The sequence below is a fragment of the Camelus ferus genome, chromosome 2, assembly GCF_009834535.1.
Source record: "Camelus ferus isolate YT-003-E chromosome 2, BCGSAC_Cfer_1.0, whole genome shotgun sequence".
In the NCBI taxonomy this organism is placed as follows: domain Eukaryota; kingdom Metazoa; phylum Chordata; class Mammalia; order Artiodactyla; family Camelidae; genus Camelus; species Camelus ferus.
In genome coordinates, this window is record NC_045697.1 from 118,712,394 (window position 1) to 118,784,482 (window position 72,089).

At 41.3% G+C, this 72,089-nt stretch overlaps 1 long non-coding RNA gene across 1 annotated transcript; it reads right to left on the minus strand.

The window, feature by feature from the left end:
• Positions 1 to 19,887: 19,887 nt before the first annotated feature.
• On the minus strand, positions 19,888 to 59,578 carry LOC116659100. The gene is made up of 3 exons (XR_004314409.1): positions 59,465 to 59,578; positions 53,259 to 53,334; positions 19,888 to 20,311 (listed from the first exon to the last, which is right to left on the minus strand). It is a non-coding gene; the product is annotated as an uncharacterized LOC116659100 (long non-coding RNA).
• Between the last annotated feature and the right edge of the window lie 12,511 nt (positions 59,579 to 72,089).

The window sequence follows — 72,089 nt, forward strand, 5'->3', positions numbered from 1 at the left end:
TCCAGAATTACCAGAGATAGAATAAAAACATCTTTGGGGAGTAGATTAGGGAAGATTGCTCCAGGTAGGAGGAGAAGCTGGGAGGTCTGCGTGATTCATGGAGCCAAGAATAAATAAATCCATCTCAGATGCAGGTAGGATACTAAGAAGAATTCAGGAAATAGGAATCCCCAAACAGTAGCTGACACTTACTGAGAGGTTCCTCTATACCAAATTCTGTGCATGAATTATTTGATTTAATGTCCCTCCAGTTTTGTAACGTGGACACCTTTACTGCACTTACTTCATAGCGATTAAATTACAGAATAGTCATTTGTCTAAATGACCACAGCTACCCCAGATCCAGATGCAGATCCAAAGGGCTGTAACACCGTTGAAAATGTTGCAGCATTGGCTGTGTATGGAAAATTACCAGTTCACATAGAGATAAGTAGTTTATTTCTTTTTCCTGGAGAAACACAGAGGCAATACAATGAAATAAAATTGTCATTCCTTTGATTTCTCTCTAAACATACATTGCGCCTGTGATAAGGTAAATGCTGGGTAACAAATCTGGAGGTGACACCTTTTCCTCTCTGCTCGCGCCTTCCTGCCCTGCAGCCCAGGTGGAGACAGCGGGGCCCGCTGCTTGTGCTGGTCCGTGCACGGTGCACAGGTGTCAGGTCTTTGCAAGGCCCCCCTCTTTCATTTCCCCTTCATCCCCGCCATCAGCCCCATTCTATGGCCAACATGCTAATGGACGTCCTAGGACACAGACACATCCTGAAGAGTTCTGTGGGGTGTTTTCCAGAAGGATTTGTTATTGGGTTGGTCCCATTTCTTTTTCCCTAAGTAAGGCTGATTGGGCTCCAGAATGTGCTCTCCATATGCACCCCCACGGCAGGGACACGAAGATGCTGGTGTTCTTCCGTCCTCACCAAATCCCACTATTATAACTTCCACCTGGGTCTCCTTTGGTGAGTCAGCAGGACTCCTTTCATTGCTCAGCTTCCTGAAGTTAGCGCCCCCTACTCCATACAACAGGGAGCCATTCAGTGTCCCCTCTGAAACCGTCTATGCAGCGAACTTGCTCATGTTTCTACTGGGCATCCTCTTTTTCCCAACGAAACATTTCCCAACTGTAATGTCATAAATATATTCTCCTTTATTCTCTTCTAGTATTCTTTCATTTTAGCAGCCAGATTTAGGACTTTGATTCATTTAGAGATTATTTTTGTTTCTATTGCCTGTAATTTTATTTTTCTCCATATAATCAAGCCTCATAAAATTCTCTACAAAGTACTCTTGTTGTTGTTATTGACAGTAGGGCTTGATTTCATAAAACTTTCTAAACAAAGTGGACTCTGGTGTTTATATTGCATTCCATTGGTCTGTTTGTTCCCATGCCAAAACTACACTATTTAATTTTAATTTAATTTAATTTTATTTTATCTTATTTTATTATAATGGCATTGTGAAATGTCTTCATACATCCTTGGCTGAGTCTCCCTCTTTGCTCTTCTTATTCATAGTCTGTATTATTCATGGATTCTTTTTTATCCATATGATTTCTTAATCAATCTGTTCAATTCTTTAAAGAATTATGCTGAAATATTACCAGGAAATACACTGAATTTATAACCTGGTTTGAGAAGAATGACAATGAATACTCATGTTTCAATAGAGTAACAATTTTAAAGGTTTCATTTATAATTTCTAAATTTGAATGAAAGGGACTAAATTCAAATTTGAAATGTGTTTTGGATTCCTTGAAGGATGCAGTTCTTAGAAATTTGCTCCATTCTTTTTTAATAAGTTTAAAATGAAATACTCATGAAAATCCAAATGGGTAAAATACGTTTATTTTCTTTTCTACCACATTCCAATTCATACGGATGATAGGATCACTGTGCAGGGGCTGCGGGGCTCATCGTGTGATCTGTCACCCACCAGAAGCTGCTCCCATCTCAGTGCAGGTCTGAAAGCATGTCCACATTTGTGAACTTTCTCATCCCCTGCCCTACTGCTTTTACCTGAAGCTGGTACTCCTCCTTTTCTTGGTTCATGAGATTCGCACAGTGTGTTTGCTAAAATTACATATTCTTGGTACCTGCTTTCATATATTCTGATCCTTTGCATCTTGGACAGTGTTCAGGAATTAGCATTAAAAACAAACAAAACCCAAGAAAGGTCTAAAGCGGATGGTTGGGGCACCACATTTGAGAAACATAATGTCCCCTCTCATTCTGATCTTCACCCTAATACTGCTGTGTCTACCCTTCTTGGACTCTTGGCCAGTTTGCACCAAGGGGTCAGCTGCTGGAACAGAAGTACCCTGACTCATGGGAGCACGAGTGGTTATTTGACTGCAATCCCAAATCTTAAAATTTGAATATAAATTCACTTAGGCATTTTCCTTGACTTGGGCTTAAAAATGATAACTGGCTAGATAATCTAACGATCAGAAATTCCAAAGCATATTGTTCACAATGCAATACATTATTTAAAGGAAAGGAAGATCTACCAGACCAGGAAATAAAGAATATTCTGAATCTAGGTGCCCTATCAGGTGGCTGGCTGTGCGGTACATCATATAAATGACCAAAGACAGGAGTGACATGGGGCCACCCTGCTGAGCTGTCTTCCGTGTGGTGGGGAGGATGGCAGAGCCCATGTGAAGGCATCTTCTCCCCTTTGCAAGAGAAATCAATATTCTCATACATGCCAGCTAAAAAGAGTGAAATTGTCTGTTTTTCTAGTTCTTCATAAAACTTTTAATTTTTTACCCAACTCTTTCGGTTGCCATGGAAATTTATTTCTGTAATAAACTGCACCGGCCTTTCGAAGAGCAGCCGTTTCCTCTCCAGCACAGCATTGTATTAATAGCTCTGTTTTAATTGGATAGAACTTTCATTTTTTTTCTTTTGAGAAAAACCAATCTGTGCTAGTTGTGGAAACAATTATTCAACATGCAGCTTTTAAAAAATCTATTAGAACAATCTCCTGGGAAAGTCGAAAGCCAGGCAGGATTAGCTTTCCAAGCGGGAAGACACTTGTACACACTCGATGTCGTGCAATCCAGCAAATCTGTGTGGTTTATTTTTAGCATAAATTCAGCTATTTCATTTTCCCCTACAGCTGAGTGAGAAAATTAAATGATTAAAGTGGTCTTAAATCTCTGCACACGCTCAAGTTAGAAAGACAGGAATTAGGCTACATACATAATGGAACAGCAACAGGCTGTGAAATTCTCATTTCACCTCATTTTTCTTTGAGTACTTTTCCAAACAATTCTTTTCTCTAATATTTTATGTGATCTAATAGTGAAAAATAGAGTAGACAATTTCAGAGAAGGTTAAAATCAACGCTGCCTTTGGAGAAATCAATCTGAAGGCTTTATTGTCTCTTTAAATTCTTTATTATAAAATAAACTTACAAATGTAACAATGATCATTGTTATACTAATGAACACCTGCTTAAGTTGCAAGATCATTGAAACACAAAGGGCAAAGTAATAAAAGAGACTATTTGATTGTAGATACTGACAGGTATATATAGAATAGATAAACAAGATTATACTGTATAGCACAGGGAAATGCATACAAGATCTTGTGGTAGCTCACGGTGAAAAAGGATGTGACAATGCATATGTGTATGTCCATGTATAACTGAAAAATTGTGCTGTACACTGGAAATTGACACAACATTGTAAACTGACTATAATTCAATAGAACAAAATCTTTTTAAAAAAAGAGACTATTTGAAAAATACTCTGACTATTTCTCCATAGGTAACTGACTTTTAGAAGACCCGTTAACCTCTGGGGACACAGTTTCTTTAACCATAAAGTGATTGATTTAATGTTACATATGTGTTCATTGAAAAAAGAAGCAGAAGGAATATTCAAACATATTCTTTAAAGAAGAAAACACAATCTGCTAGTGGAAGGAAATAATTGTTCTGTTAATAGATAACATGATTTCTAGGCTTTTGAACCTGGATCAGAAACACCAATAGTGCATTCAGGACGTAGGCTTAAATAACTAAAATGTTAAATAAATAAGTTAGCTTCTATGAGCTCCAGTTTGGGATTAACAGACACACACTACTATATATAAAATAGATAAACAACAATGACCTAATGTATAGCACAGGGAACTATATTCAATTTCTTTTAATGAGCTGTAATGGAGAAGAATCTGAAAAAAAAATATGTATGTATATGTATAACTGAATTGCTTTGTTGTACACATGAAACTAACATTGTAAATCAACTACACTTCAATCAAAAAAAAGAATTTTAAAAATACTCAGGAGAGACCCAATTAAAATCAATTAATTTAAAAAAAAAAAAAAGAAAAGAGTTGTATTAAACCAAGTGTTCTTTACTGGGGTTGTAATTCGTGGCCTCAGAGGACACCAGAAACCCTGCCACAGTACGAAGACTTTGGGATGCATGTGCGTTTGCTAGGAAGAGGGTCTGCAGCTTTTTCCCCAAGAACTTCAAAGGGACGGGCTCCTAGAACACCAGACAATACCAACATCCTGTTGCTCTAACATCTTTACGAGCTCTCTGACTTCCAACCCCTTCTTTGTTGACCTTCCAGTCCCAGTGATAACATATCATAAAATGTAAATTGCCCATCAGAAATATTTCCTTATAAATAACACAGATAGAATAATTATCCTTTTATAACAAGGATATTCTGTGAATCAGTTGTCATGAGGTTCCTGAAACACTTTGTCTAAAAAGATGGCCCCAATTGATCACAAATTCCACTAACGTGGAGACATAGTGTCCACAAAAAGGAAACAAGTTGTTTCTTATGCAACAGGGTTTGTCTTGAGGAACAGATGGAAGGTAACCTAGAGCAGGTGGGCTGTGTACACATGTGTTATGTAAGAAGAGGCAGAAACTTTGCCTAATGAGAAAGTCATCTTCAGTTAAAGCGTGGGAGGACATTTTTCCATTGAAACAAAGGCATAGTGATGAAATACTAAAGCTGTCAATATAAAAATTGCTTTAGCAACTCTGTTGAGTATTGTCTTGGTGTCTAAAGAAGTGAGGAGTGAAGAAATGAGGCAGATAGAAAACAAGGAGACCCCAAGCTGGGTACTGACAGAATGGGGTAGTGTGTTGGCATCTGGTGGAAGTTTCTGGCTTGATTAATTCTATTCTTTCAAATTTCTCTTCTCCTTGTGGAATGTCTCATGTGACAAGACGGAGACCATCGACATATAATACATTCAACTGCTGATTTTTAATTCCCAGAGGATAAGATGTTTGTTAGAACACCCTGGGGCTAATCTCTTTGAGTTTCATAGGACACTGCTACAGTTCTTTAGACTCCTGATGGAAAACATCACTTTAATATGTGATTTTTTCCCCTGGTCTTTCAATAGTTTTGACTTTGGGACTGTGTGCACGATAAGGTTGACAGGGTGTAGGGGAAAGAGAATGAAGGGGAGGGATTCCCTCTGGCTGGCTCTAAATGATCTGAGTTATTAATGAAGTAGAGATGTGTTGGTGTGAGCGGATCACATCAAACCAGACAAGACATAGACTACTGATGATTGGTGTGCATGCTTGGACCTTGCTATGAATGCATGTATCTTCCAGAAGAGAGAGGCTGGAAGGGTCCCTAGGGTGATGTTGGAAGAAGACGTTGATTCCAGCAGGTGCAGATGCCACTGTACATCAATTGAGAGCTTTTAGAAGTGTGTTCATTCCCTTTCTCCCCATGCTGCATGTTGGAATTCAAAGATAATAAAACAAAATCACTGCCCCAAAGAGCTAGTGTTTTGTGGCAAAGAAAGGTGGGGAAAAGGATGGAAATAAAATACCAGACAGAAGAATGTTCAGAATGTGATGAATGAGATTTGAAATACTTCACCAACTAGACTGATTAGAATGTTATGTTCTCAAGGCAGAGAGAAGATTAATAGCAAAATTGCCAGAGGCAAGATTTCAGGGGGTCTCCCCTCCCTCACTATGAAGTGACTGTGGGGAGCAGTTTTACTGTGATGTCAGGGGCTGCCCTGGGGTTCAAGACCCCTGACAGAACTCTGCTCTTCCAGGGACTTCAGGAGACCAAGAAAGAAAATCGAGTCTTGTGCTTACAGGGTGAAAAGTTCAAATGAACTAGCAAGGAAGTAAAATCAAGGAATTGACAATCAGGTGGCAGGAGAGAAAGCCTAGAAGAGATTCTTTAACATATGTAAGCCTTCCACGCAGAGTGAGTGACTGGAGGCTGGGTGCCGGTGTTCATCTCTTGTGTGAATTGTACCCTGAGACTCATGTGAGCCCCGTAAGGAGGGACACCATCAGAGAAGAGAGGGGGACTCCCAACACCTGGGCCCCAACCCTGCAAGGGACAGAGGTCACCTTGACACTCTAGCCTCAACAAATGACCCAGCAATGGAATATGGGGAGAGAGGTACAGAGGTCTGCCTTCTCAAAGGAAAGCTACTCAGAAGCTACGTTGAAGGAACTCACAGAGCACATTTCTTAGGGAACTTCTTTGGGACACCGATCAGAGACAACTGAGGCTCAAGGTGGGAGGACTCCAAACTGTAGGAAGCGGACACACTACACGGTAATTTGTTTTCTGCACAAGAGAGCTGGCGTGAAAGGTATCACAAATTTCCCTCAGAAGGAGTTGAAGTGTTGTGCTTCTCCCTTCATCCTTCAGCAATTCTTGGAAGCCCCTCTCCTTTCAGAGGTAGCAGTCCTGTTTATCCCAGAATTCTCAGTGGGAAATAACTGACATGAGTAGGCAGGTGAGGAAAGACAGCAGAGGCTCCCTGCTCACTGCTCTCTGACATTAGTGACCTTGTGGGAGTTTCTTGTTCTTGCTTATGTAGGCTTATCCCTTACCTCTCCGTCCCCTGCCTTTATCTCCTTATGATCTTATCCCCGTTATAAATTTATCCTGTTCATACTTAACCACACAGCCAGATGGTCAGCATGTGACAAGCATTTATTCCATGTGATCTAAAAGGCAGAATTAGAATCATTCTGTAGAGGTTTCCAGGAAACAGTTGGAGATGAATATACAGGAGGCGTCTCTGGGAAGTCTTAGAGTTCAGTGACGTTGTGATGGCTTGGCTGCTGAGATGGTGACCTTCGTATCACCAGGGCTGTTTTGCAAAGAAGCTGGAAGGCCACTTAGCAGGAAGTGACAGAGACATTTGTTGCACTGAGTAGGAAGTTCATTAGGGGACACCTGAGGCTTTGTCTCACCCCGTGTCCTGGCTGAGGAGCTGGAGGGCAGGGCTCAGAGTGGGGTGAAGGGCAAGATGTGAGTTGTTGGAGCTGTGGCCCCAGCCTGACTTCTCACAGCAACCAAGTCAACAGACCCACGCAGTGTTTATAAACAAAGTCATTTAGAATCCAAGAAAACTGTCCAGATGGTGAAGCTGAGGAACTTAATTTACAAAGCCAAGAAAGAGTGAAAAAAATCAAGACAAGCCCAAATACAGGAAGAAGAAGGGAAAAAAAAAAAAAAGCTAGGTTGTCATTTTCAGAATTCTAAGAAAGGAGCAAGCCACACAAAAAACTTTTCAAAGCGAGTATCAGGCCTGCCTCTGATTTATGTGACAAAGTGACAGTGGAGCTGAAGGGGGATGGGAGCCACTCTACCTGCAGAGGTCAGAGGAGGCAAGAGCTGGGGTCTGGATGTTTAGAAGAGATAGCCACGTGGAAACCTGAAAATCAAGCATCTCCAAAAGGAGACACTGAATGTAGAATCGTAAAACTGAGAACAAGCGGGTGTGTGCCGGCAGCAGGAAAGGAGGTCAGGGTGGCTGGAGCACAGGGAGGAAGGGGAAGGACGGGCACCGTGTGGGGTTCTGTAGAGTTTACTAAGTGGTTCGGAGCTTACTTTGTTTCTAAAGGAAGCCACAGACTTTTTGGCCTAAGTGACCAGCAGTGACTGAGGGGAAGACAGTGCAGATGATACGAGACACACACTCTTGACCTCAAACCATCATGGAACAGAGAGAGAGATGGGCAAAGGTGAGACAAGGGCTTCAGTCATGTTTCTAATAATAAATGCCATTAGGGTTTTGAGTCATGTGATGAGCGTTCATCCTGGGTGAAGGAACAGAGCTCTGGGATTCAGGAGGGCACTGCCATGAACAGCATGGGCAACAGAACCCTTATTCAGAGAGAGGCCAAGTATTTCAGATCCAGAGGGGGCACAGAAAGTTGTAAGTTTTAGAAATAGGGACTAACATGATGCTTAATCCCGTGAATAAGTCAACATTTGGGAGGGAAGAAATAACTGTAAATGCAGACCACATGCCTCTTGGTGGCTAACTCTGAAATCCAGGGTCCCGGGTGAGATCAACTCTGAAAGAGAAAAGGTGAGGAGAGGAGGGTAGACCGGTGGTAGCTTGAAGTCCTCACCAGTCTGATGTGAGGGCTCTTACAGAACTGCCCATGTCGGCCAGTAACCGGGACAGAGTGAAGGGCACAGGCAGGAGAGTCTTTAAAGCTTGGGGACCGATGGAGAGAGAGACATGGAAATAGGGCAGAAGAAAAAGCTGTACTATAAAGCACTGTTTTAAAGAAATGAAACTTACTCAACCACCATATTTGTAAGTTATACAACCAAATACATATTTCTGCAAAAGAATATTCCTAGGAGCCAGACACTAATTCCAAAAAATGCTTTCGTTTCTCATAGCATCTTCAGAGATCCATTACAAGACACAATCATGTCCACACTGACATGAACAGACCTGTCTGGTTTCTTAAGTAGCATTTCTCTTTCTTTGATCTATGACTGAAGACGGGTTCTCAAACCGAACTTACTCAAAAGAATAAATATTTGATGCCACTTTTAATTTTTGAAAAAAAAAAAAAAGTTCTTTTAAGTTTCAAGACATTTTCAAAATTGTTTGGGCATGACACAATCTCAAAGCATGGGGTTCCAAAGAACTACAGAAAACTTTTCTTCTGTTCATCTATGAAGCTTCTTGACAATGCATCTGAAAAATGTAATATACAAATTCAAACACTAACCAGTTCCTTACAAGCTGGTTTGAAATCAATATTCATTAGTATGTTGAAATACTGTGAACATATTTATATTTGCATATTTACACATATCTTGTTTTTTCATAATTAAGCAGTTGAGTGAAATTAATCTAACTAGTAGACAGTTAAAGCTAAGGATTTCCTTATTTCTAGAATTGTCTTGATTGTATTAAGTTTTATCATTTGTATCACATTTCCACTTACCCATGTGTTAGTCCTTCTTAAGTAAGGAAAGTAGAAAATGCGTAAGTAATGGTATGAACACGGCCGTGCAGGTTAGGATGGCAGACTGCAGCACAGTGAGCCTGCAGACAGGCTGTCCAGAGCCAGTACATCAGTGCCACCCATGGTTCCTACTGTCCTGCCACAGAGCTCCCACCCTCCCTGCCCTCTCCCAGTCCAGGATGGCCGCAGGGACTGGAGCTCCCTGTCAGAGCTGCAGATCAGGTGGAAGGGGAAAGCCAGGAGAACCAAGCAAGTACCCCTTTTAGAAGTAGATTCTCTATAAGCAGGTTTTCCAGAAATCTTCTGTTTGTCTCTTTATGTCTCCAGGCCAGAACTTAGCCATATGATTACAAGCTGAAAAGGAGTCCAGTTAGAAATTGATTTGTCAAACTAAGGAAGAAGATGGTGGTAGTGGAGCATGGATATTGGCGGGGGGGCAACCAGAAGCCTCTGCCAAAACTGGTTTTATCTCCTTAGGGTACTTTTGTGCCACGGCCTCCATCTTCAATTTTCTTAGACCATCCAGACAGAACCAGTAATTTTCTCCATGACATGGTTAGTTCTCTCATTTTTGAACAGAACCTGAGGATGATTTAGGACATTGTCATTTAATTTGCAAAATTATGATATTGGGAGCTTGATCTTCAAGTAAACAACAGCTATTTAAATATTTTGTAGGACTTTTCTTACTGAAGGAGCTCTTTGTATAATGCAACCAAACACCTGGCTCACTAGAAAGGACACTGAAGAAGGCACCCAAAAATGATGCTTTGGAGTTAAAGTTGGTTAAATCCCAGTCAAATCAGTTTGCTCTCATACATCTGTTTAACATGTTCATGCTGGAGAAATTCCAAAGCTTTTATACTAGTAAACATTGGTGGAAATAACTTGGGAAGCACAACTTCCTTTTGTTATGTCATTACTTAGCAAAGATGCTTTTGTAGAATTTGCTTGACACACTGATAACTTTGCAAACCCACCTCTTGGCTGTGTGAACAGTGCTGCAAGGAACATGAGAGGGCAGATATCTCTTCAAGATCCTGGTTTCAATTCTTTCAGATAAATACCCAGAAATGGAATTACTTGACTATATGGTAGTTTTATTTTCAATTTTTTTTTAAAGAAAACTTTGTACCGTTTCCAACAGCAGCTGCACCATTTTACATTCCCACCACCAGTGCACCTGCTCGCATTTCTCCACAGCCTCACCCATACCTGTTAGATCTGTTTTTCAGATTTTGCTTGTTCGGTTTTTCTGTGTTTGTTTCTTTTTGTCACGGCCATTCTAACAAGCACGAAGTGATATTTCATTGTACTTTTAAGTTACACTTTTTGATGATTAATGTTGTTGAGCATATTTCATATGCCTTTTGGCCATTTTTATGACTTCTTTGGAGAAATGTCTACCCAAATCCTCTGCCCATTTAAAAAAATGAGATTATTAGAGTTTTTTATTTGTGTTTTGTTTTTACTGTTGAGTTGCAGAAGTTCCTTACATACTTTGGGGATTAACATCTTATCGGATTTATTGTTTGGAAATATGTTTTCTACTTTGTAGGTTTCCTTTGCTGTGCAGAAGTTGCTCTTGTTGTTGTCAGCTTGATATAGACCCACGGGTCTATTTTGCTTTTGATGCCTGAGCTTTTGGTGTCATATTCATGAAGTCATTGTCAAGGCCATGAAACTTCCCCTCTGTTTTCCTCTAGAAGTTGCATGGTTTCAGGTTTTATGATTGAGCCTTGAATTAATTTTGAGTTGATTTTTGTGTATAGTGTAAGATGAGGGTCCCCATCATTGTCTTGCACACGGACATCAGTTTTCACAGCACCACGTGCTGAAGAGACCATCCTGTACCCAGCAAGCACTCTTGTCAGAGGTGAATTGACCGTATACGCATGGGTTTATTTCAGGACTCCATCCTGTTCCTTTGCAGAATTATGCACAGTAGCTGTGATGTGGAAACAACCTAAATGTCCATCAGAAGATGAGTGGATAAAGAAAATATGATATATACATCCCATAGAATATCATTGAGTCATAAAAAAGAAGGAAATCTTACCATACACAACATCCTGAAAGAAACTCGAGGACAATATGTTAAGTGAAATAAGCCCATTACAGAAGGACAAATACTGCATGATTCCATTTATATGAGGCATACGTTTAAAATAGTCAAACCTGTAGAAGCAGAAAGTGGAATGATGGCTGCCAGGGGCTGGGGAGAGGGTGAAGTGGGCAGGTGCTTTCCAATGGGCATAAACTTTCAATTACATCAGATACATATAAGCTTTAGAGATCCGGTGAGCAATACTGTGATATTGTCAGCAATACTGTTTTATGTACTTGTTAAGATGGTAGATTTCATGTTATTTATTCTTACCTCAATCAGGAAAAGAAAAAGAAATTGCAAAATACACACATTAATATTTGAATTTAGAACTTACTCAGATTAGTTTCCAATCATTGTGTTTTACTTCCAGAGAGCCAGTTACCTACAGATAGCAGGACTCTCTGAAATTACAATCTGAGAACAGAAAACATCAAACAAGAAAGATATTAGAGCAACCATAAAAGAATGTTTCTAAAGCTAATAAAAATTAGTCAAAACAAAATATACGATTACATGAAATCTTAGGTACAATTTTTGATCATGAAATTAAGACTGCTTGCTAAGAGATACATAAAAAAAATGACATTGTAAAGGAGTTTTTAATCTAAAATTTTAGTTGTCTGAAACCTGAATCTAAGTTCCTATTCCTATAGTTTTCCTTGTGGTTCAGGTTTTAAGACTCCTTATACCTAAAGAAAGTTAGCTTAAGTTACAGTGTTTTGAGCTGAGTGCTGAACTGTGTTTTCAGTGGAATTCAAATGCTAATGTGAACTGAAAATGTTGAAGTATAATGTCTGGCAAGTAACACAATTAGCGCAACTCCCAGAGGAAAGTCGTCAAACCAACATGACATCATGCATTTCAAGGTGTCATTAGAAAAAGATTTCATATGCTTGTTGTCTCAAGAGTTTTGCCCTCATCACACAAAACGGCCCTGAGATATCAAAAGGGCACTGAAATCTCAAGAGTACATAGTCACAAGCAGTAACATTTTAACTGCAAATCACATCTAGTAGCAATAAGTTACATGTCTAATAATAAAAGAAAGCGATAGAATAAAAAATACGATTTGAATGATTGCCTAAAAAATATTCTCTTCAAATAGAACCAGAGCAAAAAATAGTCATGCCCTGCTCAAAGTCTATAACACAGATGAGAAATTTGGGCCAAGAACGGCTTTCACCTTCCAGGACCTAGACAAAAGCGGCATGATGGTTAATTTTATGTGCCAACTCCACTGGCTGAGAGATGCCCCAGGAGCTGGTGCAACATTGTTTCCGGGTGTGAAGGTGATGGTGCTCCCAGAGGAGGTGAGCCTTTCAACAGAGGACTGAGAAAAGCTCGCTGTCACCAATGCGAGGGGATGTCATCCAACCCACTGAGGGCTTGAGGAGAAGGAGGTGGACGAAGGGCAAATTGTCTCTCTGCCTGAGCTGAGGCGTCTGTCTTCTCCTGCCCTGGGACTCAGGCCCCCTGGGTCTCTGGCTTTTGGACTGGACTGAATTGCACCAAAGGCCCTCCTGCTTCTCCAGCTCGCAGACAGCAGATCTAGCAGCATTTGGCCTCCATAATCATGCACACAAATTTCTATAATAGATCTCCTGTTGCACGTAGCTCTGTATCGCCCATCGGCTCTGTTTCTCTGCAGAGGCCTGAATAATACCCTTAATAAACCAGATTTACTATTTGTTGTTGTCTTCATGTTAACTACAACTACATACAAAGCAATAGTTTAGCGTACTTGTTACCAAGTCCAAACTCATTCCATTCGCCACACAGCAGGCCAATAAATCAGGAGACAAGGTGTTGGGGCAAGAAACACTGACTTTATTTGGAAAGCTGGCAGACCGAGAGGATGGCAGACTAATGTCCTGGAGAACCATCCTGCTGCAGTCAGAATACAGGCTCCTTTATGCAAACAAACAAACAAAGAACACCCACAAAAACAGGGGAGGGGGTGTAGTTGGTTGTTGCAAACTTCTTGCTGCAGGCATTCTGTGTCCTTGCAGCCGTCCATGTGGGCCAGGCCATGGTGTCCCTGTAAGCCTCCAACAAAACAAAGGTTATTCTCTGTTCTGCAACTTTGTTATCTTTACATCAGTGCAGCACTGGCAAGACCAAGCCTAGGAAACAGGGCCCAGGGTTAGAGCCAGAGGAGCAGGTCTCACTGTCAGATTGGTTCTCCTCTATTACATACTCATCGTTTGTGCCATTTTAATGCTTACAAATGAACTTACTTATATATTTATGAAGTCCACAACAGCTATGAACCAAGGCATCCTCCTTTTTTAAGTGTTAGCAGGGTGGGGGAGCAGCTCGGATGGGCACACATGCTTCCTGCGGATACAAGGCAACTCAAGGCCTCCACGTTCCTTCTCCCATTCTCATATTTACAAAAGAACACTTAGGACAACTAAAAGAAAATAAACGTCATTTTAAAATGAATGTAGGTGTGCTTAATGGAAGCTGAGCTCTGTGTGTTTGTGTGTGTGCTGTGTATTTACCACTTCTACCTAATGAGAGCTGAGTGATAAATCGAGCTATCCTGAAGCATTTACTTCTGCAGATGGAAGAAAAAACCCTCAAGCTAATTTAAGAGGAGTTAGCCTTATTGTTTACAATGAGACAGAACTCTCAAAGTTCTTAACAGCATTGGTTTCTCCATGACTCCTTGTATGAGGCAATCAAATCATCATCAACGGAATGTCTCCAATGAGGAAACCAGATCAAAGAGGTCAAATAGCTCCTCTCGAACCACATGGCTCCGAAGCAGAGCATCGGCTCCAAGGCCAGAGAGCCTGGCCCCGAGTCATTCCAGACTTTCCACCCAGAGTTCTGTGTTTTGGAAGAAACGACGTTTGACCTCATATGAATCACCAGCAAAGTGCTTAAAACCTGGAAGAAGGTAAGGGCCAACAAAATTTAAATAAATCATAGCCCAGAAATATAGCAACAACTTTGTCAAAGCATCAAATACTTGGTGGCTCTTTCTTTCCTCTAGGGCTTCTCCTGGAGGAGTTCGTGTTCAGGTGACGAGGAAGGCTTTGAAATAGCTTAAACTTGTCCAGCTTTGCTCCCACCCAGAACAACTGTCAACAGAATCATTCCTACCATGCCAGTTGGTACAGTTCTGCTCGGGGAGAGAGGACACACAAATGTGTGAAGTGTGACAATTGGTTTCAGTAAATGAGGACGTTGGGCCTGAAGTGGACTGGAGCCCCAGTCCCACCAGCAGATAACCCAGAACTAGCCATGCTCCCCACGGCGCCCTCACAGTCCAGGGTGAGTCCCACATAGCAGTCTGTGTGGCTGCTCTGCTGGAGCGCGCCACGCCTGCAGCTGCTTCTCAGGAGAATATTCCCAGCTTTCCATCTTACATGATTGTAACATCAAGACTTCTGGGGAAATGAGTCCGTTTTAAGATCTTCTTTGTGTGTTTAGATCCATATCCAGCTAGCCTGTGTGTACGCGCTGACAAATTCTGTCATAATGTGACCAGTAAGCCCCAGGGGCACACGCCACAGTAAACCTTCATTTGGGGTCGTGTATCCACAAGTTGTCTGGCTGGTTCTAGGGGTCTAGTAGATCCAGCAATGCTCAGTCACTTGGCCATAGTCAGCGTCAGTTAGCCGGGGAGCTTTCCAGATCTCAGGTAGACGTTCTTTCATACTGAAGGTCTGGGATGTCTGACCAGGTCTCATCCTCCAGCCGGCTGGTCGGAGGATATTTTCTCGGCAAGGATGGAAGAAAGAAAGAGAAAATGAGCATGGGAGATGGGGAGACCTCTTGAGGCTGAGTCTCAAAGCTGCCACGTTGTCACTTCCGCCACTTGTACTTGGCCAAAGCAAGTCATACATTCAGGCCAAATTCAAGGAACATAAAAACAGATTCCATTTCATGACGGGAAATCAGAAAAATCCCATTGCTGAGAACTGGGAGCTGGCCAGGAGTGGGATGGCATCGGAAATTGGGACCATTTTCACAATCTATCTAGCACACCTGGGGACCTGAAGCCCAGCACTCAATGCGTGTTCCTTCTGAAGGTGTCACAGCTCCAAGTCCCAGCTGGCCCAGAGTAGTGCCCTGCTCTCCATTCCTCTCCATCCCTCATGGTACCCACCACCATGCTCATCTTTGGCCTTTCTCCCTGACATCCTTCATCCAAAGATGTTTCCTGTGTCCAACATCAAAATTAACATATCTCAAAACAGAAGGGCACTGGCACTGTCAGAACGGATGCCTGGCAATCAAAACAGACACCGCTGGTGAGCAGCCCTCCCTGCTTTATGTCTGCACATCAGGCCACAGTTTCCCCCAGCAAAGCTCATCAGAGCTGCCTGTCCTGGACACAAGCCCACCACGTCTCTGAAATATTTGAGGCACCGTTTCTTTTGCCTCACGTGGACATGCTCCAGTTAGCCCACTGATGATGTGAAATTCAGCACTATATTGTCTATGTGCACCAGTGCATTTTTCTAAAGAAAAGGTCTATAATTTCCCCTGTATCCTTGAAAAAGAGACTGTGACTCAGAAAAGCTAAGAGCCACCACTTACTTGGGTTAAGCTGATAAATAAGTCATCATACTAAAATGCTAGAGAGCAGAGTACACTTCACTTTTCAAAAGAGCACTCTCAGGTTCTGTGACAGGTTATATAATTGATGTCACTTAGGGGCATTTTAAGGACCAAAGGGTGGCAGCTGCTAGACAGGTAAATTTGCAGGACTGAATCTGACATTTCTGGAGCTCTGTTTTTCCAGAAATGTCGCTGGTGAGAGGGAGAGCCAGTATTAGCCTTAAAAATATTTCCAACCTGGTAACTCACAAGGAGTTAAATTTCATAGGAATTTGATGATAGAAAAGTACAAACCTACTCCACGCCTCAGAGATTTATTGGTCACTGAAAATGAATTTACTAAGTTGTTCCTGAGAGATTTGCATCGGGACAGGGTAACCTGAACAGGAGGCTCACTGAGGACCAGCAGAGAAGAGAAAGGACCTCACGGGACTTGAATCCACCAGCCAGACATCATCACTTCCCTTCCATACAGAGAACATGCGCAATGATTAAGCTCAAACCCACCGTGATCATGCCAACCACAGTCCTTGCGTGCCTTTTACTAATCACATCATGACAAAGGCAAAACTTGGATTCCATGAAGAACTTCATTTACTTCTTAGTCAAGGACAGACACTTTCCAGGAACCTGGAGGGGGCAAGTCTGAACAGACTGAGATCAGAACAGACACATTGCTGCCTGGTCTTGCTTTTGGACAGAAAAATAGAGTGAGGGAAGAAGCATTTTTGGTGATGAAAAACATCAGAAGAATAGAGGTGCCTTGGAAATTAGTCTTAGAACTTATACCATTATAATTAAGTAGCTTTCACAAAATGTCACTTGTCACCAATCAGTGTCTAATTTTATCTTTATATCATAAGACTCAGAAGTAACTTTTAGCTTAGTTTTATACTTTTTTGTAGCTACCTCATGGTGAAGTCGATATCTGGGTCTGCCATTTCTGGACTTCAACCCAACAATATTACCAGCCTGGTGGGCAGCTGTTCTCTCTTCTTTCTCCCACGAAACGGTGTCAGAAGGTCATGATCATTTCTCTTTCCCAAGAAGCCATATCAATGATTGGCCCACATCCTCCCCATCAACAAACAGCCATTGCCTTTGTTATTAATCCCTTTGGTTAACCCTGTTGTTTCCCTCCTTCCAAGGAGAAGATACAGGCTTGTAGACATCCTAACCCACTATCTACATCACTTCAGTATAAGTAGATCTCTAGTCAAACAAAACGGTCTTTTAGCTCAGAGTGAAAAAGAAAATGTGACAATGAATATACGTATGTTCATATATAACTGAAAAATTGTGCGCTACACTGGAATTGGACACAACATTGTAAAATGACTATTACTCAATTGAAAATGTTAAAAAAAACTTTTAAAGGGGGCAGCTTAATTTTCTTCCTACTATGGAGAAACAAAATCATGCAAAAACATTGCAGTAATAACAAACAAAGAAAAATATCTAACAAATATGGACCAGAATGCAGTCGCTACTTTAAACTGAGTCTTCCCTGATATTATAGAAAGGCTGCTAACATTTTTCAACCACCTCTTTTAAATAAATCTCTTGTATTCATCTGTGTGTGTGTGGGGGGGGTGTTAAACAACAGAAGAGAGTATTGTGAAATTGCTTGAAACTAGAAAAGAAGGACAAAAAGTACACAAATACTTGCAATGAACAAGACATCAGGTGCGTCATATATGTTATTTTATTTTCTACGCAGAAAAACTGATTTTACATAGGACTACATTTCCAAGACTAAATTTAACAACCCACTCAAAGTCTCCATTGCTGGATTTTAAAGAAAGGATTTAAACACAGAGATGCTTGACTATAAAAACAGCATGCCAAACCTCTGCTCTCACATGGTAGCTTTTGAATTCTCAGACAAAAGCAGAGGAAAGGAAATCAAAACTATAGGCAAGATGCTTTAATGAACATGACTAAAATCAGGACCATAAAATATTTTTAAAATGCTGAAAGTGAGGTTTAAAAAAAAAACAAAAACTATAGCTTTCCCCAGGGTCTGTTTGAATCCCAGAGGATTTTTTCCTGTCCTTTTTCCCTGCGAAGGAAAAACAGTCTGTGAGCCAGTATTTACCTCTCATTTTGAATCTATCAGCAACAGCTTGTCTTTTTACACTTGTGTCCTTGAAAATGTTCTTCAAGCCTTACCATCTTTTTCAAAGTCTGTCTCTTAATTTGTGGCTCAAATGCAGAAGCAGAACTTACCCTTGAGAAAACATTCAGAGCCATCTCTTAATTTAGGGCATAAATCAGAACCCAGCAGAGCTACCCATGACTGTCCAGCGTACAACTCAGCTTTGCGTATCGGGCCAGCAAGCTGAATTCATAATAATAATGAGAAATAATAATTCTCCTAAAATCTCATAAAAGTGAAAGAGAAGACTTGAAAAGTCAAAAATTCTTCTTATGTTTAGAGGCATCAATGGATTCAATTTACAACACTGCAAGAAATTTTTAGTATGTATCCAAACATTTTAAATAATTAAATCATGGTTTTTCATGTTGCCTAACACTTGGCTGGTGCCCACAGTGCACTAATCTCCTTAGAGGGCCAAGGAAACCAAGGGCAATGGTCTCCTACCGCTAATCCACAGGGAAGGTTTCCATTTTTACCGTAATACACTGTGAGGAGTAAATTGCAGATTCGCCATCACTGAGCAAACAACGTGAAATGATGTGTTCAAACAAAGAAGATGAAATTAGGGAGAAACGCATGAGTGAGTATATAGCCCTAAATTTAGGTCACAGAACCTCCTGGATAAATCTAGAGTGAGGAACAGTAGTCTAAGAGTAGGGCTTGTGACAAAGAATTAGAGAGGTTTTATTTTAGGTTTACAGTAAGTCCCTGTAGTGAATAAGCTCTCAGAAAAGGAAATGAAATTTCAGGCCTTATTAATAAAGGTACAGGATGAGTGTAAGCCACACCCCGCCTGTGGCTGAGGACCCCGCCTGCTAGATGTGCTGTTCTCTGGAAGGACACAGTGACCACTCAGAAAATTCCCATATGGAGAATGAGCAAAGGACATGAGAATTAAGCTAATCTATACGAGTGTCCATAACATGAAAATAAGGACCACTGCCCTCAAACATTTGAAGGACCTCCACCTAGAAGAAGAAGTAAAATTACTTTCTATGGGCAAGAGAAACAAACCTCAGGGTGGAAATCGTAGCCAGGCTAATTCTGACTTAAAATATGCAAAAATCTCTTATGTTAGTCATACAAGAGACCCAATTGCCCACAGGTTATTGTCTTAGACTTCAGGGGCTGCAGGAAGAGAGACAGTGCTTACATCTGATGGGGGAGCATGTCTCCCTGGCTCTGCTGTGGCTGCAGAAAGGGCTGAGCCAGGTGTCTAGAAGAATAAAGCAAAGGGAGAAGAGGACGCCAACTTGCAAATGTGACTTAAAAACAAGAATGTGTATAGGAGTAAGTTCTTAATCATAATAACACAAATCCCCTAGGACACATGTTTTAAGGGCACAGTGAACATTCTCTTTGGTTCCGTGTTTGTGCCTGCACAGTCTTTGTGAACACAGAAATTCTGAAATCACAAAGTGAAGCTTCTGTTCATTGCCTTTTTGCTTCGAAAGTTTCTACAATACAGTGATTAGGGTTCGTTGAACAACCACGGTCTCCCTTTTGACACATATAATGACACCAAACCCTTTCTAAGCAAGAAGTCCCAAATCACCCTGGATTTTCATCTCTGATAAAAGACTGCATGACGCCCCCGAGCCAGCCTTCTCATTCCCCCCAGCCTAGGGCACTGGGCTGACTTTATAGGAATAGAGCTAAGGTGTTACTTTCTCACCTCTAAGAGGCTAACTGGTATCAACACAATACCATCAAAATGGCCTTTGGGGGAAAGCTAAATGTCCATCTAAATTAAATCGTGCAATTCTGCATTACCTAAAAGTTTGCTATGGGGATCCACCTTGTGAACTTAATAACAAATCTTTATTTTGAGCAGTGTCAGAAGAGTTGGAGTTGTACGTGCACCCATGAAAGAGCGTGATTATAAACATCACCAGCTGAAAATACATGTACAAACACTGTAAGACATTTACACATAAGGACATTTTCAGAAAGTAGTAGCTTCCTGCAGTTATTTCCCTAAGATTGAAGAAGATAAACATATGCCTACTCATTACTGAGACTCCCAGAAGGCGGTCATTCCCCCAGGCCTCTGTCTCCCTTGCTTCCCTCTTACCATCCATCTGGACATATTTATAAATCCTTCCCTTCTTTCCTCACGTCCTTGTCTCTCTTCTCCTCTTTTCCCGTCCTTCCTTCAGCCACCATTTCCCTCAGGGCCAATTAAGGACAATTTCTTGGGCTTCTCTGTAGGCAATCACTGTAGAAAAAATAAAAGAAAAAATAAAAAGATCTCTAGAAAATCAGTGACATTTTATGGGGTTCAGGGAAGACCACCCCTTTGGCATACTGATTATTTTTGAACTACTTAAGAAACAGCCAGTGAAAGAAGATCATTCTGACCTTCCTCTGTCCCCCTGAGAGAAGGAAATAAATCCAGGTGAAAGGTGCCCTCCCTGCCCCAGGAGGTGCACAGGCATCCTGACTGCCAGGGAGGGAATTCAAGGCCGGGAAGGCTGTGTAAACAAACTCAGCTTGGTGTCTTCACTCATTAGTACCCAAGCCTCAGTCTCTTGTCTTGTCAGTTCTTTACACATGTGTTGTTTGTCTGAAAAGGTACAATTGTCCCTTGCCATTTACATAGGGATGGGCTCTAGGCATTGCTGTGTATGCCAACATCCATGGGTGCTTAGTCCCTTAGTGCTGTCAGCCCTCTGTACCTACAGGTTTCCCATCTCAGCCTGCAAACATGGAGGGCCAACGGTACATTTACTGAAACAACACCGCATATAAGTTGACCCATAGAGTTAAAACTTGTGATGTTAGGGGGTCAATGGTATAAAAGCTGCCTGCTTCGATCTCTTCTTTGCATCTCATCTTTCCACAAACACCTGGAAGCACAAAATTAAAATTTGATTTTCCTCTGTTGATCTGTCTCATGTCAACCTAGTTATTAGAACAGCCAGAAGAACCTAGAAGAGTAGAGAAAAAAAATTTCCATCCCCAAGAGTTGGCATCGTCACCTTCACTGGCTGAACACTGTCACCCCTGAGGCTGACGCAGCTGGAGGATCGGGGCCTTGTGACAAGCACTGGCAGAAAGTAAGAATTCTCGCCAAATCCATCTCCTGAATCTGTGCCTGCGGGACCTGATGGAAATCAGAGTAGTGAGAACCTTTTTTCCCCCCCTCTTTTTCTAAATTTAGATTAGCAGGAGAAAAATATTCGCGGAACAAGTTTCTTTGGCACAGCAACTCCAGTGAAAATTTGGTTTTGGTTTGAGGACTCTTATTTTCAATTGATCATTTTCTTCCCAGAGATAGTCACTGTTTTGCTTTGTTGTGTCATTTGTCATAAGGAGGGAAACCATAGGATGAGGTTTTCCTTTTGCCTTATTCTTTGTCTCGAGAGCCTGGCTCTGTGACCGGTGAGAAGACTCTCTCCGTTCCCAGCGAGCCCGGAGCCGCACACGCCGGTGTTAAGTAGGCTGGAGTTCAGGGACACAGGGTTACGCACAGCTCTCTCTTTGTCTGGGCATGCCAGCTCTCCCGGGAGTTTGTCACGTAGGGTCCCAGTCCATGGGGGACCTCTGTAGACTTCACTGCTTTGTTACTGCCAGAAAGGTCCCGTTCCAGTAACCGCTGCCCAGGGTCAGGGAGGAGCGGGTGTGCGCATTTCACGTTCCCATGGGAGATGGGGACCTTTCCACTACACTATTTTTACCACCTGTCTAACAAAGGCGTTTGATTTCTTCAGCTATTTTGGGAGTGAAATCTATGGGTCTTGCGTTGCGGTCTCTTGCGACCCCCTCTTGGGTCCGCGGTAAAGCCATAAAAAGGCTTATTAGTTTCAGCCGCTATTGAGACTAGCAGATCCTACTTGTCAGTGGCCAGATGACAGACCCTTTGAGCTGACTATATTTCAAAGAAGGAAAACAAAAATTTTAGAGAGTTTTCATCCTCAAAAATTATCTTATTGGAAGGAAAGACCAAATTAAAAAGAGGACAGAAAGAAATGTAACAGCTTAGCCTCAGGAAACCTCTTAACAAGATGAAACAACAGAAATAAAACTCAGAATAAAATTAAAGTCCGCATCCAACATAAATTCCTCTTCTTCAAATCTGAGCCCATCTTGTAAGCAAATTCCTTGAAGTCCTTCATGTTCCCTGAAAAATACAGCAAACTCCCAGCTGCTTATTTTAACTTGCCTTTCCCTACAAGATTTACAGAGAGCACTGCAGCCTAGCCTTCAGACCTAGGATATATGGGTCACTCATGTAAACACTAGAAGCCGGAAAATAAATTGAACAGAAGCACTCAGAACAGACGATCAGTCTCAAACATAAGGCTTGCTTTTCTGGCCTCTGTAATCAGGTGCTGCCAGCATCAGGCCTTCGTACGCACTGTCCTTCGTGGATGTGTCTTAGACCCCACCACGAAGGATCTGTGTCCCCTGGACAGCAACAGATCCTTTCAATTATAAAGCCCCTTTACTTCCACTTTCAGGAGAGTCTGCCAAATATAGAGAGGTCAAGAAAAAATAACCCACAAAATTTCATCCTTTCTCTGTCCCTTGAAGTTGTGAGATTTACCATATTTTTGAAATATAATTATATATATAAACACTGTGGCTCACATTTGCCTGAGACTGATCCTGGCTAGCTCAATCAGTGAAGCTGGAGGCAAAAAAAAAAAAAAAAAAAAAAAGGAAAAGTGGCTTTGTAAGAATACAAACTGCTGGAAAAGCTCTTTTCCCCAAAACCTAGTTAACAGCCTCCTTTAGGTTACATTTCAAAGACGAATGCAAATCTTGAAAGTATTCTCCACCAACAGTAAAACCCTTTAGCCATCTGAATGGGTAAACTTAACTTATTCCAACTGTTACTTATAAATGAGTGAGTTTTATATTGTTATACTTTGTGTCTGTCTGTCTGTCTGTATGTCTGTGTGTGGACATCATAGTTATGGTACTTTTCTACCTCTGGACTTTATTGCCAATATTAATTTATCAAAGAGCTCTATTTAATTCACTTAAAAATAAGCACTTAGGAATTAAGTATTTCTAACTTTCAGAAATATAATAGAAACAAACTCAAATGTTTTTGAAATTCACATTGTGTGATCATTTTCAGTAAATAAAAAGTAATTTAAGTTTGTTGGTTTAATTAATACAGGCATGCCTTTACAGTAACTGACACGAAGTATAATTCTTTCTACCTCGATTTACTAAAAGTCAAATAAAATTTGTTACTTCTGTTACAAAATTTGTCTGTAAGAAAATAATATGATGGGCTAACTGCTTTAGTACTTCATAAAATGCTCATGAGTATGAGTGTTAAAAATAAATGAATTACCTAGATGCAAGTAAGATATGAGTTTTAAGGTAAATTTTTTAGCAATGATTGTTTTATGATATATCTGCTTAGTTTCCCAAACCTCTTTGGTAACTTCCACTTTTAGAATTTTGCTGATTAAGTTAAATGATAGGAATGAACTGAAAGTCTAGATTATTTCCAAATAAGATAAGAGACTGAAATCTTAATTGTTAAAAAGTCTAAGTTTACCAACTTTTGACCTCTTGTTACAGAGACTACAATGGTTGGGTCTCTTAGTAAACACAGCTTATGCCACGTTGAAAAATTGCTCTATGAGGAAGTATATGTATCTAAAAGTTATAAAATATAACCATAAATTTGCTAATATAAAGAATGCTGGTATAGAAAGAATTGTGAGTTTAAACTGCTTACTTCTTAGATTTCACTAGAAATTAAACTTTTAAGGGTTAAAGAATTCTGATTAATATATGGAATTATAATTATTAGAACTAATCAGAGAAACTTAACTGTGTACACAAAAAGAAAAGTAGAATACATATTTTTGACAAGAAAAGGTAGAATGGAGATGCATGTTTGTTGAGGAAAGAGAAAGTAATTTTGTCCTAAAGTAGAGTTTACTATTTCTGAATAAGCGAAAAACAAGGGACACACCAAAATGGACAGAAACATGTATAGAAGGCTTGTGAAAAAGAAGTCTTGGGAAAATCATTTCACATGTGATCAAGCTGGGCAAGATTGAATAAATGTATTATAAAGGTTTTAAAAATAAGCTTTAATATTGATAGTGTACTTACATGAGTACTTAATTTTCTTTCATCTGCTAAAAGAACAAAATTTTCTTGGACTACTGGTCTGCTGCTGTCACTCATTTGCCTCAACTTGCCATCGAAGCTGTTGATAAAGTTATGCCCAAGCACAAACTGGAAGTTGAAGACATATTATCTGGTCCCTTCAGATGAGTTTTGCTGCAGTATTGGCTCTTGGGGCCTCAAACATAGCAATCAGATTGAGTTATTGGTATAATGATACCTTAAAATGTGCCATGTTATCAGGTAATTAATTAGGTTGGTTGGCTCAGGAGTTAACCTGCCATGAATAAATGTTATGAATCACGACCATTTAACTAAACTGACCTATTCTCAGGACCAAGAGGCTGGCTCAGTGAGATACAGGACAATCTATTAACCCATCTGCTAATCTAATTCTTGCTTCACAGCCACCAGTCCAACATGTAATCATGAAACTCAGGGAAGTTCCAAAAGAGGAAACTGATGAGGTTCAGCAAATGCCAACGCAAAGTACTCCACTTTGGCAAATTGATTATTTTGGATTCAAGTTACTCAAGAATCACTCAGTGTAAGGAGAAGAATCTGCCCCTCACTTGTGCCCCCCTGAAAGCAGGAAATACATCTCCCATGTGGAAGACAGACTCCCTGCACCAGGAGGAGGCAGAGCAACATCCTTATTGCTGGAGGTGGGAAGTCAGGGCCAGGAGGCTATGCAGACAAATTCTGTTTAGTTTCCTCACTCATTGGTGCCCAAGCCTGATTCTTTTTGTTTCGTCAGTTCTTCACAAATTTATTGTTTCTTTAACTAAAAGTTATAAAAAGCTGCCTGCTTTGGTCATTTCTTTGAGTCTCATATTTCTGTAAACTCCTTTAGTGAAGAAAATAAATTTGATTTTCTCCTCTTAACCTATGCCATGTCAATTTAATTATCAGCCAGAAAAATCTAGAAGAGTAGAGGAAAGTTTTTTTCTTCCCAAAGCATTTAAAGGTCCTGGAGAAGATGGTGAAGTATACATACACATAGATACAGGTATCTTTAGTATAATTCAAAATGATTGTATTTTTTAATAGTAGGCTAATGGTTTCAATAATTTACATACATTTTATAGCAAAAGGTGAAATGAGTTAGGGAATACTGTTTGTGCAAAACAGGTTTTGCTTTCTCCAGGTTAGAAAGCACTGTTTATTTTTCATCAGTGAGAAGTCTGGTGGCAGTTTCCAGTCCTAGCGTCCTCTGGCTGTAGAGGTCCACTGCACGGCTGGTCATGGTACCAGCTGGAAATGTGTGGTTACCAGTTCAGGGAGCCTCCCATGGATCGCATCCTTCTCACTGTCAATTTGAGCATTAAAATGTCTCTGAGGACAGCAACCTTCTAAAATGAAGTCTGTGATAAAGGAGAGGAACTGCTCTCAGAAACGCTGCCATCTGAAATACTAAATTCTCCTGGGGGCAAGCTAGAGAAACCTTCCCTTAGTTAAAAAAAATAAAATAAAAATAAAGAGGTAGCTAACAAATTAGATGTTCAAGGCAACTAACACTCATACTTATAGGTGCATGAATGCTAGGCTGTGAATGAAAGCTTATAATTTTGGTACCAGCTCTCCAGAGGAGAGACTAAACACAGACAATTACAAATGAAAAAAATATATACAGAGAATCCATTTCTGGATTTAAAGATATGTGCATTCAAAGCAGTGGGAAAGCTAGCAAGAGAAATAGTCTGTCCAGAAAGGCTCCTAGAAGAATGCAAACACTTGTTGAGAAAGGGCTTCAAATTTAGAACCTAAACGTATCTTAAAAATATTTAGTCCACACTTCCATGTTTTAGATATGGAACTAAAGAAGTGATGTGAATTTAACAAAGACACAAAATTCGAACAGGGGAGAACTGCACTGAAACTTGGATCTCCAAGGATGTATTCAGAGGTCTTTCCACACAACAAACATTCTTTTCTGCAGGCACTTAATGAGGGCGTAAAATATGGATGGCAATCGATGACTGGGGCATGTAAAGATGGATCTTCACCCAAACAGCTTCTGTTACAGGAAGAAGATGCCATCTGAAGAGATTTCCTAGCACAGTATCAATGGTGTGTGTCATAAAGGGAGAAAAATGGAAGTTCCAGTACATTAAACACAGCCTTCGAGAACTGGCAAGTGGTCAGCGAGTTTATGACCTGAGAGTTTTGTTGCTGATGATGAGGATGAAGTTTAAAAATATAAAAAGTCAACGTTCTTTGGTTCTGACCACATCTGACTACAAATTATTCAGCCATATGTTTCCTTTATCTTTCGTGAATTATTTGTTTCTCCTTTACCTTATTAACTTATAATACGTTAATGTTCTAATTATGAATTTAATTTATACAATGACTTTTGTATTTCTTGATACTGCCCTGATATATTCCCACTGAAAAGTGAATCTAGTAAAACAATTATGAGAGGTTTTTTACATGAAGTACTCTGATACTGGGATTTATAATGAGAAATGTATATTTGGTCTTCTTGATTCTGACACAGAGCTTCTAAAACCCTTGGAGTTTACTAAGTGATGAAATTGAAAAAAGGTGTCTTTTGTTATGTTAGTGGGGTGGTGACTTGAATCTCACCTAAACATGGGGTCTGGGGCCAGGAGACCCAACCAAGCGATTAGAGGATTGAAATTTTCAGTCCATCCCTCCAAGCTCCAGGGTGGAAGAAGGGCTGGAGGTTGAATTAATCACCAATGTCCAAAGATCAAATCATTTCCCCTATGTAACAGAGCCTCCATAAAACCCCGAAAGGACAGCACTTGGAGAGCTTTGGCTGGTGAACGGGTGTGGGATTGGGAAGGCTGGTGAGCTCAGAAACGGCATTAAAAACTCTATACCATTTCCAATGTTGTGTCACATTCCAGCGTAGAGCACAATTTTTCAGTTATACGTGAACATAAATATATTCATTGACACAACATTGTAAAATGATTATAAATCAATAAAAAATGTTAAAAAATTAAGTGATTAAACAGTGAAAAAACAAAAACAAACAAACAAACAAATTCTACACCATTTCCCCACACTTTGCTCTAGACATCTCTTCCATCTGGCTGTCCCTGAGGCATGTGTTTTTTTTTGTTTTGTTTGTTTGTTTGTTTGTTTGTTTTGTTTTTAATAACAAACCAGAAATCTTGGAAGTAAAACGTTTCTCTGAGTTCTGTGAGCTGCTCTGGCAAGCCAAACCAAAGGAGGGGATTGTTGGAACCTCCAATCTTTATAGCCAATTGATTAGAAGCACAGGAGAAAACCTGGGCTTGTGATTGACATATGAAGTGGGGGAGGATAAGCAGTCATGGGGACTAGGTGTCAGAGAATCGCTTGGTGGTGGCCTCCCCACTCAGTTTGGATTTGGGTGCAAAAGTTTAAATACTGTCACTGAAACCCAAGCACATGCAGTGTGTTGTTCCTAACTGAAAATTAGCTGTCAACAATATGATAAATTCTAAATTTGTTTAGTAGATTACAAAAATTAAGTGAGACTTGAAAGGAATCAGTGAAGGAAGTTAAATATGTACCAAGAAGTTTAGGGATTATTTGGAAATGTCATTTATGTTAAATGCTTTCCTTTGTTATCTTAAAGGAGTAATGGAGAGAGGAAAGCTGTATAGTTTTATTAAAATGTAAATTTCTATCACAATGAATCCCAGATGTAATTTTATTGGAAATTTCACAAAATATAAAGGAAAATCATGTCTTCATTTATTTCTCTTCTTGTAATCAACATGTCCCTTCCTTTTTTCTTCCCAGTCATCACAAATTATCCCCATCAGTATTCATAAAAGCTCAGGCCCCTAGAAAATTCTGGGAGGTGTTCATTTTAAAGCATTTTCCTAAAGCATGTTCTTTTCACATGTCAGTATGATAGATAGAAATGGTTCTTTTTGATTGTTCAAAGTCATGGAAGACAATCTGTTATGTACTCTATTTTATATTAAAATCCAGCAGGCATTCTAGGACATTTATAGTGTCTATTAATCTAAAATCTAAAACAATGCAGTACTAACAATAACAAAACAGAAAATGAACAAAAATTCTAAAGAAAACAAAAAAATGCTAAAACAACTTTAAAAATAGTACTTATGAAAAGCCTTTCTTATAAGTTGAATTTCCTCATCTGTCTTCCACAATCCGTAACTGAATTGGGGAAAAAAAAATAACCAATTTAATTTTCCAAAGTTGGGTGGAAAATCACAAGGAATATTCTGGTTGCCATCTGTAGTTTAATGGCCAAAAAGTCTATTTTAAAATGCTAAATTGCACAGTTTTTCTGTAGAGCTGTCTGGGGTTCTGCATTCCAAACTGATAAGACTAGATACCATACAAATATAAAACAGTTGCTTCTAAAATGTGTCTGAAAAATACGGTGTTTTTAATGGTATTGGTGATAGTCCTTGATCTTTTTCAATTTAGTCTATTGAATGTTAACATACAGCAGGGATTGTAAACATGGAGAAGCAATTTGACCTCCCTTATTTCTGCAGCTGTATGCAGGGTGGCCATAACAAAGTGCCATAACCTGGGTGACTTAAAAGACAAATTTATTCTCAGAGTTCTGGAGGAGAGCACCCCAAGATTAAGGCGTCAAAGGCATCAGTGGGTTGTTTCCCTGTGAGGGAAAGTTTGTTCATGCCTCTCATGCAGCCTCTGAGGGTTTGCTGGCCATCTTTGGATTTCTCTAGCTCGTAGAAGCATCACTCCATCTCTGCCTTCATCTTCACAGGATGTCACTGTGTGTGTGCATGTCTGTGACCAAATTTCCCTTTTCTATAAAGACACCAGTCACATTGAAGTAAAGGTCCACCCTGCTCCAGTATGACCTCATTTTAACTTTACTAGTTATACCTGCAAAAATCCTACCAAAATTGGGTCATATTCTGAGGTACTGAAAGTCAGGACTGCAACATATGAATTTGGGGTGGGGGAGAGGGTTAGACACAATTCAACCCACAGCACTTCCCATGGAGAAGGAAGGAAGTGTGAAAATTCATATTGAAACATAAAAATAATAGGTTTTCAGTTTAAATCCCAGTCAGGTGATCATGTTTGCAATGTAGAAGCCAAAGTATGAGGTGTACTCATTTACCTAAAGAAACTTAGATTTCAGTATTTTCAATATTTTGGAAGGTTAAATGGTTAATAAAAAAAAATATTTGTTGACACAACATTGTAAAATAACTATAACTCAATAAAAAAAAAAGGTTTAAAACAAAACAAAACAAAATTTGTTTATTTGTAGATAAAGAAATGTTGTTTTCCAAAACATTTTTTCTTAGTTCGACTTTATTGTTAACTCTTTAATTCTTTGAAAATTAGATATGATTTAGAGTTTTGATGCCAGGGATATTCAGGATGTGGTTCAGCGTACAAAATTAAGTCTTGATTTGTCATTATTTTATTAAAGTAATAAAAACAGAAAATTTATTCTTTGCAACATGTATTTTTTGCCAAAATTTACCTAAACTAAAAGGCAGTACATAGTAAAATTTTAAAATATGCACAACAACCAAATAGACTTTGGAAAAATCTCTCCTAAAGAATCAAAATTTCTTAAACATGAAGAAATTTATTGTAGTATTTTTCATAGCAAAAAATCTGGAAAAATCTAAATTATCATTAAGAAAGGGCTGTTTGAATAAATTAAGAAATACCCACCCTATATAATATTAAACAACTATTAAAATAAAGATTTATATTCACATTTGTTGATCTGGAGTGATGCCCAATATATATCTTAAAGTTAAAAGAAAAAAAGAAAGAAAATTTCCAAGAAATGTGTATTGCATGATGCAACATTTATTTAAAAATGTTTTTTCACATATGTGCCAATGTGTTTCTGCATTGGCACAAAGAAATATGTGGAATAATAAATACAAAGTGGTAAATATCAGTTATGTCAGGGGCCTGGGGTTCAAACAGTAAAGATAAAATCATTAATAGTGCTCCCTAAGAACATTCTCTCACATTACCAAAGAAAAAACCAAGTTGGAAAATACACAGATACACTACTATGAATCCACAGGCCTTATTTCAACTTTGTCAGTTGTCTAAAGATGGTCTATAGAGCTGTTTCCCAGTCAAGAATCCAATTCACAGTCACATGTTGCATTTTATTGTCATTATCTCTTTAGTCTGCTTTTAGATATTTCAACAATTGTGTTTGCTTTCTTTCTCTTAACAGTTTTGAAAAGTGTAGATCAGTTATTTTAAAGATTATTTCTCAGTTTTTTCCCCTGATGATTCCTGATAACCAGATTCAGGAATTAATGCTGTGTTGCTTTCTGGGCATCATATCAGCAAGCACTTGGATCAGTTTGGTGTTATATTGCCATCCCAGTGTGGTGATGTTAACCTTGATCACCTTGCTAAGGTGGTCTCCTCCGCTAGGATTCTCAACCATAATTTAACTGTTTTCTCCTATGCAGTTAATAAGTCATTTCTAGGGAGATATTTTAAGGCTATGTAAAAATCTTATCCTTTATTAATATTTTTGTTTATAGCAATTTACACTTAGACTCTTGTTTTATTCAATAGGTTAAAATTTATTATCTTCAATTGGTCAATATTGTTCAGCTCTGTTATACCCTTGCTGATTTCCTACTTTTTTTTGTACTATAATTTTCCATCACTTATGGAGGAAAGAGTGCAAAATATTCAAATGTGTTTGTTAAGTATCTCTGTCTCTCCCTTTATCTGGTCCATTTGCCTTTGTATCTTGAAGCTCTGTTATTACGGGCAAATGTATCTATCATGGTTATGTCTTCCTGACAAATTACCCTCCTGTGATTATAAAATTTCCTATTGACCTATTTTAATAGTCTGATTTTTCTGACATTAATCAAAGCTACTCCTGCTTTCTTATGCTTACTGTTCCATGGCAGCTATTTTTCCATTCTTTTATTTTAAACTGTTTCCTTTTACACAAAATTCATCCTTTGTTTAACATAAAGGTGGGCATTGTTTTGCATCCAGTCTGAATACCTTGCCTTTTAATTGTAATGTTTATTCTATTTACAGTCAATGTAACTATTCATTGGTTGGATTCTGGTTTACTACCTTGCTATTTGTGTTCTATTTGTCCCTTTTGGCTTTTGTTCCTGTATTCTTCCTTTTCTGCTGTTTCTGAGTTAATCAAATTTTTTGCACTCTGTTTAATTTATTCTATTGGCTTTTTAGCAATAATTCATCATATTTTTATAGTTAACACTATACTAATTTACAAAAATTAAAAAATATTGAACCAGTGTAGCTGCACTTACATTTTTCCAATTCTGCATTGAATTACTGCCATGTATTATTCATCTGCATGTGTTATAAGTCACATTATACAATATTATACATTTTTATGTTTATAGTATGTTGACTTTTTTAAAAAGTAAGAAAATATAAAAAAGATATATATATATTTATTTTTACCATTGGTAGTTCTTTTAATTTCTTCCTGTAGATTTCAGTGTTCTAGTAGTGTCATTTATTTATTTCTTTTTAGCCTGAAAACCTTCCTGTAGCATTTATTCCTTTTCTTTGAAAATGTCCACAGGTCACACTCTGGTCATATATAGTCTTTTTCCTTTCTTTTCTTCAGATTGGATAATTTCTACTGATCTATCATTAAGTTCACTGGCCTTTTCTTATGCCTTCTTCAATCTGCTGTTAATCTTATCAAATAAACGTTGCACTTGGATATTGCAATTTCAGTTCTAGAATTGCCATTAGGTCATTTTTTATAGTTTCAGTTTCACAGATGACATTTTGTATCTGTTTATTCATCACAATCCTATCATTCTTTGTGTGCCTGATCATATTTACAGCAGCTATTTTAAAGTTCTTTTCTGCTAACTACAACGTCCGTGTTGTCTCAGTTTTGGATTCTATTCAGTGCTTCTCTTGATGTTGGTTCTCATTTTCCTGTTTGTTTTTATGTCTGGCATTATTTTATTTCATGCTGGATGTTTTGGATGGCATGCTATAGAGGATATAGGTTCTATTTTTCCTCTGATGAATACTGATTTTGTTACAGAAGGCAACTAAATTTGCTGGACTCGAGGAAGTTTTTAAATGTAGTTTATGCATGGCTTTCTTCCTTCTAAAATTTCCCCTCAATTTATAGCTATTTTGCCATTTCTGAACTCAACTTTCTGAATCCTAAGGCCAGTAAGACTGTGGCTTTCTAAATGAGATATAGTCACCCAATGTATGAATTCAAGTATGATCAAATAAAAAGTCATATAAATAAAAAACACCTGCTTCTGTTCCTTTTATCAAGGCTTGAATCATCTGGTCCATTTTCCTCCTGGTTTTAGTCTCTCTCCAGTCTTACAGTTTATATCTATCTATCTATCTTTATTAAACCAATTTATTTATTCTCTATTGAATAAAGGCAAGTAATTATTATCTCTGTGTTTTTATCAATAATTTATAATTATTAACTTTGGGAGAGAAATCTTATATAATCTGCTTTATCATTAAGAGAATTTGGCTTTCATGTATTAATTTTACATTAAAATATAACTATATAATGTTCAAGAAAATTTAAAAATACATATTTTTAGAATATATAAATAGATTTAGCTGATGTGTTTTTAAAGTAGTTTCAGTTATATTTCCATTGGCCTCAGTGATGAAGAGGCTTAAATCAATCTAAGCATTCAGATTAACTTCACAAAGCTAGAATTCTTTGAGTAACAACAAATCTTCACCTTTATTTTGTATAGGGACCAAATTTACTATAAATACTATTTCCTACTTGTCAAAACAAAAATCACAAAACAACAGGCTATGCAGATATTCCCCACTGGGAAACAGAAACTCTCAGGCATTACCTGTGGTCTGTAAACTGGTGAAGACCTTCTGAAAAGCAATCTGGAAGTATTTAGCCAAATTAAGAATGCAGTTCCCAATGACCTAGCCTACCACTTTACAGATGTGTGTATCCTATCAGAATTCTCAGAGAGATCCATGACTGCTGTGGTCTTTGATTATGGTAGCAAGAAAATGGATCATTGCTCAGAATATACAAGCACTGTTCATAGTAGTGGGGTTTTGGCGGTAAACAAAGTGCTCATTACTAAATGAATTAAGGTAAAATGTGATAGACACATACATGATTTATAGACAGAATTAGGACTACTAAATCTGATGCACATACATAAACATGCATAGATATTTTAAACATGGAGTTGAGTGAATGGGAAATAAACATGAAATTTTTCTTGGGCAACAGTGTTTACATAAATGAATACTATACTAGGCATACTAAATAAATACTAAATTCTAAATAAGCAAGTTTTAACTTATTAAGTAAATTACCAGACAGAAAACAAAGGCTATTTTTAAACCAAACATATGTATTCAAAGACTTATATATGAAACTAGAAAAGTAGGTATCTATGAAGAAAGGAAATGGGGTTGGAATCTTGGGACTAGAATGGGCTGAGAGCAATGAATTGGCCTCACATGGACCAGTGAGCTGAAGAGGAGGTTCAGGCAACAATTTGTCATTGGTGTCCTCAAAAAAAAAAAAAGGAGGAGAAGAAGAAGAAAAAAAAACTCCCCTTTGAGCAAAAAAGGCATAATTTCTTTCACATTTTAACATTCTTTTCAAATGTTTAGCTGTATAATTTGAAAATAGGCATCTAAAACCATATACTTCCAGGAAATTATTCTGAGAAAAAGACATAAGTATGTGCTACTGAAAACATATTAAATGCTCAATTATAGGAAATGGTTCAATAAATTATAATCCTATTCAGTTGTGGGTTTTTTTTTCTCTTTTATTTTTTTTTAACTTTTTTATTCAGTTATAGTCATTTTACAATGTGTCAAATTCCAGTGTAAAACACAATTTTTCAGTTATACATGAACATTCATATATTCATTGTCACATTTTTTTTCACTGTGAGCTACCACAAGATCTTGGATATATTTCCCTGTACTATACAGTATAATCTTGTTTATCTATTCTGCATATGCCTGTCAGTATCTACAAATTTTGAAATCTCAGTCTGTCCCTTCCCACCCCCTGCCCCCTTGGCAACCACAAGTTTGTATTCTATGTCTATGAGTCTGTTTCTGTTTTGTATTTACGTTCTTTTTTTTTTTTTTTTTAAGATTCCACATATGAGCGATCTCATATGGTATTTTTCTTTCTCTTTCTGGCTTACTTCACTTAGAATGACATTCTGCAGGTCCATCCATGTTGCTGCAAATGGCATTATGTTGTTGTTTTTATGGCTGAATAGTATTCCACTGTATAAATATACCACATCTTTATCCAGTCATCTGTTGATGGACATTTAGGCTGTTTCTGTGTCTTGGCTATTGTAAATAGTGCTGCTATGAACATTGGGGTGCAGGTGTCTTTTTGAAGTAGGCTTCCTTCTGGATATATGCCCAGGAGCGGGATTCCTGGGTCATGTGCTAAGTCCATACCTAGTCTTTTGAGAAATCTCCATACTCTGCTCTATTCATTTGTTAAAATCAAGACATAAAAGGTTTAGTGAAACAGAAGAAAAGTAGTTATCCCATTAAATAAAGAAATACACACAAAAAAGTGTGAATAGTCCAATTTTGTTCGATATGTACATATAGATAAAAAAGAGGATGAAAAGATACCTCAAATATATTTACAACAGTGAGTTTTGCTTTCTTTTCTGTGATTTTCTATATATTTCTGAGCACAGTGAAATTTCTTTAAGCATTTTTTTAGGTTGTTTTTATTGGCCATTTTTATTATATCTTCTTTGAGATGTTCCATAAGTCTCTTCCAACTTTTCTATTGAGATTCTTGTCTTTTTCTTATAGCTTCATAGTTGTTCTCTATTAATGCTGTTCTGAGGGCTGCTACAGATGGAGTAAACACCAAATGTCAGACTTACACTTGGTTAATGATGTTTGCTTACTATGTTTTGCTTCTGGCTTTTTAAAATATAAGCCATTTTTAAAATATAATTAAGCAAAACTTATGGCAGAAAATTAAATCAAAATAAATCAAGGGTATATAAAATAAAAATATAGACTTCCCAACAGAAGTAAATAAGGTCCTCCCTTAACTCTTTTAAGCTTCCAGTATTACCTTATAATATCAGATTTTTCTAGGTGTACATATTCTGCTAACTCTACTTAAAAACATACACAAGTGGGGAAGGGGATAAAGAGGTACCAGCTACCATGTGTAAAATAAATAAACTACAGGATATGTTGTACAGCACAGGGGTTGTAGCCAATATTTTGTAACTATAAAAGGAGTATAATCTTTAACAATTGTGAACCACTATGCTGTACAGCTGAAATTATATAATATTGTAAATCAATTATACCTCATTGAAAGAAACTCAAGGAGATGCTGCCTCACATCCATTAGGATGGCTGTCATACAAAAGACAGTGTTGGTGAGGACGTAGAAAATTTGGAAGCATCTACGCATGACTGGTGAGGATGTAAAATGGTGCAACCACTTTGGAAGACAGTTGGCATTCCCTCAAAATAACAAGACATAGTTATATGACTCAGCAGTTCCACTCAGGTATACGATTAAGAGCAATGACAACGTAAGTCCAAACAAAAAATTGTACATGAAAACTTACAGCAGCATTGTCCACAATAATTCCAAAAACTTGGCACAAACTAAATGTCCATCAGCTAAACCAGTAAACAGAATACAGTATACCTGTATGATGAGTGTGATGTAACAAAAAGAATGAAGTTCTGATACAGGCTGTAACATGAATGAAGCTTGAAAACTTTGTGCTTTAAAGTAAAGCGTGCATCTTCTTTGGAAATTAAACTATTCAGAATGCGCCAAAGCACATTATCCTTATACATCAAATCTATATACTGGTTGGTATAAAACGCTAGAATAAATTGCTAAAACTGAAAATTGTCACACTGAAGAGTGTATAGATTTTAATCTGATCTTTTCAGACTGCTCCCAAAATTGCAACAGAAGAGCCTCAGATGGCAGGAAATGGTTACCATTCAGTCCACAAAGACAAGAAGTAATCTGTATTTCTGGAATGACTGATCAATCCAATAAAAAGAAAACTTAAAGAAAACGAAGAAGCAGAAAAATAATCTAAAATGATTACATTCTTTATTTTTCCCAACCCTCCCTAAGCCTGTACACAATGGCTTTTCATAGTGCCTCTATATTTGCATCCTCTTCACTCTGCCATTCAATTAAGGTCTGCCATGGAAGACGCCATCTAAAGTACTGGAGTGGCTGTGAATTCAACCCTATTTTCCCAGAACACTAAAGAAAGAAAAATGTAATTACATGTGTTTAACAATTCCTCACTGATAACTTCACAATGAACTTGCCTTTGCAGATTCATCAGAATCACTGCTTGATCTGATCCCCTGTAACAATATCCTTGGGACCTGTAGGCTTGTAATTCAGCATTAACCTGTTACATTTCATAGGAGAATTCAATCTCTATCAACCTTTATCTCCACCCTACTCACCTACCACCCACAAAACGTTTAAGATGCTCTTCCTTGTCCTCACTTTGTCGTTTTAACCACTCCAGCAACGTTGTCAACCACACGTCCCTTCAGTGCGTATTTTCTACTTCCTCTCGCATCTTCGGTGAATATCTCCGAGTTATCTCTAACAGAGTGAGATGAAATTCTATTCATCTTATAGTTTCACGTTTTGCATCTGATTCCAGTATAAGCAGAATAAAAGGACCAGCAGAATAAAGGGACAGCATACTGAAATGAAGTCCATTCAACAAAGACTTCCTGCTAAGCGCAAAGCACGATGCTGGGTGCCACGGAGAAAAATGCACGTGAACTCTGCCCCATTTTACAAGAGTTAGTAGTTTCACTGGGGACAGCAACTACATTTTTGCTCTTAAGTGTGGAGAAGCAGACCCCCCCGCAGCCCGCCCCAGGCCGCGAGGGCTTTTGTTCCGTCTCCCCCTGCAGACCTCTTACCGCGGGCTGGGGGCAGAACAGGCGTTCAGCTTGCTCCCTGTTTTGTGGTTACAGACCAACCGTCCTCCGTTCTCTGGACAGCCTTGCATTTTTGAATCTCATCCCTCACTCAGGCTGGCATCTTGGAGACCCTTTCTCAAGCCCACGTATCTCGAATATTCATTCCTCATCTTGTCTGAGTTCTCTGCCCTTAACTTACGCCGGATAGCTCTTCTGGCTCCCTGGGCGGTCACTTCCTGAGCTTCTCTCCTGTGAAGATGGTGTCTTCCACCTGCCCCCACTACCCTCGCCTTGTCGTTACCGGTAATCACAGCCCTCCTGTGCTCTCAGCCCCCTCACCCAGCCCTTTGACCGCCACCTCCTCCCCTTCCTGCACGTTCTCCTGGACTTCAAAGCCTCTTGAAATGTCTACTCCTGTGACCCTGCCACTTTTCACTCAGTTTCATCTTCATTTCAGTTTTCCTCCTTATTCAGCTTAAACCCCCGCGTCATTACAGTCACTCCCATGAAACCATCATCAGCTCTCTGGCTGTCTCTCCCCGGGGACCACAGCGCAGCAGTGTTCAGCCCACCCTCCGCCCACCTCACACCTGCAGCAGAGCATCTGACCGTGGTTGATGGAAACACGGAACCATGTTGCCCGTGGACCTCAAAGGAGCTGCAGGGTCAGCTCTGCCCCTCCCCCCAGGGCCCTTCCTGCTTCCTCTCTCCCAGCTTCCAGCTCTTCCTCCTCCATCATCACGCCTAGTTGAGAACCTTCTTTCTTTATAACTGAGAAAATTGAAGCTGTGAGAAAAGAATTTCCAGATTCCCTTTTTATATCTCCAATTTATCAGCGTGTATCCTACGAACTCTGTGGTTAGTGAACTACTGACGTTTTTATCTAAAGGTAATCCGTCCACGTGTGTATTAGGTCTGATTCACCAGCAATCTTCCCTCTATTTTCTGTTTCGCCATCTCTTCTCCCTCTAATGGATTATTTCCAACCGCAAACAAGCATGCAATTTCCCTCGTCTTAAAAAAAGTAAAATCTTCTTTAGATCCCACTTTCTCCACCAACCATCACTTATTTTTCTATTTCTATTTGTGCCAAAACTTCTTAAAAGGTCATTTATATTGGATGTCTCCAGTTTCCCACCTGAATTTTTTTAAATTGAAAAAAAAAAACTTGTTTCAGTTTTTTTAAACAATTTGAAGTCATTCATGTAAAGTTCAAAAGCATGTAGGACTAAATGCTGAAAAAATTAATTATAGCACTGATAGCAAGTTCTGAATTCCTGAGCTGATTATATTGTGATCTCTATAAAGATAGATAAAAAATTATGAGAATTATTTTTTGCAGTATGTCAAGTGAAAATGGCAAGCTGGACTGAGAGGCACTGATGAGCTCATGCATTAAATGGTAATTGTATTTATTTTATTTCTCGTTTTGGACTTACACAGATCTATACCTAGTCAGGTTTCTCAAGATCCATTAGGATAGAAATTACACTTTAGGGACATGCTTTCATTAATCTAGCAGTAAAGATGAACAACTAATCACATACAAAACTCTGATTCTTGTAATGAAGCTTAAATTTTTTTTTCCACTTTAAACCTGTTCTAGATTTGTACTGAGAATAAGCGAATTATTTTCCTGGGATAAGTATTTCAAAGCTAGTTTCCAGCCTCAGGTTGTGTGCTTTTAATTCAGAATGTTAAAAGGGTCTATATGGGAGAGCATTCTCTGCAATGTTTGATTTCATCTCAAGGTAAATGAGAAGTGAAATCTGGAACTACGTTCTGAGAACTTTGAGACTTTCCAACTGGCCTCAGTGATGCCAAAGTTGAAACTTTAAAATAAAGTAAATGCTCACCGTGCCAAAACCAGGAGATGTGTGCACAGTTCTGCCTCGGTGCATATTAATCTGAGCAGCTGCTCTCGTTTAGTCTTCATAAAGCGTTGGATTAAAAAATTAGTTTTAAAACAGCAATTTTAAATAGTAAGATTATAAATCACCTAGTTTCCAGTCATAATACCTATCTCAGTTTACTTCTCTTAACCCTAAATCTGGAACTGATGACTTCATGGAGAGATAAATTTCTAAAGAATTATGTTCATATAAACATGGTATTAAATGCGAGATACGAGGTCTCAAAATTATACTCTCCTTTTGTCTTTATATTTACCCAAGAAAAGATTTGCCAGTAAGAAGAATACATCATATTTATTATTTCTAGATTAAAACTATTTAATTATATTGCTTTGAATTATTTAGTGTTTAATAAACCATAGCTCTGTTCTTGGGTAGCCAGTTCACGGTGAAGAAGAAAGTAATTTTAGTAACATATTTGAATAACTCCACCTGCCTTTTGAAAGTTTGTCTTTGCCTGGACGAGGTGCGTGCAAAAGCAGATGAGAGCTTTTACTGAAGGTTGTCAGGAAGGATGGAGAGACAGCAGAGGGGAGAGGGAACAGAGATGTCTCTAGAGCTAAGAAGTCAGTTCTTTCGAGGCAAAGGAAGACTGAAATGGGATGTGAGTGACAAAAAGGAGGGAATTCAAGATGACAGGATACTTTCCATCTTGGGTGCCTGGTTAGGTGGAGAAGCCAGGATATAGGGAAGAAAGAGGCAGAAACTGGTTCAGGGGAAAAACAAATGAATTCAGCTTTCATTTATTTGAAATGCCTAAAAAATACAGATCAACATTAATTTATTTTAAGAAAGATATGAGATGTGTGGACTCTGGAGTCGTAAGAGTACAGTCAGTAGGTGGAGCCTTGGTGACACCTGTCGGGAGGGCAGGGAATCCAGCGGAGGAGGCTGGGGGTCTGAGATCAAGGGGTCCCAGGGTGGGTTCCTTCTTGGGACCACGAGGGAAGGGTCTGCTCCAGGCCTCTGTCCCAAGCTTGCAGGCAGCTGTCCTCTCCCTGTTCTCACATCAGTTTTCCCTCTCTTAGCATTTGTGTCCAAATTTCTTCTTCTAAGGAGACCAGTCACATTAGATCAGACCACACTGTCACTCACTTACCTATGTAAAGACCCTGTCTCCCTACGTGGCCACATTCTGAGCTACTGGTTATTGGGACTTTGACATGTGAATGTTGGGGAGACACCAGTGAGCCCATGACATGTCACGCTAACCCTGTGTCGCCCCTTGCCGGGTGATTTCTGTGTGGTCCCCCAGGCCAACTCCCATCTTCTCCACTCTGCACTGGGTCCCACGTGAATTGCATCAATTCCCAGTCACCCACATGCAGGAGCTGCCCAGCTGTTTCTGTGTTTCTCTCTGAGGAAACTGCTCCATGGGGAGCTGTCCATTCACTGTGTCCTTGGGAGTAGCAGCATTTAGGAGCCTCCTTGTCGCCTTCTGGGTTCACAGTGTGCTATGCCTAGTTCCTGAAACATTTTACATCTGCATGTGCCCGCCTAGCCCCATAGCGTTAAATACCATCTGTGTGCATTTCCAACCTGTACCTCTTCCCTGAAAACCTTACTGTTTCTCCAACTTCCTATCAGCCTTTCCACGGAATGCTTAATAGACACCTGAAAATTCACAAGAAGAATGCTGGAGAGGGAATGCAAGGGAAGGAGTGAAGAAATAAATCTTTAGTCTTATAACTGGAATTTTCTACCACAAAATCATGCCCATAATGATACCTCCGATGTCTTTGCTCACCTACTCAGAAACAGATTCTCTGCATTTAATCCTCAATCTCTTGAATTGGGCTAAATTGATGCTATATTACTTATAAGAACCAAGGCTCAAAATGGTTAAAAAAAAAACTTGAGATCACAAGGCTCACGAATGGTAGAGCTGAGGTGAACCCAAGTCAGAAGCTGCTTCACCGAGCTGTTCCAGTGGAGGATCTCTGAATAAACTCAGGTGACATGCTCTAATCAAGATGTCAATGCTGAAGAGAAACAAAGGCCTCTGGGATGAAGGTAACGGCTATAATAAACCTTTCTTTTAAGGGATCTTAAACGTTTTCCTTAGTGTTTTTTGCTATTCACATCCCAAAGGAAACACTTGATTCATTAATTTTAGAATTTATCTCTGGAAAACTGTATTTTTAGTGCTGTTTAAAATGTATCATTTATAGAGAAAATCTTCCATTAAACTTTACCTTCCTTGGATGTTTACTGATGGCTTTAATTCATCCTTCAACCTCACGTCTTGTTTCCATCATAACCAAACAACCAAAATCCATCCACCTGTGGAAGTGCTTAATGATACATTCTCAACTACCCAGTCAAAGAAAGAAAGGAAGTTTTTGTGACAATTTTGTCTCTAATTTCCACAAATACAATTAACTTATCCCTGAGTCACAGTTGAGAAATAAGTAACACTTTTAAAAAGTAACAGGACAGGATACAGCAGGATTTTTGACTTAGAAAACTTACAGGTAATCATTTTTATTTAATCATTTCACTTAAACCTGAGCAAATGTTTTGACCTCCCTCACTACCTGAATTCAAGCCGCCGTCAGTCCTCACCTTCAAGGCCCAGCCACCCGGGAAGACAAACCCTCAGGCTGTCCTCCGGTTGCCTGCTGTTACCTGCTACCTGCGTAAGGGCAGATGCAGGAAGCCACATGAGGGACCGTGAGGCGACCCAAGGTCACAGCGTCAGGGGCCGCCTACCACCCACGAAGGGCACATCACAGCAAGCGGTGTAGTGAGAGCCCAGGTGTCAGAGCCCCGGCAGGGCAGCTGAACCCAGGAACTCAGAGCTCCCCCAAGGGGGTTTCTGCCAGGAGCTGGAGCCACAGGCGGGAGAGGGACAGGGGTGCACGGTGGCAGAGAAGTGGCCTCCCACAGACATGCACATCCCGCCCCCAGAGCCTGCGCAGCTTACCTGACCCAGCAGAGGGGCCTCTGCAGATGTGGCTGAATAAGGACCCCGAGATGGGGACATTACCCCGAATTGCCTGGATGGACCTGAGCACAGTCACAAGGGTCCTGACAGGTGAAAAGGAGAGGCGGGGAAAGAGTCACATGAGGACACATGAGGACAGAAGCAAGGGTCAGAGTCAGAGAGGGAGATCGAGATGCTGCACTTCTGGTCTGGAGGTGAGGAAGGGGCCGCGGTCCCAGGAAGGTGGGCGCCTCCAGAAGCTGGAAAGGGCATGGGAACACATTTTGCCCTTGACTCTCCAGAAGGAGGACAGCGCTGCTGACACCTCGACTTTTGCCCAGTGAGAACTGTTTCAAACTTCTCCCCTCCAGAAATGTAAGCTATTAAGTTCCGTTATTTTAAGCAACTAATTTCGTGCTAACTTGTTATCGCAGCAATGCAGGCTGGAGCGCCCAGACTCCTCCCACCCCAGCCCACCCGGCTCCCACCGCCTCTCAGAGCAGCCAACCCCACGGAAAGGAGCCTAGTTCTCTGCTGGGTGGTGGGGTGGTGGGGCAAGGACCTTCCTTTGCCCGTTCCTGACCTCTGACACCCACTGCTTTACTGCACGATGTTGAATATAGTTCCCTGTGCTGTACGGTAGGACCTTGTTATCTATTTTATAACCTCCTATGTTCTTATACCCTCTCCCTGATTCTTCCATTGAGCAGCAAGTGCCCACAAATACATTTATCTCTGCCCCTGACCCCTCCTCTAAGTACAGACCTGCACATCATCACTTGAGTGTTCCAAGGTTATCTCAAAATCAGCACGTCAAAAGTGAGCCTATAATGTTAGCCCCGATCAGCTCCCATGTTTGGACTGCAAGAGCTCACGCGGGGGGCATGGGGCAGGCACCCTCAGAGGTCTGTAGACCGTCTCAGGTCTTCCCTCTTATCCTTCATTTGTTCAGTGCTCCTTCCCCAGTGAGCTGAGCTGTGCACGCAGGAGCCTGGGGACCAGCCCCTCCCCATGCCCACCCCCCTCCACAGTCTGTAAGCAGCCAGAGGGATCCTTCCAGAACAAAACTGTGGCAGGACTTGAGTGTCTCAGTGTCCACCTGATGCTCTCGGTACAAAAGCCCATTCCTAGAGTGGTCTCGTGTGCACCCACCCTGCCTGGGCCCTCACAGCCTCATTCAAACTGTGCCAGTCCTTGCGGTCTGCACACAGACCACACTGCCTTTGTCCTCTTCCAACAGGCTGAGGGGTCTCCTCATGTATGCCCCTCCATTCAGCCAGCTCAGCTGCCCACACAGCACCACGGAGCAGGCACCACCAACAGGGAGGCCAGGAAGAAGGTGCCAGCATGCTGGTGTCTGTGAGAGCCCTGCTGGTGGTCTGGAGGCAGCCCGCCTGTGCTCATGTAACCTCTTCTCTGTCTGCATGCAGGCGGTAAGGGTAAGAGCCAGCTCTCCAAGTCTCTCCTTATAAGGGCACTAATCCCATGACCAGGGCCCCACCCGCTTGGCCTCATATAAACTCGATTACTTCCCAAAGACCAATCTCCAAACACCATCATGTTAGAGGGAACTAGGGTTTCAACATATGAATCTGGGGGGACATGATTCAGTCCACAGCAGTGCCTTTGCTACCCTCCTTCTCAGCTAAACCCTGAGGAGCTTTTCCCAGGGAGCTTTCTAGGATTCCTCCCTAAGAATATGCTTAACCCTCTTATGACACAAACTGTCACATTCCTTTCCTCATAACACATATTACAGATGACACTTTACATATACTTATGTGGCTGCCTGAACAGTGCCTGTGTCCCTCACACTTGGTTGTCACCTCTGTGAAGGAAGGGACACCAACTTTTCTGTTCACCCCTCGGTCTCCGCTGTCTAGAGGAGTGTATGACCTCCAGCGTGGACTCAGTGCATACACACCAGAGGAGATGATGAGTGGGAAACTGGCTCCTTAGCTTGTTCATTCCAGCACTTCTGAGCCACTGGACTTTGGACAGGTTACTTAGCTTCTCGGAGCCTCAACATCCTTATCTGTAACATAAAAAGTCCATAAATGACAAATATTGGAGAGGCTGTGGAGAAAGGGGAACCCTCCTACACTGCTGGTGGGAATGCAGTTTGGTGCAGCCACTGTGGAAAACAGAATTGAGTTTCCTCAAAATACTAGGAATAGACTTACCATATGACCCAGGAATCCCACTTCTGGGCATATATCCAGAAGGAACCCTACTTCAGGATGATACCTGCACCCCAATGTTCATAGCAGTACTATTTACAATAGCCAAGACTGGAAACAACTTAAATGTCCATCAACAGATGACTGGATAAAGAAGTCATGGTATATTTATACAATGGAATAATACTCAGCCATAAAAAAGACTAAAATAATGCCATTTGCAGCAACATGGATGGACCTGGAGACTGTCATTTTAAGTGAAGTAAGTCAGACAGAGAAAGAAAATTACCACATGATATCACTTGTATGTAGAACCAAAAAAGAAGAAAGAAAAATGAGGATGCTAATGAACTCATCTACAAAAGAAACAGACTCACAGACATAGTAAACAACCTTATGGTTACCAGGGAAGGAGTGTGGGAAGGAATAAATTTGAGAGTTTGAGATTTGCAAATGTTAACCACTATATATAAAAATAGATTTAAAATATTCTTCTGTATGTCACAGGGAACTATATTCAATATCTTGTAATAATCTTTAATGAAAAAGACTATGAAAATGAATATATGTGTGTATATGCATGCCTGGGACATGGTGCTGCACTCCAAGACTGATACATTGTAACTGACTATATTTCAATTAAAAACAAAACAAAGAAGAGATCACTTATGTCCTAGTCTGATTAACAGCCACTCAAAAGCAAAGATAGCAGATGCTCATCAATAGAATATGTATATCTTGCCTTTTTAGGAAAAAGTGCCTTTGCAGATGTGAGTTAATAATCTTGATTTGGGGAGATGACTCTCGGCTAGGTGATCGGGTCCCCAGTCTAATCACAGGTGTTATAGGAGAGAAGCAGAAGGTGACTACACAGCAGAGGGAGAGATGGTTATTATGAAACCTAATAGAGAGATTTGAAGGTGCTGTCCTTGAAGGCTGGGAGGTGCTCCCACAGCCCTAAGAATTACCTAGACCCACCCGAAGCGGCAATAATCCAGGGGTAGACTCTCCCCTGGAGCTTCTGGAAGGAGCACAGCCTTGCTGACACCCAATTTTGAACTTCTGGCCTCCAGAGCAGTGAGAAGTTTTAAGCCACTAAGTTTGTAGCAACTTGTTTCAGCAGCACACGGAAACTAATGCAGCCTTCAGATCAGGAAGCGTGAAAGCAACACAGGAGAGGTGCATTTGAAATGGCCTCTGGAAGAGTGACGTGGGCTCAGATAGAAGAGGGCTGAGGGGAGGCTGAGGGTAGAGGAGGCTGGGGTGGCAGAGCAAAACTGAATCACATTCATTATCTCAATAATTCCAGGAAAGTGTTGCTACCAGGCCAACTGAAACAGAAGGCAAATTCTGTACTGTTCTCAGTGAAGCCATGTCACAAAGCCACAAATCTCGTGTTTGGTGGCACAAGTCCACATCATAAATACTGGCCTTAGTCCATTTGGCCGCTGTAACACAGTACACAGACTGCATGGTTCACAGACAACAGTTATGTTCTCGCCACCATTACCGGCCAGCAGGGCTAAGCTCTGGGGAAGGCGCTCTTCCAGGCCACAGACTGCCAGCCTCTCCAGTCCACATGTGGCAGAGAGCCACGACTTCACTCTCTTACCACTCTCATAATATAAGGGCACTAATTCCATTCACGGGGGCTTCATCCTCATGACCTCGCTGAATCCTAATTGCCTCCCAAAGGCCCCATGTCCTAAGACTGCCACATTAGGGGACAGGGGTCCCAACACATAAATTTGGGGAGGAAGACAAACATTTAGTTCATAACATTTATTTATATAAAAATCACATCTCTAGTATTATTCCTACCAACAGGTAAGAACACAGGCATGGAGATGTTAAAAAAAAAAGACCCTACCAGGGTAGTACAGAGACTGCATGAGGGAGCTTGTGAGATTTCACCCCTGGGCACCATTGTTCCACCTGCAAAGTAGCTCAATTTGATTTTACTGGAATAAAGAGGATAATGTGGATCAGGGTAAAATATTCTCACTGTTCATTTTAGGGATAATAATCCTAATAAAACTCATTTTACTCAGCACCTAACTTGCGCTCTATCTGCTAGCTTAATTGAAATAATAATGGACTAGCATTTATAACTCAATTATTTTTCTTTTCTATTTTCTTTCCACTATCAGGAAAAAAAATAAATGCAAATTATTTATAATTTAGGTATAAGTGGAAAATGGAAAGTAAATAAATACCACACATCATCAACCTCATTTGAGGAAAATTCTCTTCAGTGTCACCTTGAATTTTATTTTAGTTGGTGAATTATTTTGTCTGGCAGAGGAACAGGCACTGTGACAAACAAGAGTGTTTAATATTTTCTATGAACATACATATATTCATGTATAACTGAAAAATTGTGCTCTACACTGGAATTTGACACAACATTGCAAAATGACTATTACTCAATAAAAAAAAAGTTAATATAAACAAATATTTTCTTTGAAATTTGTCAACTTTCAATGAGAAATTAAATGCCCATTTTTAAAAGCTACTCTGTTCCTACAGTAACATGTTCGGGTATGTTATCACCAAAGAGCTTCTCCGTGTGGGGAGAATTCCAGTTCTAGAGGAGTTGATGATGGAAATAGCTGTGACTTGCACATTCTGATGCTTGCTTGCTCCTCTGACTTCAAGCATAATTCTCCACACTCCTTCTTTCTCACACATCTTTGATTTGGTTTTTGACTAACAAAAATGAATGACAGTCTGTTTTTGACATTTATGTGTGTGACACGTTGAGTTAAAAGAAAGAAGAGATGCGAAAAGCAGAAGGACCAGTGCAAGTCAGCCTTCCCAGGGCAGTTTGATCCCTTGATGGTCATGCTGGTTCAAAAGGAGGCTCTGAGCTTTGCAGGTAAAGAAACATATTGTCACCTGACACAGAGGCGATAAAGCAAAGGAAACGTGATACACTTCATCTGAATTCATAAACCAACCCCAGTTGTTACCCCTGTGAATGGTTCATGCATTCTTCACCTAATAAGGAAAGGATGTCATGAAATTACCATCTAAAAATGTCTGTTACCATGGGATTGGGAAGTTATGGAAGGGTACTTTTATCAAACTCATCATCATCTACGTGAGCATTTTTAATGTGACAAGAATAGGACTATGAGGCAAACTAGAATACTTCTGATCAACAGCACTGAAGACACAATAAAAAATTCTTATTGACAAATGTTCCTTTTTATATAATCCATGAAAGGTGGCGTGGATGTAGAATCAGGAACGTGGCCTGAGAGTCACATTTTGCTTTTGTTCTGTAATCTTGAGTGAAATCTCTTCAAATCTCAATTTCCTCGCCTAGAATGGGAGCAATAATATTTTGTTCACAGAGCTTTGAGATTAGGAAGTTCAACAACAAAACCAAATATGCCCAGTGCCTCATGTGAAAAAAGGGCTTTTCTCCTTTTTTCAGATCATTGTTTTCGATGGATGTTCGCATCACTCCAGTCAGAAGGCTAGAAATCATATCGCCTTGTTTTTCTATGTTTCCAAACCTTGAACATCAGCTTAGTTATAAATCATAGATTAGTGGGGGACAGTTCTCTATCAATCAATCTGATAGATTAAGTGTTATTTCTTACCATTGCTTCCCTTTCAGAGAGTAACTTTCTTTTAAAGATCTTAGAACTGCACACAATAGCCTTCAACATAACAGTTAAACTGACTGGATAATATTCAACTGTTGTTGACTTTTGATGCTCATGTACTATTTCCTAAAATAAAAGGCATCTTAAAATAAAATGCATCTTAAAATGAAAGGCAAACAAAATGACACATTCAACTAAATATTAATTCATCTATTAAAACATGAGAAGAACGTAGTTTTAAATTGTGCTTAAATTTACAGCTTTTTTTTTTTCCAAGGAAAGGTTAATGGCATAATTTGGTGCAGACAAGTGTTAACAAAGCCTTGCTAACTGATATAGGTTAGGGAATTCAAATACATTCAGCTTGGGAAATGGGACACACTTTCTTTGCTTGATTATCTGCAATCAATCTTGCAAGCTAGTTTGAGAACAGTTTAAGAAGAATATTTGAGTGTATGTTGAAAACTTGGGACTTTAGGGTCAGCCCAGGCCCTAACATACCTAACGGTGTGTGGCTCCGTGACGTTACATTATTTCTCAGCTTCCACGTCAATAGAGCTGAAATGTTGGGCGTCTACCGGATGTAGCCGACTTAACCCTGCAAGTGGCTAAATTACTGCTCAGTGCTTTTTAGTGACTGCAGTGATCAGCTAAGGCTAGGACCTTAGCCCCAAAGCGCACAAGCCAACCTACATATACACATCCACCTAAGTATGTCCACAAAGACACTTATAAACAAGCAACACATGAAACAGCCACAACACAAAAGTGAACAGGCTCTCACTGAAATCAGTGAGAACAGATGAGATATCTGGTGTGGCACACAGCTAAAATGACAAGAAACGTCCCCCCCACCCCACCCCCTACTCATAAAGGGGGTTTGTGTCCACATAATTAATGAGATGTGTCACCATCCATCGAGGTCAACATACAGCATTGTGGCTGCTGGCTGCAGAAGCAACACGGAAAAGTCAGCTAGTGGCAAAGACATGTCACTCTCTATTATTACTAAGAGCACAAAATAGACTCTCTGATTGTAAAGTCCTTTCCCAGTTTAAATTTAGCAGCATGTTCCTTCTGATATTGAAGTTTCGCACTTTGACAATTTTACATCAGACAGAACGGTTTTGCATCATGAGCGGTAAGTTAGCTGAGAAAGCCAAGGGAAATTTTTCCAAAAAGATATGAATTCCCTCTGGTAACTCTGTCCTTTCCAGAGAGCAAAATGGAGTTAAATAAAATTCATGACATGTGAAAAACAAAACTATGTTATCACCATTTCAAGTTCAGGAACTTAGGCTGTTTTTCTAAGATGGCAAACCAGCACATGGGGATGGAATTAGCTGTCATCTTTTGGAAGAGCTGTTAGACATACAAATGCTAGTTTAGGGCAGCGCCATAGCCCCACTTAAAGACTGCAGTAAAATACATAAGCAATCCTTCATATTTCATTGAAGTTTTATGGATTAAAAGTCAATTATTTGGGAGTTTGAGATTTGTAAGTGCTAACTACTATATATAAAAATAGATAAAAGATAAACTTCTTCTGTATAGCACAGGGACCTATCTTCAGTATCTTGTAATAACCTTTAATAAAAAAAGAATATGAAAATGAATATATGTGTGTGTGTGTGTGTGTGACTGGGACATGATGCTGTACACCAGAAACTGACACATTGTAACTGACTGTATTTCAATAAATAAAACAAGAAATCAGGCTTTTATTTTTGCCCCTCTGGTCCTGCATTTCCACCCTGTGTGCAAACTCTTTGTGTCCACACTATGTGGAGCACAATCTAAAGCCATCTGTTGGCTGGCATGGATCCACATCCATACAGAACATTTTAGCAGGAATCCCACTCCTTGTTCATCCCACTAAAAGGCCCTGTGAGCCTCACCTGGATTGAGACCATCAACTGGCTGTTCTGGTAGCGTAGCCCCAACTCTCCTGCCGGGCTGGAGAAAACCTAACAGGAGTGGAGGCAGGTGCCTCCACAAAGCCATGGTCTCCAGCCCCACCAGCCCCACCTGTGTCTTTGGTGCAACCCAGAAACCCCTTTATGTCCAGCCGGCTCTCCCACTGCCCTCAACAGATTCTCCCAAGTACGACCTTAGCATCCAAACCTACCACCCTGCCACTCCTCCTCACTTACAGACACATTTTCTGTGTCATCTCATTTTCACTTCATTCATTTCTCTCTCTTTATTGCTGAAAGAGAAACCTTTAAAGGAGGTCTCCCCTCTTGAACTGCATAACCCACAGGAACTTCAGTTCTTCCTTTCTTCCCTCTCAGTAGAGGTAGAGGCATCTCTTGCTGCCGAAGGGAAATCTAGCCACCCTTCTCCTCCATTGTCATTCCGTTTTTTTTTTTTTTTTATTATTTTTTTATTGAAGTACTGTCAGTTACAATGTGTCAATCTCTGGTGTTCAGCACAATGTCCCAGTCATGCATATACATTCATAGATTTGTTTTCATATTCTTTTTCATTAAAGGTTATTACAAGCTATTGAATCTAGTTCCCTGTACTGTATAGAAGAGATTTGGGGTTTTTTAAATCTATTTTTATATATAGTGGTTAATATTTGTGAATCTCAAACTCCCAAATTTACTGCAGAGAACCAGCCCTCTGCAGATACCAAGGGCGACTGCACGCCAGCGTGAGGGGGTCCTTTCTGACAGGGAGGAGCACTTTGTTGCTGATAATGTTAACAGTCACCAGCACGGTGATAACAATGCCATCCTGATGTTTGCTGGTTTTATTATTTTTAATTCTCTAATGACAACATGTCCCTAACTAGCCAGCACCAGGGTAAACAGACCTTACTGCCGCCACTACTGGTCACCCCACTTGTGTGTGCGTATTTATTCACCAATAAGCAGTATTATCAAAAGGCAGTTTTCTCACAGTGCAGCATCACTGTGGAAGAGGTATCCACCCCTGAGCCTTCTGTGAAGCAAGGCAACTGTTCGTGCCAAGCTATCAAAACTGAAATACGTATCCAATATCCCCTCTAACACTTATCAGAGAGAGCTGTCCACTGGCTCAGGGCTCAGTTCAAAAATGAAAGACAAGCCAGCGCATTCCTGTTACCGCCCTCCCCACAAGGAGACCCCTGCCCCTGTGAAAGCACTCCCTCTCCAGGACACTGTAGAGACACCAACATGAGAAACACCTAAGTTCCATGGCTTTTAGGAACCATGATCACTGTCTGGATGGCCGCAGACACTGCCCCACTTCCAAGCTGGCCTGGTCCCCAGCGCGGCACGCCCCTGGTGCCCATCCCGGCACCTCCTGGGGGCTGAGGCTGGCTCCCCTGTGCTGCGCCCAGATGCTTCTCCTCCCTCCCGCAGAGAGGGGGCTCTTGATCTCTGTCTGTCCCTGGCAGGTCACTGTTTACTGCTCTCCTCCCTGCGGACACAGGGCACTGGAGCTGCTGCCTTCTCTGCTGCTGATAAATTAATCAGCAAGCTTAGCTGCTTAAACGGTTTGGCAGGACTCTGAAATCCTCTCACTTGGTGACTGCCATGAAGGCGAATGTGTTCATGCATTTCACAGGACCTGTATTTTTAGATCAATGACCTTTGGGTGTATGATTCATTCTGATTTCATTTTTCTCCCAGTGGGTGCAGTTTCACAGAAGCCTATTTAAAAACAATTCAGCAAGCAATGTTTTAAATGGACTATAATCTATTCTACACCTGTTTCCTTGGACTATTTTGATGGAAGTGGATGGTTCCTATGACATTAATACTAAATGCAGACATACAGAGTTATTGGCAATGCTGTTGAGGTCTTCAGATAACTAAGTACAGAAAGAACCTATCCTCAGAGCAGGCTTTTCTATTTATCGTATTTGTCCTAAATAATAAAACAAATGTGTTCACCAAGATCCTCACGGCTTTAACATTTTGATTTTTAAAAGACAGAACACATTAATAACTTGTATGCAAAGCCTTTCTGTAATTTCTATGTTTAGCTATAACCCTGTGGGGGAGCCTGCCTGGATAGAAAGTCACATTTGTCCTTGGGAGAACTGGTACCTTGACTAGTAGGGTCCAGATATACTAACTGTATTAAACCCCACTTTGGGGATGCGATGGTGCTGCCCCATCCCAACATGTGAGGAATCCATCACAAAGTGATGGGGAGCTCTGCACAAGAGGATTCCTGCGGAGAACAGAATGAGCTTGTCAGCCACTAAAAATAGCACAGGATATTTATCAAAAAAAATTTTTGGCCATATAAGTAATACAAATAATCTTAGAGAAAATGTGCTGGTTTTTATCCTAGGATAATATTGAGTTTCTATGGGTATTTGTGTGCTGGCAGGGAAAGGTAGCAGGAACGTGAGTTATTTTTACATAGTTATGCCCACAATAGCACCAAGCGACTTACCAGATGCAGCCTAAGATCATTTGATGACCTGAAGGTTCCAAGAGTATTTTTTCAACTCTTCAAAATCGCTGAGTTTTGAGGACACTTGGTGAAGTGCCGGCTATGTTCTAGCGGACGCCCCACATAATCCACCACCACCTTCTCCCACACACATGCCAGACACTGGTGCTTTTCATTTTCAAAGTGAATCTGTATCCTGAATTAAACTATTGGACAGTCAATGCTAGTAAAACTAAAAGGTGGTTGTGAAAGGCTCGCATCACACAGTGGTGCACGCTGACCTCCCTGGTGGTTACACTCGGAGGCACCTGTGCGGACCTGCTATCTGAACACTGGGAAACATACTCCTGAGTTGTTTTTTTTCCCATTTGTGGCATTACATATATTTTATTTCTGTTCACCCTTTCTTTTTAAATTTTTCATTATTATTTATTTACTTTTTTTGTTTGGGTTTTTGGGGGGAGGGAGTAATTAGGTTTATTTGTTTATTATTATTATTTTTTTGTTAAATGGAGGCACTGGGGATTGAACCCAGGACCTCGTGCATGCTAAGCACACACTCTACCACTGAGCTCTACCCTCCCCCTGTTCTCACTTCCCTGACTTACTTTATGATCAAATGTATGCCTCTGTGAGAATCTGTTCCAGGTCATGGATCTAATGTATGGTCACAAGATGGCAAAAATACAAGTAATTTATACAGGGAAGAATCCAACCGGTATCATTATTCTTATTTTAATTATATTTGTTTATTTTTCAACACATTAAATATTCTCAGTGAAAAAGACTGCACGCCTTTGAAAGGGTGATATGTTTTCTTTATGTAACAGAGCTTCTGTAGAGAAAATATATTTTAGTCGCAACCATGTCATGGAACAGAAATGAGGAAGGACATGGGAAAGTTAAGAGTTTAGCCAAAAGTTGCATGAGTCAAAACACTGATGTGAACTCACAGGGACTCCCAGAGCTTGTGCAGACCTGCAGATGCATGAACACACTGGGCAACTGCTCGCCCTCCACAATCTGGGAACGTCTTCTGTTTCTATATTTGGTAAGCAAAGGTCATCCTGCACTTACTCACCATTTCACGCCAACAATCGCTCTGGAATCTCTGCTGTACTACCGGTAATTGTGTATAATTCTACCCACGAGAGAGCCTGTGAAAGATGAAGTCATTAAATTGAGATGAGATTAAGGTCAACACCATCATATTGTCAAAAAAGCAAAAATGCAATTTTAAAACAAAAGTTATTGTCAAGACACACTGTACCATAGAAAGAAACCAAGAATCAGGGAAACTAAGTTCCAGTTTGAGGTGTGCCAAGCTGTCCTGTGCCTTTACAGGAGTCACATAACATCTCTGGGCTTTATTTCCCTTATATAGCGAGTGAGTGGAACTGAATTCTCTGAGTCTCTTTCTATTTGTAGCATTTTTATTTGTAGATATAAGTCCAGGTCTAGATTTCCTAGCATCTCTTTTTGGAAGCTATAAGATGAACAGGCAAATCCTGGAGATCCTTTACCCATGTGAGATTTAGTTTAAGAAGGAGGGGCTTCTTGTCCCAAAGAATCATTTTATGCTTCTGCAGAAAAAGATGCTTCAACAAGGCATTGAAATTTTCTTAAATGAAAATGACTTCTTTTTACAGGTAGCTGCCCAGTTTTCCCAGCACTGTTTATTGAAGAGACTGTCTTTTCTCCATTGCATATTCTTGCCTCCTTTGTCATAGGTTAATAGACCATACATGCGTGGGTTTATTTCTGGACTTTCTATCATGTAAAAGAATGAAATCAAAGCATTCTCTAAAACCATACACAAAGGTATGCTCAGAATGGATTAAAGACCAGATACTATAAAACTCCTAGAGGAAAATATAGACAGAATACTCTTTGACATAAATTGCAGCAATATTTTTTTGAACCAGCTCCTAGAGTAATGGAAACAAAGGCAAAAATAAACAAATGGAACCTAATTAAACTTAAAAGCTTTTGTACCACAAAGGAAACCATAAACAAAATGAAAAGACAACCCACAGGATGGGAGAAAATATTTGCAAATGATGCAATGATAAGGGGCTAATTTCCAAAATATACAAACAGCTCATACAGCTTAAAAAAAAAATCCAAAAATTGGCCGAAGACCTAAAAAGACATTTCTCCAAAGAAGACATCTAGATGGCCAACAGGCACATGAAAAGATGCTTAGTATCACTAATTATCAGAGAAATGCAAATCAAAACCATGATGAGATATCCCCTCACATCAGTCAGCCATCATTAAAAAGTCCACAAATGATAAATGCTGGAAAGATGTGGAGGAAAGGGAACCCTCCTATACTGTGGGTGGGAATGTAGTTTGGTGCATGGAGAACAGTATGGAGAGTCCTTAAAACACTAAAAATAGACTTACCATATGACCCAGCAATCCCACTCCTGGGCATACATCCAGAGAAAACTATAATTCAGAAAGGCACAAGCACCCCAGTCCTCACAGCAGCACTAGTCTATTTACAATAGCTAAGACATGCAATCACCCTAAATGTCCATCTACATATGACTGGACATAGAAGTTGTGGTGTATTTATACAATGAAATATTACTCAACTATAAAAAAGAATGAAATGATGCCATTTGCAGCAACAGATATGGACCTAAAGATTATCAAATTGAATGAGGTAAGTCAGAGAAAGACATATATATATCACTTATATGTGGAATCTCAAAAAGTGATAGAAATTTTATTTATAAACCAAAAATAGACCCATGGATGTAGAAAACATACTATGGTCACCAAAGGGGAAAGGGCAGGGGAAAGATAGATTAGGAATTTGGGATTCACACACAAACACACACACACACACACACACACACACTAATGTATATAAAATACATAAACAGCGAGGACCTACTGTATAGCACAGGGAACTACATTAAATTTCTTGTAATAATATATAATGGAAAAGAATCTGAAAAAATATATATGTGCATATGTGAATAACTGAATCACTTCACTCTACACCTGAAACTAACACTGTAAATCAACTAGACTTCAATAAAAAATAAAATTTAAAAAACCTACTTCCCTCTTGTTCATAGTCATGCTATTTGAAAGACTGCAAAAATTCTCTACTTTGGGTTAAAAAAAAGTAAAAGGAGGCAGTAAAATACAAGTGTCACCTGGATGAACAAATATGCTAGACTGAGTTCTTTATGATTTTGATCCTGGAACTCTTTTATACCTTAAACATGTTTTTGAGGATCCCAAAGACTTCTGTTTATGTGGAACATATACATAAATGCAATGTTAGAAATTAAAAATGAGGCAGTTTAAAAATATTTCATAATGTGCTTTAAATAATAACAAACCTGTTAGAAATTTACAAATAATGTATTTTGTGAAAAGTAACTATCTTTTTCCAAACCAAAAAAAAAAAAAAAATTATTGAGAAGGATGGCATTGTTTCATATTTCATACTTGTCTTTAGTGTCTGGCTCAATAGATTACAGCTACATTCTCATATTTACTGCTGAATTCCATCTATTTTAATGTGGTATTTTGGTTGAAGCATTTGAAGACAATTTGACCTCTCCCAGATATAGTTGGAAATAAAGAGGAATATTTTAACAATCCTTTCAGATAATTCTGAATATTCTTTCTGATACTACACAAAAATGTAACAAGTTCTATTTTTTAAAGGCTAGCTGCAATGTGGAGTCCAAGTCATATTAATAACTTTGTTTTCTGGTACATTTAAAGCCACTGCTCTATCTTGCAATCTGAATGGGCCTTCTCCTGTGCTTTATTTTGTAATGTCATGCAGTAGTCATTTGAAAAACATTTTGAAAAATTATAAAGCCCTTCCAAATTCAATATACAATATCAGAACATCACATTCACTAATATTATCATCAATCTTATCAGGAAGGCCTTTAACTCCTGAGACAGTGCCGAAGATCTCAGTTGCTGAGAAGTTTTCCAAAACTAACTTTTGCTTGATAGCTTGGAGTTTACCATGGACAACAGTGCTGCTTGGTTCCATCTGCTCACTTTTACAGAAATATCTGTCCAGCGCCCAGGCGTGAATAACCGTAGCTTGTCAGTTATTCTTTCAAATAAAGATGTGTTTCTAATAAAGGAGCAGCCAGTTCAGCTCACAACTTAATCACATGGGAGCTTTTTCTAAAGACAGCCATTCCACTTTGGAATGCAAACGGAAGTTTTTTTATGGGACCTTCCCAATCAGTCACGTGGAATGTTAAAAAGACTTGTCCTCGAGGCCTGAAATTTAATAAAATAAATAATGTTCACTGCTTCATCAAAAACTTTCTTAAATGAAATTGACCTTTAAAAAAAAATAGTTAATTTGTGGCAGTCAAGTGTCCAGTGAGTACCAGTGCATTTTGGTGTCACCTTTGATTTACACTAAGATGCAACAGTGTACTCAGCATTGCTTCTACACCATTGCTGCAGATAGAGTGAACAAGGCAAATCCGGAGCCATTACAGTGATCTCAGGGACCTGTGGCCCTAGAGTTCTGTGGTCAAAGCTTGAGAACTGCTGTAGAAGATTAGAGATCAAATGGATGTGTTATCAGATGACTCTGAGCAGGAGCATCCTAGCTGGATCGCCCGGCAGCCTCAGCAGGCAGCACTGGGCAGCTGGAGGTCAAGAGATAAGAGAAGGGAGGGGCTGTTAGAGAAAACAGCAGTAGAGAGTCTTCTACAGGGTATTCAGTACCCTGTACAGCGGAGTGTCCCCAGGGGCCCCTCCTCATCCCACGTGGATGGCTGCAGGTTAACGGAACGATGAAATCATCAGAATCTGAGGGTGGCTTTAAGTCTTGGGTTTTTCCTGTGGACTTAGGCAAAGCATATAATATCCCCCAAAGTGTGCATCCTGTCCTCAGTAACATGTGGATGTACCTAACTTAACCATCTCAGATGTACGGAAAGCCTTACAATTTGTCCTTTCTAACTAGCAAATCCACTTCAGTGACATTATCAAAAAATACAAGGCCAGGAAACTGGTATGCACAGAGGAGTTTCCTCCTCCCTGTAAACTATAAAGACCTCCAGTCCACCAAAAGCAAATAAACCAAAACAAAAAATTAAAGAGCAATGGCAAATCTGCTCTGAGATGTCCTGTAGCATTTTCACGCTCACTATGGGAGGCTGGTCCAGGAACGCGTGTCCTGGACCTAGCAACAGGTAGCTCGTTACTTCTGACTTCAACAAATGGAGGCTTATTTTTCCAACCCGACAGGTTGTCCAAGGCGGGTGGCTGCTGGCTGGCTCTGGTTCAGCTGCTCAGCAAGGCATCCAGAGCCCAGGCTCCCACCGTCCAGCTTTGTCACAAGCACCCCATTGACAGTGAGTAGCCATCAGTCAGTCAGGTCAGTTGACAGTGTTAAGGGCAAGCATAGGAATAAGCAATCTGTTAGCCTAAGTGTGGCCATTTTATTATCCTCCTTCAGTATCTCAGGTGCTGTCTTGGGCCATTTCAGGGAGTTAGTTTCCTAGCTAACCCCCCCCCCCATGCTTAAAGGAGATAAACCTGTTGTTAAACTTGTTTGTACAGTAATGTAAGGATAGTTAACACCACAAAACTGTACACTTAAAATGATTTAAATGGTGTCATGTTATGCATTTTAATCACAATTTTAAAAAAAGGATGTAAGAATGTGATACTGATACAGTTTACAATGTTAATGAACACTGAAAATATCCTTGGTGGGGGGGAGGCTCTAGCTCAGTGGTAAAGCACATGCTTCGCATGCACAAGGTCCTAGGTTCAATCCCCAGGACCTCCATTAAAACGAAAGAAAGAAAGAAAAGAAAAGAAAATCCAACCAAAATTTTAAAAAAGAAAAGATCCTTAGTGAAAAAATCCACAAAGGAAAGTCCTCCCAGCTCTCATGATCATCTTGTGTGCTTTAAATCCACCGAGGTTTCCAATGAGGTCTCGGTAACAGCTCCAGGAAATAGAACGTGCAGTTAGACCAACCGGTGAAAGCTAGAAGCGGGCCTGTGGGTTAACTTATAATGTGGAAACTAAATGCTTTCCTCCATTGTGGGCTATGTAAAAGTTCCTCTGGAGAGTGTACCTGTTTTGGATAAAACGCAATGCAGTATTTTGTATGAAGGGGCAAATGTGGGTCCTTTTTACCATTATTGAAACTCTTCTAGATGCTTTTAATTACTGGAAATTACATTACTTTTCAAAACAACTGTATCAATCCCATGCCAGAAAAGCAGAGAAAATAGACATCAAATTTGTTATAGAGACCAGGACCTCCCCAGGCCAAGGTCAACCAAAGCCGTGATGCTGACTGCCCACCTACGAGTCTACCTGTTATTAAGAGGCACCGTGGGAAGAGGATGCTAGCAGCCACCAGGCCTTGGGTCCTGTGGGTGACCAGGAATGTGGGAGAAACAGTGAGATTTTAAAATTACAATTTTTCACATCACTTTACAAAAAGTTGTCAGAATAAACAAATTCATTCAAGTTGAATATATAATCAATATACAAAAGTCAGCTGCACTTCTATATAACAATAGCAATCAGAAAGAAAAATAAATAATCACATTTACAACTGCATCACATAGAACAAACTAGGAATAAATTTAACCAAGGACATGAAAGACCTGTACTTAAAAATCTATAAAACATCAATAAAGAAATTAAAGAAGACACAGATAAACAGAAAAATATTCCGTACTTATGCATTGGAAGAATTACTATTATTAAAGTGTCAATTCTACCCGAAGCCATCAACAAATTCACTGCAATGCCAATATAATAGCCGATGGCATTTTTCATAGAAGTAGAAATAACAACCCTATTATTAGTATGGAACAATTAAGGACCCTGAAACAGCCAAAGATTCTGAAAAAGAAAGACACAGCTGGGGGCATCTCCCTCCCTAACGTCAAACTGTATCACGGAGCTGTAGTAACAACAGGGAGCAACTGGCACACACACAGACACACGGACTAGAGGAACAGAACTGAGAGCCCAGAAATGAAGTCACATGGCTGAGGTCAGTCAATTCATGAAAACAGGGCCAAGGACATACTAAGAGGGAGGGGGAGTCCCCTCAAACAGTGCAGGGAAACCTGGACACCATACGCCAAAGCACATCACTGGTCACCACCTACATGGCACATAAAACCAACTAAAGGCCTGCAATTTTCCACATCAAGCTCTTTCTCAGCGTCCTCCCCTCAGCAGTCAGCTGCACACAGGAAGCTGCTCCTCACTTGTCCTTTTTAAAAAAATTTATTTTACCTCTTATGTGACTCCTCACTGGCGATGCCCAAGAACGCTCAGCCACACTGTCTAGAAGCCTAAGCCGTGATGAGTTCCTAGGAGACAAAACTCCTGCCAGCTGTGCAAAGCGCCAGGCCCATGGGCAGAACGCACCTGTGCCATCAGGTCAGAGATGTGGGTTTGGTGCCCCCCTGTGGGCCATCAGAGAAGTCGGGGAATGTGGTGCTCACAGAGCCCAGAGGCCTCACCCTAAAGGCAGTTTTGCTGTAGATGCTATGTTTGGAAATCTGAACAGAAAGACAGCCGCATATCTCACCATCTTGTCTCAAAAAAATGGTTAAGGAACAATTAATTAGAAATCACACAGAATGAGTCTGTTTCTGTTTTGTATTTATGGGTCTTTTTTTTTTTTTTTTTTAGAATGAATAGAACATAGACACAAACTTTACAACTGACACCCAAATTCACCCCAAATTGCCCATAGACAAATTTAAATGACAAAAGTACAAAAAATGTAAAAGGAAACAGGAGTAAATACACATGACCTGTGTTCCCAAAAAACGAGCCTCTGTGCCCCCAAAAATGAATTCAAACCCAGAGACAGAGTTCTGGGAGTATCAGAGTATCAGAAAAGAGCAGCTTTCTTGCTCTGCCAGGAAAGGGGAGTCAGGGCAGGCTCATGCCTCAGACACTGTGTATCCATCCTGGGGCTGCTGTCCTGAGGTTTTAGAGAATAGCTGAGCAGAGCAGAAAGATAGCAAGAGCAGAGTGTTTTTCTGGGGTGCTGCGTTCTTCTTTGTCTCGATGAATCCACCTGGCCTTGTGGAGAAACTCTGTATTCTTTTGAGGCTATCAGCCCACGACCACCTTCTCTGAATACAGCTGCTGGGTTAAAGGAGAGGCTATCCTGGGTAAAGAATGTACAAGGAGAGTGAGTGTGATGGAGAGGTTGGGGGTTGACCAGAGAGAAGAGACAAACAAGATGCAAGAATTTTAAACCAGAATGGACCAGCAGGCCAGCTCAGCACCAGGGAAGCCACTTCGTTAGTTTGTTTCCTGCTCTTTTGCTTGGGCCTGCTGATTACTAACACACGACACCAAAAGCCTATGTAGGACTTTTTTTTTAAAAAATCACAATTAATAATGTAGACTTTATAAAATTATATATTTCTGTAATAGAAGAGAACAGATCTGGCTCTATATTGAATCTGCTCCTTTAGTTTTAACCACTGTGCCCTGTTTTCCAGGCTCAGTCTTGCCAGCGCTGCACCTTTTGTGAAACAATGTTGCCTTTAGCCTGAAATAGACAGGAGAGCCTATTCTCCGGGCTCTGACCTTTAAGGATGTTAGCACTTCTGCACTTATGCAGAGCTGGCAAGCTGCAAACTAGAGAATAACCTTTGTTTTGTTGGAGGTTTACAGGGACACCATGGCCTGGTCCACATGGAAGGCTGCAAGGACAAAGAATGCCTGCAGAAAGATGTCTGCACAACCAACCACACCCCCTCCCCTGTTATTTTTTTTTATAAAAGGAGCCTGTATTCTGAATGGGGGAGGATGGTTCTCCAAGACATTAGTCTGCCATCCTTTTGGTCTGCCAGCTTTCTGAATAAAGTCACTATTCCTCGCCCCAACAGCTCGTCTCCCAATTTTTGGCCTGTCATGCGGCGAGCAGAACGAGTTTGGATTTAGTAGCAGAAAGAAATGAATCACCAACCTATGCAAAGACATGGATGAATCTTACATGTACAGTGTTAAGTGTGCAACCAAAAGAAGAAGAAGAAAAATAAAGGAGCAAATAGTAAAAATGTTTATTTGGAGACTTAAGAATTGCATTCAGGAGACGCATATTCAGGAAACCCTTAAAGAGTGTTTCTGGTAGGAAAAAGGGTCAGAGGCTTACAAAGACTGAAGACCACGAGGTTGCTAAAAGTTGCCTGGTAACACGTGGCCAGCAGCTCCCCAAGGAGCATCCCCATGCAGAGGTGTCTCTTACTAAATGTGAGCTGACTCCCAGGCCAGCTGCCCTGAAGTTTACTCACCCTTCCCAGGGGAGCCACCTGGATGTATATAAGGACCCTAAAGGCTGGAGAAAGGGGCTTGGAGCCACACCAGTGACAGCACACATGCTGAGTTGGCGCCTGCAGGCCGCGTAGGACAATCCTGGTCCAGGTGCTCTTCTGGACCTGAGTTACCCTCCTCTCCTGGCCTTTATTGCCTTTTTTCTTGCTTCCTCACTTTTGTTTGGGGAGAACTTCCAACAGCACTGAGAGACACATTCTCTTCCTTAGCAAAGGGTGCCTGGCCCTGTCAGACCAGGCCGCCTGCACAGCCGGGGCCCCTCACTCCCTCCCACCAGCCCAGCCCCGTGACCACTGACCAAGCAGGGACCGTGGCCTCAGGTACACCTGCAGATGCTCTGGCTCCAAGTAGGAGGCATTTATACAGACCTCAACCCAGGCACCCCTGGAAAGGGCTAGTCGGCCGGCTCAGGCTGCCCGGGTCAGCTGGTCCGCCCCCATCAGGGGCTTGCTGTTGCAGGAAACACCCCTTGCTGTGCAGGCCAGGTCCTAGGAGCAGGTGTGGGGCTCTGACGGTCAGGGCTGCAGCTCTGGCTTGTTTTCTATCATTTTAACTAGCCCACAAGTGGTAGACAATTTCAAGAAAACCCTCTTCTCATGAGAGAAATCCAGGAGTCAGGAGAAGAAAGGGGCTGAACGGAGACAGAGGCCCCATGCTGTGGGAACCTGGAAGCCCCTGGAAGGGCCAACGGAGGGGGACCCCGCAGAGCGAAGCCCAGGGTCACAGGTGTGCCCAGGAGCTGCCACTTTGAGGTGCTCAGGGTCAGCTCTGAGCAACAGGTGGAGCAGAGGGTATTCTGCAGTGAGGGCCACTTGCGTGGTCCCTGTGTGCCGAGCCCTGCCAGGGGGCCTGCCCAGGTGAGTTCCACATCCTGGGAGGGGCCTGCCCACATCAGCCCCGTGTGTTGCGAGGGGCATGTGAGCGAGCATCCTCTCTTTGCTGCTGGCACAGAGTTGTTTAGCGGCTCACTTCTAGACAGTGCTGAGACGTGATAAGAACCGGGAGATGTTGTGGGTCCCTGGACCATGCCCAGGGCCCATCCAGAGTGACGAAGTCAGATACTGGCTGCTGTGCTGGGTAAGGGTGGCCCCATGGGTATTTCCTGTTTCTTCAACCTGACAGCAGCGGCCTCCCCAGGGCAGAGCAGACAGCCTGCCTCAGGTGGGTGGGAGTTCCTGGTGACCCTGCAGGGGACAAAGGAATGAGGGACCAAGCAGGCAGAGCCAGGGGGTGCATGGCATGAGGGGTCCTTTCTGAGTCCGAGCTGTGAGTGGACGACCAGGTGGTGAGTGGGACCCAGGAAAGCTGCCCTGGTGAATGAGAATGAACCTGCTTCAGGGTGACAAGCCCGCTGAGTGACCCTAAAAACAGGATTAGGAAATGAATCCTGTTAAAGGCAGGTTTTGTAGCATGAGTTCCACTGAAAAGAACATTTTGCAAAGTGAATTCTCCTATAGGGAGGCTCTGTGGGCTGGTGCCCTCTGAGGGGGGATGTGGAGCCTGCTGGGGGTCACCCTGAGCAGGCAGAGGGTCCAGACCTCACACTGTGGCACCATGTCTGTGCTTGTGGGTGGTTTCTTGGCTCCTCGGAGCCTCAGCTTCCCAGTCTGCTCGTGGGGGGTGGCATCGTGGATTGACCAGTACTTTGCTCAGAACAGGGTAGAAAGGGGTGTTATGGAAATGTCCCAGAATCCTGACCATAGGGGAATTGCAGGCACTGGTTCCCACATGTTTTACTTCAGGATCAGGGGAGCAAATCTAAGCTGACTTGCAGCAGAGCCTGGGGATGGACTCATCTTGGTGGGTCCTTTGTCTTCTGAATCTCAGAGTGGGGAGGCTCCAGTGGGCAGTGGAAGAGTCATCCCATACCCAGAAACATCCAGACCCCCATTCAACTCCCTACAGCAGCCTGATTCCCAGTCACCAGCCGAGGGCCGTCTCTACCAGCTGACCTCCCTCAGAACAACAGGCTGGTGTTCTGTCTTTCAGCACAGAGGTGTCTCCTGTTTCTTGCTGAAACTTGGTGGGGGGAGGGAGATGCTGCTGGCTGACCTCTTAGTCTTGCTGAGGGACCCTTGCTGAGGGACCCTTGCTGAGGGACCCTTGCTGAGGCCTTCTCTCCGGGAGTTTAGGAGCATGGCCGGGGATCCCTGGACATTATGCTGGCTGCACAGAAGTGAGACACCTGCCTGGGCTGGGCATCCCCAACAGGCCCGCCTGACCCCTGGACCACGGCACCTCCTACCACAGTGATAGCCTGGTGCACTGGGTGCCGTACCGTGATCGTGACACGTGTAAACGGGCAAGGTCTTGGGAGCTTTCCTGCCTGCCGCGTGGCTTCCAGCCCACCATGGAACCTCCAGGCGTGCCGTGGACACCCCCATCCAGTCATGGACTCCCACTCCTGCCATGGACACCCCCATGCCATTAGCCCCCAGGAGGCCTGCGGGGAGGGGTGAGAACTTGGCCATGAAGAAGACAGGGCAGGCCCTAACTGCAGCAGGTGGAGGGAAGTACCAAAGGTGCCCAAGTGTCTGTCCCACAAAGGCCCAGGATGGTGGTTTCAAGGTATGAGGGCCCCAAGTGCAGGGGCCACCTCTGCCTGCAGCAGGGCTCCTCTGGGGAGCTGCCGCAGGGATACATTCTCTTCTGATGACTCTGCAACTGTCCTGCCCACTCAGTTGCAGCCCTGAGCCCCACAACAGCCTTTGGATGGTATGTCTTTTGTTTGTTTGTTTTTATTCAAAGGCTTTTTTTTTTTTTTTTAACATTTTTTATTGAGTTATAGGCATTTTACAATGTTGTGTCAACTTCCAGTTGACACCATCTGAGCACAATTTTTCAGTTATATTTTTGTTGGTTGGTTGGTATATTTTTAAAGAAGGAAAAGATTTAATCAGTAATAATAATACATTTTTACTAGAACATTAGGAAAATGTAAAGATTTATTTTGCTTCTGGATGGAAAGATTGAATATGATAAAGCTGGTAGTTATTTCCAAATTAACTTGTAGATGTAATGTATTTTTTTCTCCTTTTTCAGTTTTATTAGGTAGAATTACTACAGTCAGACGGCACAGACACATTCTACTGAATGCAGAGACATATACACAGTACACTGCACTTTTTTTAAGTTTACATGTATGTACTAATTATTGTTTCTGAGAACAGACTGACATTTCTCACCTGACAGACTTGCCCTGAGAATGGGTTTTCACCCCATGTCAGAGCCCAGCGTGGCCACCCTGCATGCCCTGTGTGTCCCGGAGTCTCAGGAGGCCACAGCGTTGGGGCACCTTTAGCACCGTGGACCCCAGGGCATTTCACAAAGGCCATAGACTGATCTGAGGAGGAGGGGGAGCCAGCCCCTCCCTTCCCCTCACAGCTAGGATGCCATGTATGCAAGGGGGGCCTGGACTGAGCTAAACCACAAACTGAGGCCTCCTGCACTTGCCCTGGTAGACCATAAGGCCTTCCTTGGGGCCGATCCCGCCCCGACCTTGACTGCAGGATTGGGAAGCCCCAGACCACCCCAGGTTCTGTTTTCTGGGAGGCTCCCAGGGTTCACCAAAGCATTACACTCAGGGTGAGTGCTTGTCACGGGGAAAGAACAAGAGCCAGGTGGTACTGACTGTTGGGGTACTTGATGCCCCGGGGTGGGGGGAGGGACTTTTCCTCTGCCCTCTTTGGGTCTATACCACAGATCAGCAAATTAAAGTGACAAATGACAGATAAACAGGAGCACAAGGTTTATCACATCTGTGCACAGAGCCCTTCGCACAACTCGAGACCCAGAAAACAGACTTAAGGGCTCACATGCCATTTTAGCAAAAGGGGTTACGTTTCTGGAGAAGCGACAAGAGAAAAGAAAACAGGTTTCAGCTTCCAGGGACAGTCAGTTGTGGGAATGTGAAAACATGGGGGGAAACTAGGGGAGACAAAGCCTGCTCAGCAAGGCTGGGTTTGCAGGCAGGCTGCCATCGGTGAGGGCTCAGATGGTAAGGCCCCTTCTCCCCTTCCTTGTGCGGGAGGGGGAGGCTTCCTCACAGAGGGAGCCGGTGGTGGGGGCGGGGAGCGGCTTGCTTTCTGCTGCTTCTCAGCCCCCTTCAGCTCAAAGTGACCCTTATGCCAAAGTGGTACATTTAGGGTGGCAAATTTTGATCCCCCGTTCAGCTGTATACAAAGACTTGCTAACAGCTGGAGATGGTGCCAGTGGGTGGGCTCCCCCAGACTAGACATAACTCTTTCCCTGCAGAGGAGAAGGTCCAGAATTTTGGGGTGATGGCCAGCATGCTGCATGCTTACCACGGGACCCAGTTCTGCCCACCTCACACACTTTAGCTCAGGGAATCTGCCCTATCACCCTATGAGATGGGTGCTGTTACCAATCCCATTTTCCAAGTGGGAAACCAAGGCACGGACATGGGGGTTACTGGTCCAAGGGTGGCTCATAGGTGGTGGAGCTCAGATGCAAACCCAGCTCTTCATCACTTCTTCAGAGAGGATGGCTTCTGTTGGTTTCCTGGGGCTGCATAGCAAACGCCACAAACTGGTGGATAAACAGCAGACATCTATTGTCTCAAGGAATCTGGGGCCTGGAGGTCTGAGTTCAAGGTGTCAGCAGGGTTGGTTTCTCCTGCAGCCTCCCTCCCTGGCAGATTTTATTCAGGAGCTATTGCAGTGGAGTGGGCAGAGGGGGAGAGGCCCCTCTGCAGAGCTGGGCTCCACCCAGGATCAGCTGACCGGATGGCCCGACAGCCTTTCACTGCTTCTGCCCTGCAGGCCTGTCCTGCCCAGGAATCCAGTGTGGCCGCCTCCTGCTGGGAGCCCAGGATGCTTGAATCAGGCCACGTCTTGCCTGTCCTTGCAGGAGACTGGGCTGCACTGCGACAAACTCCTGGCTTGCCCTTGGATCCTGACCATCGCATGATCAGAGCAATCGGTAATATTTTTTTCTTGCATGTGGAAATGTTTAATGACAGAAAGATTTGGTTCAGCTTCCTGATGTAGGTAAAGTGCAGAGCCCAATGCTGGTTTATTCTCCAAGCAATGTTTAAGCCCTAGTTCTCCACGCCCAAGTTGAGGGGCAGATGTGTGTGACCTGTGCCTCCTTGGATAGCGGCCCTCAGCTAGTTTAAACTGACCAGATTCTGTCTACATGGTAAATTTAGATTTCTCCATATTCTGTGTGCACTGAGCACATTTAGACCTGACTGTTTTCTGCAAACATTAGGTCACAGGGACCTGAGTGAAGACCCAGGCCAGTCTGTGAACTTGGGAGGCACGTGGAGACTTGGATGAAGGCCTGCCCCCAGTCCTGGGAGTTTCAGGATACCCGTGTAGACTGGGTAGATACCCAGTCTGGCCTTTGTTTTGGGAGCATCAGGGTGTCCCTGCTGACTTGGTTGGAGACCCTGCCTTTTCTCAGTCCTGGGAGTTTAAGGGGCCACTTGAGGATGTGGATAGTGACCTGATTTGACCTCAGTCCTTGGAGCTTCTAGGAGAACACTGGGACCTGGGTAGAGACCCAGCCTGGCTTCAGTTTTAGGAGCTTGAGGGGTCCATGGTGACCTGGATATTGGCTCCTCCCTGTCTCAGTCCTGGGAGCTTCATTTGACGTGTGGGGTCCTGGGTAGGGACAGAGCATGGCCTCAGTCCTTGAAGCTTCAAGGGGGATGTGGGGATCTGTGTAGAGACACCATCTAGCCTCAGTGGAAGCTTTCAGGTGACATAGGGACCTGGGAAGAGACTCAGCCTGATCTCAGTACTGAGCGCTTCAGGGGGGACCCGTCACGCTGGGTAGAGACCTGTCATCCATACTGGGTGCTTCAAGGTGGATATCGAGACCTGGGTAGAGAAATAGCCTTGCCTCACTCTGGGGAGCTAAACGGGGTCCAGGGACCCCTGGGTAAAGACCCATTCTGGCCTCGGTCCTGGGGTTTCTGTGGGGACCTGGCCTGACCTTGGTTCTGAGGGCTTCAGAGTGGATATAAGGATTTGTGTAGAGACCCAGCCTCCCCGCAGTTCTGGGAGGTTTAGAGGGGACGTGGGGACCTGGGTAGAGACTTGGCCTCAGTCCTTGGAGGTTCAGGGTGAAGGTGTTGGCAAGAATGCAGGGGGTGGGGTGAATGTAACTCAATGAGTGTGGGGTTGCAGCCCGGGATGAAAGAGAAACATCTTCCCTGTGGGACAGAGATGCGGGTCCCTATCTTCACATCTCCCCAAGGTGTCTCCCTTGTGTGAGTACCAAGAAGCGTCATTGCTGGATTGTATTACACAGGAACGTTTCATTTTTGGAAGAAACTGCCAACCTATCTCCAACTGTCATGTGTGTGCCATTTTGCATTCCCATCAGCAACGAATGAAAGCCCTTTCACCACCACATCGTCATCAGCATTTGGTGCATGTCAGGCTTAGACTTTGGACATTCTATATAGTGTCAAGTGACATTTCACGTGATTTCTTAATGACATATGACGTTGAGCATCTTTTGCAGCTGAATTCCTTCTTTAGTAAGATGTGTTTTCAGGGCTGTGGCCCATTTTATTAATCAGTCTGTTTGTTTCCTTATCGCAGAGTTTTAAGGGTTCTTGATACATTTTGGAAAACAGTTCTTTATTGCATACTGTCTTCCCTCGGTGCCCACGGGGGCTGGTTCCAGGACTGCACAGATACCAAAATCCATGGATGGTCAAGTTCCTTCTATAAAAGGGCATATAGTACCTTCACATACGCTACACACACCCTCCCATATACTTTAAATCACCCACAGGTTACTTAGAATACTTAATACAATGTAAATGTTATGCACTTTTTGGACATTTCTGGAATTTCTTTTCCAATATTTTTGACCTGCAGTGAGTTGAATCCATGGATGAGGTGTGCACAGGTAGATTCATGCCTCTTTCCTGGCTTCTGGTGATTTGCAGGCAATCTCTGTGGTTTCTTGGCTTGAAGAAGCCACAATCTGATCTCCATCTTTACCTTCCCAGGGTGTTCTTGTGTGCATCTGTCTCTGTTTTTTAAAAATAATATCAGAAGCCTTTTTGGATTAGGGGCTCATTCCACTCTGGTATGACCTAATTATAACTCAGCTAATGACATCGGCAATGCCCCTGGATCCAGATGCGGTCACATGCTGAGACACTGGGAGTTAGGACGTAGGAATCTAGAGTGGGGGCGGAACACACGGGTGTTTCAGCAGGACATCTCCTTCTTAAACACTGGCACTTCCCCTGTCAGCTCCTCAGGGATCTGCCCACTTTATGCAGGACTCCTGATAGGGGAGGGCTGTCGACAAGTATGTGGACTTAATAACCCTTCACAGTCGTAGACTAGGGAGGCAGCATAGCATGGTGGTTTAGTGCCCAGGCTCGGGGCCAGAGTGCCTGGGTTTGGGTCTGGCTGCTGCCAGTCCCCGGTCATGCGACCTTGGGCAAGTAACTTCACCTCTCTGCTTCAGTTTCCTGAACTGCAAGGTAAGGGTAATAGTGCAAAGTGCACAGGGTTGCTTAGAATCTGACGTGAATGAACACCTGGGAAGAGCTTGAATCCTTGTCTAGGAAGCACCTGATACGATATGAGCAATTGATACTATTAAAACAACTTCTAAATCTAAAATGCTGTCATTGAGGAACCTTCAAATGGCCCATAATCAAGGACCAAATCGGTGGGATGCAGCTTAGAGGAGCCCATAGGATGTAAGATGTCCAGGGACCGAAGGGTCTTTCCACACTATCTACTTGAGTCTTCTCATTTTGCAGATGAGCGACCCAGGGTTGAGAAAAAGGAAGTAACTAGCGCTGGAGCAATGGACCCATTTGTGGTAGAACCAGGGCTGTTAACTCAGACGCATGTTCCTTCTGCTCCTCTCTTACTTTAGATCAGTGAAAAAACCAAGCCTTTCATCATGCACTGCACGCCTGCTCCAGCCTAGGTCCGACATTGGGCTCTGTAAATACACGTGTGTAGTACAGTCCTTAGTCTCTAAGGGTGCTTAGAGCTCAGCAAAGAGATGAACATGTCTAAGAAGCACAGTGATGTCCTAGCTCTCATGCCCTTTTCCCTGGTTCTCCTGCAGCAAATAGAAAGGTGCTAAAGGTGCCCCAATGCTGTGGCCTCCTGTTTCTTTCAAAGGGCAGTATTGTTGGGGAAGGTGAGACCTGGGATGAAGCAGCGAATTTTGAAGGATGCTTCCCACAGCAAGTGTCTGGCTTGTAGCAAAGGACACAGAGGCTGAGGATGGCAGAATACAGTTTGCTCATGCTGCATGCCACTGCTTGCTCCTAGCATGCTTCCTTCCTGAAGTCTGGCCCCTTTTGGTCTGTTTCACTTCTTCCACTGAGGAACTGGCTCATTCCAAGGTGGAATTAGGGTTGATGGGTGTCAGGTAGGAAAGTTTTCTCATCAGGAGAGTAGGGGAATAAGGAAAAGAGAAAAAAACTCTGTTTACTCTTTAAGCCCCAGGTAGACTTGAAAGACAGCCAGTAATAACCTGACTCCTCCTTCCAATCCTCTCTTTTTCATATTGAATTATATAGTTGGTTCACCACGTTTTGTTAGTTTCTGGTGTACAGCATACTGATTCAGATATACACATATATTATTCACCATATTCATTACCATTACAGGTTATTACATGATACTGTACATAGTTCCCTGTGCTGTGCAGTAGGACCTTGTTGTTTATCTCTTGTAGATATAGTAGTTAGTATCTGGAAATCTTGAACTCCCAATTGATCCCTCCCTTCCTAGTCCCCCTACTCCGGGAACCATTTATTTGTTTTCTATGTCTGTCTGACCCTGTTTCTGCTTTGTAAGTAAATTAATTTGTGCCACGTTTTTTAGATCCCTCATATAAGTGATATCATACAATATTTTTTTCCTCTGTCTTACTTCACTTGGTGTGATAATCTCTAAGTCCATCCATGTTGCTGCAAATGGCATTATTTTATTCTGTTTTACATTTGAGTTGTATTCTGTTATCTTTCTGTCTGTCTGCCTGTCTATCTAAAAAAACTTCATCTCATAATCTGACCATGGACATTTAGGTTACTTTCATGTCTTGGCTTTTGTAAATAGTGCTGCTGTGAATATTGGGGTGCAGGTGTCTTTTTGAATTAGAGTTTCCTCCAGATACATGCTCAGGAGTGGGATGGCTGAATCATATTTTAAGTCTCACTTTAATTTTTTTTAAGGAATCTTCATACTGTTTTTTATAGTGGCTGCACCAAAATAACGTTCCCACCAGTAGTGTAGGAGTTTGCCCTTTTCTCCATACCCTCTCCAGCACTTATCATTTGTGGACATTTTAATGATAACCATCCTGACCAACAACAGATCAGACCTCACTGTAGTTTTCTTTTTTTTTTTCCTCTAATAATTAGAGATATTGAGCATCTTTTTTATGAGCCTATTGGCCACCTGTATGTTTTCTTTGGAGAAATGTCTCTTTAAGTCCTCTGCTTATTTTTTGACTGGATGGCTTTTTTCCTTCTGTTGCTAGTTGTATGAGCTCTTTGGAAATTCTTGGAAATTAAACCCTTGTCAGTTGCATCATTTGTTACTGAGTTCTGTGGGCTGTTTTTATAGTTTGGAAATTAAGCCCTTATCAGACGCATTATTTACTAATTATGTCCTTGTCAGTCAAAACGTATTTCTTAGGTTGTCTTTTCATTTCATTTATGGTTTTGTGCAAGAAAACCTTATATGTTTAATAAAGTGTCATTTGTTTATTTTGCTTTTATTTCCATTGCCTCAGTAGACTAACCTAGGAGAAAATTGCTACAATTTATGTCAGAGAATGTATTGCCTATGTTCTCTCCTAAGAGATTTATGGTGTGCTGTACATGTTTAAGCCTTTAAACTGCTTTGAGTTTATTTTTGTGTATGGTATAAGGGAGTGTTCTAGCTTCATTGATTTCCATTCAGCTGTCCACCTTTCCCAGCACCACTTGCTAAAGAGACTGTTCTTACTCCATGGTATATTTTTGACTCCTTTGTTGAAGGTTATTGGATAGTAGGTGTCTGGGTTTATCTCTGGGCTCTCTGTTCTGTTCCATTGATCCAAATGTCAGTTTTTGTACCAGTACCACACTATTTTTATTTCTGTATCTTTGTAGTAATGTCTGAAGTCTAAGAGGATTATGCCTACAGTTTTGTCCTTTTTCTTCAGTATTTGGAAATTCAGGGTCTTCTGTGATTTCATATAAATTTTAGTATTTATTTAGTATTTATTCTACTTCTGTGAAAAATGTCCTGTGCAATTTGATAGGAATTGCATTAAATCTGTAGATTGCTATGGGCAGTATGGCCATTTTAACAATATTAATTCTTCCAAGAGCATCAGATGTCTTTTCATTTCTTTAAATCTTCCTTAATTTCCTTTATTAATGTTTTATGGTTCTCAGCTTATAAGTCTTTCCCTTCCTTGGCCAGGGTTAGTTCTAAGTATTTTATTTTGTTGATGCAATTTTAAAAGGAATTGTTTTCTAAGAGTCCTTTTTTGAAATTTCACTTTTAGTGTAAAAAATGCAACAGATTTCTGTGTTAATATTGTATCC